The following is a 72,089-nucleotide window of genomic DNA, read 5'->3' on the forward strand; positions in this document are numbered from 1 at the left end:
GGTAATTTATATGAACTGATTTTAAATTATATTATAATTTATAAATAGCAAGTTTTTGTATTTTATAATAGGTAGCTAGATGTGATTAAGTTATTAAAAATAAAACCTTTATCTAATTACGAATAACTTGAATGTCCAGGTCAACCAAATATTCATTTTAAGTGCTGATACATATATGGTTTCTCATAAACAACAATGTATTTTGGTCTAAATAATTGAATCTTCTTACTTATTGAAAGAAAATCAAGAAAAACTAAACAAAAAATTATTTATTTATACAAGGGTGTTGCCAGAAATGTCATGGGAGACGGGCAACCAAATGTATTTTTAAATTTTCGCCCAAATTTAAAATTTTGTTAAATATTAATAATACATTTGTTAGCTATTGTCGACCATCCCCCCTTGCCACCTCTTGGTTACTCTCTTGAATTTATATATTATTACAAAATTAAATAATAATTTAGTTAAAATCACAAATTTATTAACTTACAGATTTTTTTAGACAAATCTGAATACTAAATAAGAATTGATTCAAAATATAAATTGTTTTAATTAGGTACAGTTTTTAGCCAATAATTAGTTTGTTCAAATTAAATTAAAAATGTATTTTCTATAGATACTTAATAAAAAAAATGTTGATATTTTATTTTTAACTAATTTGATAAGGGTTCTTTTGATTTAGATACTGAAATTGTAAGTAGACTAATTTTAGTAAGTCACGGCAAAATATTTATTTACATAGGTAGATTTATAATTTAATTACCAATATTTACATAGATATTTATTTGAACTAACACATTGTTATATTAACTAAAAACATCTTATTATATCTGAAAATATAATATAAAAAAAATAAAAAATAGTATATTTCAAGAAACATATTACCTATGTATTTTAAAAAAAAGTAAAATTGTAATTTGTACTATGGTGAATTTTAGCTTTTTACAGAAAATGATATTATATTTATATAATTTAAATAAAAAAAAAACATTTATTTAATTTTAATTTTACAGAGCACATGCCTTTTAAAATGACAAATCCAAACAAACATATTTGCAAATTACGTAAGTATAACTGTATAAGTATAGGAAAAAACCATGTATACTATCTTATTATAAGCCAGGTAATAAATAAGTATGTTTACATGACATTTTAGATTTTTTTTGATAAAATGTAGAATATATCGTTTTTGATAGTTGAATTTTTTTTTAAATTTTACAATGTCTGGTTCATGATATAACTATGCCCTGCTAAGCAAGAGTACCATAAAATCAATAATATAAGTTTTGAGAAAAACTCATGTTTGTATTTTCCATGTTAATTAACCTCTATAATTCGTTCTTCTATTTGACTTACGAAGAATGCAATAAAATAACAAATAACAAGTATTATTTGAGTATTAAATGAATAAAAGTTAATTATTTGTTATTACTTGACGATATAAGTTGCATATACTTCTATTTACTAAAGAAAAACACCGTAAGTACATTTTACAGCAATATTTCTTAATAATTAAAATTGCCTTTAAATTTATTTGTTAGATTAAAATGCTGTAAATATATATACACATGTAATAAAGATATGACATTAAAAATATAATAATTATAAATATAAACAACAGAATTTTGAGAACTGACATTGTTCTACACAATACTAACATTTTGAAAAATGATCATTTCAGTGATACACTGTTATATATTTCCAAAACTGTCCTATCTTGTGAAATTGCCTGTCTCAGGTTATTGAGAATATCATTATTTATTTCAACAGGAATACCATAAAGTCTTTCCAATGGTTAAGGTGCAGCCATTCCAAAACTTTTCATAACCTTTTTCTTTAAATGATCAAGCTCTTGAATTCTTTGAATGTAACGTTTACAATGTTCACTACAATCGGAAATATACTAATAAATAATTATTAAAATAAAATACAATTATTATAGTATCTTAACAATGACATAAAAAACCAGATCATAATGAAGATAACAATTCAGTACTAATTAATATGTAATGTATTTAGTTTAGAAAAAAGGTAGAAATAATGCTGCAACTTGGCTAGTACATGGAAATGTTAAGTCAAAACGCTGTAACTAATATCTATATTTACGGTTTTTATGTTTAGTAAATGTTAGATATGGTGTTCTTACTTAGTACTACTATTTTTTGTTGTTACTTATGGCATTTCCATAAAACATTAATTGTGTTTACAACATAAATTATGTAATTTGAGGGGTATTTTTTCAACAAAAAATGTGGTAAATAAGTCTAACCTATCAGTTTCCATATCTTATTTTTCTTTTTTTGAGTTACACTTTTGCTAAGCAGGGCATGTAACGTAAATAAAATTTTGCAAAGATACTGAAAATTAGTTGTCAGTTTTTTTAATTGATTTTTATTTTTCATAGTTTTTTTGTTTTAAATTAAAATTTTGAAAAATGTTCTGTAAAGACTTGTTAACGGTCTGCATTCAGAATTTTTTTCTATAACTTTTTCAATTATGAACAATAAATCAATACTGACTGATTATTAAGTGAGTTATTATCGAGATGAGTGTCCAACAACCATTTTTTTATTCTGATTGTATTCTTTAATATATTGGTTTAAATATGATTCCATAATACAATTTTTTTTTTTAATAATAGCTTTATTAACTTTTGTGTTATATAGAAGAATTTTCTGCACACAATGCAAACGTTACTTGTTTGGCTCTTGGTCAAAAGAGCGGCTTAGTATTAGCTACAGGTGGTGCAGATAATAAAGTAAACTTGTGGAAAGTCGATAGTGAAACTTGTTTTATGGTAATACTTACAATTCTATGTATTATAATTGTATAAAATGTTAGTGTATAATATTTTATTTAGTGGTATAGCCAGGATAATGAAATGAGGGGGGATCAAGTAGGGTCAAGTATAAATTAAACTAAATTTTTACAGTTTTTGTGTTTAAATAATGTATGTAATACTTTTCTTATGGGTTAAAAATGTTAATAGGGTGGGCGGGAGGTGTTAAAAACCCAACCTCTCCTCGCTATATCACTGAATATTATTGTATAAAAATTAGTTATTTAAACAATTTTTATTAATTTGTTTAGAGCTTATCTGGTCATGTAACTCCAATTGAATGTGTACAGTTTGATCCTTCTGAATATCTAGTGGGTGCTGGTAGCCAAACAGGTGGTTTAAAAGTATGGGACTTAACTAAAGGAAAAAAGGTTAAGACATTTAGTGGACATAAGTCAGCTGTTACAAAATTAGATTTTTTTCCTTTTGCTTCATCTTCATATTTTGTAACAGGTTCAAAAGATACCAATGTTAAGGTATAATTTTTATAATCATAGTATTTATATTAAATATGTAAAATAGTATTGAGTACCTATGTATAAACACATTACATTTTTTAGTTATGGGATTATCGATATTCACATTGCATAGGGATGTACAAAGGCCATGAAGTATCTATATCTAGTTTGAAGTATAGTCCAGATGGTTTATGGATCGCCTCTGGTGATGAAGATGGATGTGTTAAGGTTAGTTATTAGATATCATCAATATAATAATAGTATGGTTTATATTGCATTTCATAAAACTAAGGAAAGATTCATGTTACAAATTTTTAACTGTTAAATATATCTGCTATTAGTAAGTAAATAAATAGTAATAAATGTATTAATTATAATCAACTTGTGACACCTAACAATTATTTAATAGCTTCAATTTCAGTTTAATTAATTGTATTTATTTTATTGTCTTATGAATATTTTAGTAGTTAAATTATTATTTGTATATTAATAGTAAAATTGTTTTATTTTTGATATTTATTTTATAGATATGGGATTTGAGAGTTGGACGCATGATACATGTTTTTGATAAACTACATAATGGAACAGTAACATCAATTCAATTTCATCCATTAGTGTTTTTACTAGCTAGTAGTGGTACAGACAATAAAATTAATATATTAGATTTGGAGCGATTTAGTATTATATCTCAAATAGATACAGAAAAATCAATAATTAGGTAATAACATAATTCATACTAATTAACTTTCTGGTTAATTGCATGTTTTTTATTTTTATTTTTTATAATAATGTTTTCTTCAGATGTTTGCAATTTAATGATAAAGGAGATGTTCTATATGGAGGTGGTGATGATTACCTTGGTGTGTATGGTGTAGAACCAACCAGAGTATGTGATTCGGTGGTTGTAAAATGGGGAAATATGAACGAGTTAGTAGTAAAAGATAATCGAATTGTAAGTTATTAAATATTTTAAGTGTGATAAATTATTGAAATTATTGAAGTGGATACAGTAGAATCTAGATTGTCCGAACCGATTGAGACTGCATCTAGTTTTGAAACCTGAAAGTTTGGATGCTCGTAATTTTTTAATAATACAGGTTAGGTTAGTATATAATGTATATAACATATTATGTACATGAATATTACATGTATTACGAAAAACAAACATCATATTATTATATGTTACACCTATTGATATTTGTAAAAATATTTTAAAAAAATTGACTCTTTTTGACTTTTAAATACGTAAATTGTATTTGATATTTGTTCAGTTAATAAAAGGATCTTATAATAAAAGTTTGAATAATCTAGGTTCTACTGTACATAATTATTTGCTTAAAATTTTTGTTAGATGGTAATTTTTTTATCTTTGTATATTTTGTTCTATCAAGTTTTTGTAAAAACATGTAATATTTTTAGGTTGGTGCTTCACATTTATCAACAGACGTTTCAACATGGTTAATTAATTTACCAGAAGAATATCCTTTTAAGAATCAATTTTCACCATCTGATAATTCATCAAAGACTAATACTATGTTTACAAGAGATACTGGTGTTCGAAAAAGTTTTAATAAACAAAAATCACGAGAAATGATTAAACCCAAGTATGTATAAATAATTAATTTGTTTGTAAATTAGTTTTGTTAAGTTTTTGGAAATTTTAAATGATAATCCTATTTTAGAAATGGTATTTGGTTTTGGCATGCTTTTTGAAATCATTTTGAAGGTTCTAAATCCAACAATCAACTTGCTTATGTTTTTAAAATTTTAAACATAAATAAGGTTTTGATTTGAATTAAAATTGTGTTTTGTTGGTTAATTGTTAGGTCTTTGTTTTCATTTTAGTGTTATTAAACAAAAATAATAAAATCTTTAGAAATACTTTTAAAGATTAGTCTATTAGGCAATGCTGAAACTAATATTTGATTATGAAGTGGTGTATTTTATGCTAAAAATATTTGTTCCAAGTTGTTTATTGCTCCAATAATTTTTTAATTTTTAAATCTTGTATTTCAACACTGTGATCAGCAATTCTATTTTCCCAATCAGTACATATCTAAAGAAATATTATTCTGTCTTGCAAGCTCAACATTCATAACTGCCTAATGATTATTCTTTAAACATTTCATTAATGTATTAAAATTTAGTTATGTTACAAGTAGAATTATGCCCCACTAAAACTTAAGATTTTTGCATATTTACTATGGTTTTTAAAATATTTTATATGAAAAATATTTTAATTAGGTAATCTAGTATCCAAGCTAATAATACATTGTTTGTTGAAATCGTTTGAAAAAAGTTAAATTCAACGTTTGAACAATATGCACTTACTGTGATAGTAACATGGCATGGTAAACATTAATAAAATTACAAATTTGAACATTTCTTAAAATCTATTTTTGATATTGGCTAGTGAACCAGTGAACCATGTTAGCTTTCAGTATTTAATTTCTATAAAAGTATTTGTTGATTGGGTTGACAGTTACTTAAATTATTTTATTTATATTATTTTCAGAACTAATATGAAATTAATTGATGAAAGCGAAACTGATATTGATGACGAAAATCAAACTGTAATTAATAATGTTCATGATTATCATTCAGTGTTTAAGCCAAATAGAACTTGTAAGTATAGTTATTTTTATTTAATGGTAATTTTTGTATAAACAAAGAATTAATAATGTTGTAAATTATTATTTAGCGTTTAAACCAAGTAGAATATGTAAGTATGTCTATTTATTTTAATGTTAGTAATCATTTACAAATGTAAATGCTGACATACATTTAAGCATTTTTATGTGTTTGTGTGCATTATTTATAAAGACATTTTCCTATTATGTATTGTGTAATAACTGTATTTATGCATAACACAATAGAATTGAGATATACTATTTTATACATTCATACAATTTATCTGAATACATATTTGGAAAATACTTACAAATTGGTTTTATTAAATTTTAAATTAATAGTTGCAAATAAATATATATTCAGTATTTAGTAAAAATAAATTCCTTTTCTATTTTAGTTAATAAATGAAAATAAATGTAATGTGTATGGGGTACAATTTTTATACTTTTGATATAATTAAAATACAATTGTAGTTTAATCAATTGCGCCGATTTCAATATCATTGAATTTATATGTTCCCATGTATAATAATGGCTTATTAATTAATGTCCAGTTGAAATATAAAAACTTTACAAGTTAATATACTTAACAAACCAAAAAGATGTGAACACGTTCATAAAAAAAAAACTTCAATGAAAATCCATTTGAATTTAATAAACACAAAAATGATAAACTTCAGTTTCAAATAATTGTTTTAAATACTGAATATATTTAATCTCATATAAAAGCACTTATACTTTTAATATTCAGTTTGTAATAACATTATAACATTTTTTTTATTAAAGTTTTGTATAATTTTCAGTAAATAGGAGTCCACCTCCATTTTCACCTTTATCCGAAGATGGTAATATTTATATTTATTTTGTATTTATTAATTTTTTTAGTAATTATGTTAATATATCTTTACAGATTATCCCAATAATATATTTATTCCTGAAGGTAAGTTAATTCCATTTATAAATAAAAAACATGTGTTAATACATATTTTAATTTTTAGTAAATAGAAATCAATCTACTTCTACAAAATCAGAGGAAAAAAAACATAGTACTGGTATACTTTTCTTATATATTTTATACTGTGTCTTAAATTGTATTTTTATATTTTGTATTATATGTGCATTAACTAGACATTTCTCAAGGATTAATGCAAAGCAGTTATTCAGAAGCTGAAACTTCATCATTGGATTCTACTCCTTGTGATTCATTGCAGTTACCTCAGTTTGAGAATTCTAGTGATTACCATACTCCCGATTTACCAACTCCTTCATCAAAACCTGATAGTGTTGAGGCGTCTGAAAAAAGACACAATCCTTACATAACCTCATCAGTTTCAATGCGGAGTGTATCTTCTAATGTAATCAATGAAAGTTTATCCAAACGTCCATCTTCTTTACCAGTCTTTAGACAAAATGGTTTGAAAATAGTTATATTTTTACAAAATTATACATTTTTATTGTATACTTATATATTTTAGATCATTTTGCTTATGGAAATAAGTATACATCACCTCAATCTCAAAGAAAAATAATTCCAGATGAAATTCCATCATTAGCTCATCATAAACGACTGTTGGCTGATGATTTCTTGATTACACCAGAACATAAAAAGACTGATATCATGGCTAAGAAATTTGAGCTTCCCTTAGATGATTTTGGGGAATTAAAAAATGTTTGTACAAATGTGCGAAATTTTTTTATAATGTTGAAAAATACTAAATTATATAATTTTAATTTTAAGATCAAAATTTTCATTCAATATTACATATTTTTTAATACTTTTTGAATTGTTCAATACAGTTTTAACATCAATCAATATATTAAAAAGTGGTTCATACTTTGCTGTACATTGGATGGTGTAAAATTTGAATTCAATGATACAATATTATGCGAAAAACGATTATGAGCGGAGTAGTTCTGCCATTCAGCTTATATTATAATAACAATTTTAAATTACAGCAAAATAATTTAAATACTTAATCCCTGTTAAATATCTTATATCTTCCAAATTAATAATAGCAATAAAAAAAAACTGTGCTTTTACATTTTTGTGGAATTTTTGGCTTGAACTACTTATGAGATATTTTATTTTCAATTTTCAGTCCTTAGCTATAAAAACTGAAAATGTCATGCATTTTTAACTACAAAATTTGTTTTTGTTGTTAAATGTAGGAAAACTTATAGGGAATCTTGTATTCATTTATCTAATCTTAGATATAAATAGAAATATTTTTATGAATTTCTATCTCAATATAACTTGCACATTTTTGTAATTTTAACAATTTTTGTAAATATTTCAACTTCAAATACTCCTGAGAAATTATTGTTGGTTTACAATCAATTCATTTTTTCAATTATCTTTAATATCGACTTATAAATTAAATATTCAATTTTTTGACCTAGCGAAAAATTTTTAAAGGCAATTATTTTCAAAAAATCAAAATTGTTTATGTCTTTAAACAGCTTAATAAGAAATAAAAACTTTCAATAATTGAATGAAAAATATGTGTATGTATAGAACATTTAAGTATCTACGGTTATTAGTTATTTTGTCACATCAAAAAAATTTAATCGATTTGGTTTTGGGAAAAATTTTTTTTTTTCTGTAGCTCTGGGAAACTATTATGAAAAACCAACTATATTCACTTCCTCAACTTGAAAATTCTTAAGTTAAAGTCAAAGCATTATTTCTGCTGATATAAATTAATGTTAATGTTAACGTAATAGACAGAAAAAAAAATTTGTTTATATCAATAGAATCATCCGCTCAGAATCTAAAATATTCTATTGTATATTATTTTAACCATTAATTTGTAAATTTTAATGATATTTAATTTAATGAAAAAAATAATAATGATGAATCTGATTTATTTTTAGAGTTTAAATAATATCATTTATGATGAAGAAGACATTGTGGAAGTTCTTTATAAAAATCATAAGTCCACTATGGATGTGCTCAAAGAAAGACAACGTCATCTTAATATTATACAGACATTATGGACTAATAAAAATTTTAAGGTTAGTAATAGGAACTATATAATACAAATCATACCTATGTATAATATAATTATTTTATCGTTTTAGTGTGCTGTAAATTCTGCAGTTTCCATGAATGATGATGCTGTCATATCAGATCTCATTTCTATTATTACACAACGCCCGTAAATTATAAATTTTGCATTTTAATATTATGTTCTAACAGTGGTGTACACAGTACACATTTTTTATAATATGTGTGGTCCCGTTTAGGATTAACTATATTTATTTAAAAAATATATGTTAGTTTTATATAAAGATATGATTTTATTATCCTATAAGATAATAACTGATGAGTAGCCTGAAATAAGAGATACAATTTCTTTATTATCTTTATCATTATTATCAAATAAACAATAAAAATCTAATAATATTTGTTATTACGTATAAGATTTAACTTTTACTAAGTCAGATAAAAAAAACATTAAAACAGATTTTATTTAAAATTTAAAAGAAATTTATTAAGTTATTGGTAGCATTACAAATTAATTTTAAGAACCTAATTAAAATTACTCTACTAGGAACCTTAATATCATAGTGGTGTCTAAGAATTTGGTTTCTAGTTGTTATAGTAAATGATTATAAGATCAATTTAAATAATTAAAAAAATAAAAATTATTACGTATTTATAATAATATTTTTACTGTGCATTACTCAGCATTGAGTTCTGTGATTTTAATTCATATTTTGTTTGACGCTATCTTTGTTTACCTTTATCCACTCAAAAAATATTTGTTTATTATTTTCATTAAAATAATTAAAATAGACGTATTTGATAAATACTATAAATATAATAAATAATAGTTAAATGTATTATAATCAGATATTAACTTATCATTATTCTAAATAAACTGAACATCAAATGATAACTGTCGAAATCCAATATCTTTTTAATTATTCTATATAGTTCTATAATTGTATATTGGCAGACCAATTAACAGTTAATATTATAAGTACATTATAATTATCATTAGGACTCTTTATTTGCAATATTAAAATACCTGGCTTAAACAGAATATAATTTTAGATATCAAATTTCTGGTATAACCAGTATAATGCAAACCAACACACTGACAGTACATGCTATTGTTTAAAGACAGTGACAGTAGTGTGTATCAATACCTAGAAATTTGTTTCTTGTAATTTTTAACACAACACATATACATAGTAATTAACATCACTAAATAAAAGTATAATTTTTATCTAGATTAAAATAAATAACCATTTTGAACATTGATAATTTTCATTTGTGGTATTCAAAAAAAACTAAAAGGTTTTTCACCTATTACGGGTTCAAACACCTAACCTAACCATCTCCCATACTCTCGTGCACACCACTAAGTTTAAATATATTTTTACTTCTTTAATTTAAAAATGTACCTAATATTTGTTTCAGAAATCTTTGGTGTTTAGATGTTTGCAGCATGCTTCTTCCTTCTATATCTGATTTGATTCAAAGTGACAATGAGGTGTAAGTGCTTAACTAAATTACTAAGAAGATGAAGAATTAAAAATATGTTAACATTGTCAACCCATAATTTGTTAACTGTGTTTTTTGTTATTATTTATTTATTTTATGGACTGGGCTCATTGAAAATGTATACAATCTTTTATAAATTAATGAAGGTTCAGTATATAGAATTAAGTACTATAAGTCTACCAACATTGATGAAGATGGGATGTCTTCACAATGGCAAGAGACTGACTCTTTGTTGATTCATGTGCATAGTTAGAGGGGGTAGGAAGAAAATAGAAAGGAATTTATGATTGAGTTGCTTATTTTTCAAGAGGATAGATAAATTAAGTTTTCTTGACCAAGAATTTTTACCCAATTCAATGTCTGAGGTTAGTACGAGTTTCAACATTAAGTGAATTAGAGTTAGGACTGAAGTAATGTGGTGGATGGGGTAATTGTAAAATTAATGTGAGTTGCAGTACTAAGTTTTCAAAGATAGATCAAGTTTAAAATCCTGCTTAAGTCTTTTTATAAATTCAAGTATCTTTTAAGCTGTAAAGTAAATCATATTGATATGTAGTATAACATCTAAGGTACTATTAAATTTGAAATCTTTGTCTATTACTCATCTATCATAACATAAAATATTTGAGTTGAATAGTAATAGCACCTAGTAATGATTGAACCTTTTTTTTTAGTGAATTACAAGACATGTAACTCTACAGGATATTAGTATTAAGCTTAAAAACTGAGACCATTCAAAGAAATTGAAGACCTACCTTTCATAAAGTTTTTCATGTCATCAGTAAAACAGTAGTTCGTTGTGATTCAATAATTTACATGCACTATAGACTAATTATGAAAATAGTAGTGATAATAAGTGCCCTCCTACTTGAAACACCAGAGAAAGACAAAGAAAACATTTAGAAAATATATCAACACTTTTACTATTGAGTACCTATCACAAATATAAAAAAAAAATAAGATGAGGCTGTTGAAACCAGATTCCCTAAGTATCTGAATTACTATCTTGTGATTAGTTGAGTGAAAAGCCTTTTTAAAACTAATTGTGTATTATAGTACTTGAAAACACATTAAACAAAAATATTGTGAATATAACACATACATCTTTATACTCTCATTTTTATCTTAGTATCTTATTAAAACTAATAATAAGCTCATTTATGTCATAGTCTTAATTTTGCTAACTTTTCTTAGTTGATTGTTTTGGTTTGGAGAAAATGAGTCTCAAAATAGAGCTGTTAATGATTTAAATTTTCTTTAAGTAGGAATGGATTCCAATGAATCAGTTTTGACATGAACATTTATGACATTTAGTTTGGTTGGGGGGGCTTATCTGAAATTAGTAGGATATTATTTTTATTGCACTTTTTATCAGTTGCTATGATGACATCATTCCGATGATGAATGTATAAATTAAAATATTTTTTTAACTTTTTGTTGTTCATAAGACCAAAGATTTAATGTCTTCCCAATGAAATATAGGGGTCTGAAATATTTTTTTATAATTGTTGATGAAAAATTTAATTAAAATTAATGGTTTTTTATTGAAATGTCAAAATTGATTTTTAGAATATAAATACATCTAGCTTGAGTGTGATGCATACAACGGACTGATGGACATTCTAATGGTGTTTTTTTTAAATCTCCTAATTTTTTTATAAAATTTTGATTACAGATTTATAAATGTAAGTTTCAAAGCTATAAGAGATATACTGCAGTATTTTATGCCAGTCATTAAGAATAGTATACTAAGACCGCCTTCTGCTATAGGTGTTGATATTATGCAAGAGGAAAGGTTAGTACAATTTTTTTTTCAAAAGTAAGATAGTGTGATTTCATACTTTTCTTCAATTAATTATTTTGATCCAAAATGTGGTCCTTTTTGGGCTAATAGTTTTATACCAATTGGGTGAGCGTTTATCCCACAAAAGATACCATTTGGGTGAATAAGTATGAATAAGTTTATCATTTATGGGTTAGTTAATTTATGTATTGTAATGTTGTATAGTAATGTACATTGTAAATTGAAAGACAAAGCCACATACAAAATACATCATATATAGTTAATAATAAACTCTTAAATTTAAAAAGATATTGGTATAGTAATATTGTAAAATACAGTCAAGATTATTAAAAATGTTGCAACAAATAAAACAAAACCATATACATGTGCACATGTACATAATAGTAATAGTTGATAAATGAGCCTTATATTTATCAATGTTCTCATCAACGTCACCAGGTTTTTATCTCAAGCAGATAAAAATAATTTCACATTCCCCAACCGACAGAATTTTATTTATGTACCTACATATTTAGTATATGTTTATTATATTTAGAAACATTTATTTTTTTACACTAGTTTAAAATAATTTTTTTCTTAATCATTACTGATCACTGGATAGTAGAGAGTAGATAGTTCAAATATAAAATAAAATTGAATTAGTAAAAAACAATTGATGTGTAGGTATTTGTATTTTTGTATTTTACCGTCTGTGGAGTTCATTTTTTTCCAGGTAAAAAAAGAAGTATTGGTGAAATTTACGTGCCAACCCTAAAATTGACTGCCTATATAAATCTGTGGAATTTACATTCACTTACACTTTTACCCATCTGCTAATAAAGTACATACCAAATTCCTTCCTATTTATTAAATATTTTTTCGATTTAATAAAATGACACTAGGAGTATGATAGTGCTGATATCAATAACAGTCGTAATAAGAACAACACATAAGGCTATTGTTAGGCACACCTGTGTTACACAAATTTATAATTTTGAAAAAACTAAAACAATTTTGCTTTATTTTAAATCACTATCTACAACATCTGTCAAGCAACATACATGTTTCACGCACAACCTAATTACAAAAACTGTTCATTATTTACAGATATAACAAATGTCGCAAGTGTCAAAACATACTCATGGACATTAGGTCATTTGTGCTGAAGAGGCAAACGGCCCAGGGTAACTTGGGAAATGTGTTTAGGCAGTTACATATGCTCTTGCAAACAATAGACATCTAAATGGCAGAGTGAGGACTTTTAGGTTTCTTACTCAGCTGAAAAGACGGCCACTGACCACAATACACTAAACAAGTGGCAAATCTCGTTACTGCGCGTCAATGACACATTATTATTATTAATTTTTTATTATTTTTAAGCCTTGTCAAACTGTTGTCAATGTGTAGTTTTTTTTGTATAATTTGTTAATTTTTTTTTAACTTTAATTTTTAAACGTTTTTTATATTTCTTTTCCGATCATAATAATTTTGTAAAACTAACACCCCGCCATACTTTTAAGCTTTTTGTACCCATTCAACTTTTGTCCTTACCAGCTTTTAAAAGGAGTTCAGAACCATATACATATTATAAATTTCCAAACCAACATGATACAGCCTGTGCACATAATAATAACAATAATATGCTCTTTCTATTTTAACAGCACTGTTTCGTCACATAATAATATATCAATCCAATTCTGTGGACAACGTATGTGTGTAAAATATTCTTCTAAATTGGCTTTCTTTCTTTTTTATTTCTTACCTTTTCTGAAAAGGTCTAAACATGAATAACATTAATAAATACAGCTCTGTTTCTACAGTTATAACAGCTAAGATCACATTTATGTTACCATAAGTACCTACATTTTTTAATGTCGTACATTCATGGATCAAACAGAATAATTGTTTATAAATCATCAACATTATATTTAGAGGAAGCTAAATCGTTTTATTAATATTCTTGTATGCATTATTATCATTTATTATTTTTAAATTACTGTAAGCAATTATTATAAAACATGGCTGTGTTTTCTACTTTTAGAAATACAAAATATTCAGTGTTTTCTATTGGCTGAGTCCGTCCAATATTATAAATTATGATAATTGTATATTAACACCATACTGTTGTATTCACAATAATTATATAATATATATTTTTTTTAAATTACTAATTGAAGAAATTGCTATTCAACCAGAAAAAAAGAAAATTTTTGATGTTATTTTTTTTATCCATGCATAATGTATATTGTTTTAATATAATTTTTGATTTATTTGAGGGATCTCATTTCTGTTGTGTACTGATTGTAGTCAAAAGGTATCTTTAATAATTAGTGTGTAATGTTTTATTATTTTTTTTATTCAGCTACTTTGTAATTCCGCTTTACTATGTTTTTTTCATTATATATTTTATTAATATGTTACAAACTTCATTTTTTTTATACTGATTTTTCATATTTTTTTGAAATCTATTATAGCCTGTACTTTTATTTTGTCTTATATTGTTACATAGATAAATTAAAATGTTTATTTTAAAATACAATATACAATATGAATTAAGTTTCTGAAATTTAGTGTTAATATTTTACATTACAGTATATGTACCTTTATTAAAATAACATTGCCTATTAAAATTATGTTACTCTGTTTTGCGATTTTAAATTGAATGTGTTTAATAATAATTATACTTGGTGAAACAAACAATGTATTTAATTAATAGATAACTAACCTACATAACTTGGATATTTTCAAAACGTTCATAGGTACCATAATTTATTATATTGAAAATATATTTCTGTACAACCATATTTAATCATATTAAATTAAGTTAAAAAATTTGTTTTTTTTTTTTAGTTGCTAATTCAAAATTGTGAAAATAACTTTGTACAAAAAATGACGAGCTTATATTTAACTTTTGGTTTTTGTGCTATAATTACTTAATGATACAGTAAACCATTTGTATTTGTAAGCAATACACTAACCAAATTTTTATGTTGTTTAATTGACTTCAAATGTTTAGTTTAGATTGTCAAGAAGACAATGAACCCTATTTTTTTTTATCCTAATTTGTATAAATATTGAAATCATTCATCAAGATAATACACTGTTAATGGTTTCTATACGGTTTCTCAGTGAAGTGTTACCACAGCTGTTGAAATTATCCTGTTGTCGGTCAAAATACATACAATACATCATTTTGAATTTAAAACATCCACACTACCCTAAACTAACTGCTGAGACTGTCATAAACTGCAGCATATATGTTGCGGTGGACCTGGACGGTTTATTACCTCTGTAGCTGTAACCAAACAGTTTGTTCACTCACTTAAATATTAAATGTAGAACGTTTATTTATACTGAGAAATTCTATGTTGAGAATTTGTTTCATAGTGTAAGACTGCATAAATAATGTTTTGTTCCATAATTTGAAAATCACTCTAAATTAGTGGTATGAAACCGAATACACAGAAACCTCTTTAACAGATTTACATAAGGTGAGTAAACAAGTATTTAATATGAAAGAGATTGAATGTTATACAATCATTACTCTACAATTCTGGGCATTGGTTAGGTATCGAGGAAAAAATAATTTTGAAGTTCGAAGATTTCACAATCTTTAGGCCGTTCTGTAATATTTCCTTTGTGTTCACACACGACCTCAATTCTACAAGATTGATTAAAAAAATTCTTTATTTTTTGTATCACATATTTTAACAAGAAACAAATCAAATATGCCGAAGTAAATTATAATTTTAATAATATTTAAAATTTGGACTAGCAGAGGACTATAATAGGATCACAACTTTTGAGGTTTGCACTTGTCTTTTTTTAATCCTCTCTACTAACCTTAAAATATTAGAATAATTTATTATATGTTTGATACTTACCAATACACCAATTGTTTGTTGAAAAGTAAATTGCTTCTATTTATAAACTTAAAGAAATAAGTTAATTTTAGCTGCATAATATAATTATAATCGATATTGTGCAAATAAGTTTTTATGCGCCGGGCTTCGAGTACTGCAATGCGACAACCAGAATGTTATTATTAAATATCAAACGCCATCTGTGGTCTTTTTGCTAAGCCCTTGAGTGATCGCCTTCTTCGCGGGGCCTCGTGACTTGGTTATTTATTTTTTATTTTTAGTACCTACGTAGGAAAATATTAAAAAAATCAATTTATGGCAATTACTAACAATGATTAGCGAATAAAAGTTTAAACGTTTTTAGCTGTGACAAGAATAAAATAGAAGTAAAACGCATGTAAAGTCTCTTGAAATAAGTTGAAATTAATATTTTTTTTATACATATTCCTTTTTACCAAATAATTCCATGCTACTAAATTCGGACTCATCGAAGTTGGTAAAAACCGCTTACCTATATACGATTTATTTATTTATTCGTATGGCTTAACAAATCATCATTTACAGCAAGATTAAACAATAACATAAAATATAAACATAAACATAAAAACATAATTCAATTCAATTTAGATTGAAGGATTAAGGTTTTATAAATATATAATGTAATATAACGATGCGTAACAGTTTACAGGTGTACATCCAGTTCCCTTATCTACTTTACTGCTTCCGGTGTTATCACGTGGATTCCTTCGAATCCCTGGTTGAATTTCCTTAATTGACATTCCTTTATAATGTGGTTTATGGTTTGTCTGTCGTTGCCGCAATCGCATGCTGGGCTGCCTCGGAGTCGCCATTTAAACATCATATCAGCGCAACGTCCATGGCCTGTTCGAAGACGATTTAGTACAGACCACTCATGTCTAGGCAGTTCCATACCTATAACTCCTTGATTGGGGTCCAGCAACAGGTTTTTGTTTTTGATTGGTATTGTAGAGTTAGTCCATTCCTCGCACCAGCACTTTTTAGTTTCAAATCCTGATCTTATTAGGTCTTTAGCTGTCTTCCAAGGCGGTTTTCTTGATTTTAGTCTGAGACCCACATACGATACTCGTCATCTTTTAAAATGGTATAAATACAACTTGGTAAATTATTGATCGTTTCACACATAATATACTTATTATTGAAATATTATAACATTTTTATTGAATGGAAACTCAGACACTCAATGACAGTTGTGTAGTATTTCTTTTAAACAGAAGAAATTGTGCTACGAAATATGGTAATAATGCATTTACCTTTATTAGTAATCACGTCATTAAAACTCGAAGTGCTTAAATCAGATGCACATTTATGGTTTTCATAAAGAACCGGAGTCGTTTAAAGTTATTTTTTTAATGATATTTCCTTATTTTGGATATAGGTACTTCAATTGCAATACTGCATTTTGTATAATGGGCGGAAAATTTCTAATAGGGAGTTTCTGGGAGTTTGAAAGTTTAAAGAAAGCATGATAAATTATTTTTCGTTTTAATAACATTTTTAAGATTCCAAAAATATAAAACCTGGTATTTAAGATAAGGAGAACGATTTTTCTTAGTAATATATAAATTAATATCAAAGAGTAATTAAAAATACAATTTATCTATTGAAATATTAATGTCAGAATTTAGCTTAAAATAATCAGACCAACTGAAACGAGAGATATAATAAACTAGTAATCGCCATTTTTCCAGTCCCATATATGTTCTAAAAGGAATAGGAGGATTCTACTGAATTGAAGAAAAGTGCCATAGATAAAGAAGGATGGTATTTATCAACTGGGACAATAGAATCACTTGTTAAGTAGTTTTCACTGAAAAAGTAATAGATAGTACAATGTTTAGAGTATTATTGCTATAATTAAGAATAAAGTTTATCTGGAATAAAATTATACAAAAATACATTTTCAAGATTCATGATTTATTTAGGGAAAACCTTTAAATTGTTAAATAAGTTGTTTAAATTAAAATAAGCAAGGAGCAAAAGTTCTTTTTTTGGATTAATAAAATAACATTTTCAATAACATCAGTTTTTAAATGACTGAGGTTGGTATCGATGGAAGTCATTACACACTCCTTCCTACAGTATGGCTTACAAGACACTAGATTACAATTAATATATGACTATACATACAATTCTTGACCAGTTGAACCACATTGCCCATAGTCTAATACTACTCCTTATTCCTCTCAAATAGCTGCTCAGCTCGTTCTACCCTTTACTTTTTCCCCCATTACCAGTCTCAGAAATGCCACAGGACTCTGTCTTTTGCCATCTTCATCACCAGGTTTGATGATTTAACTAGGCTGATTACTCTTTCCAGCTTTTGCTGCTGCTACCTCATCGCAAAGTACACCAATAGGTAGCACGTATGCAGTACTAAACAGGAAATAGATAAGTTGCCTCCTGAATGCTGTCATCTGTTTCTTATTGATATGGTGGACGTTATCTCCAAAACTTACATGGCCAAACAAGATTTGTGTTAATCGAAAGTCTATTCCTTCGTGGTTTTTTCCAACCCATTGTCTCATACCTCTGATAACCTCCCAATATACTCATTGGTTTTCTGGACTATTCTCTCTATGGCTATATTGATTTTCCTTCTGGGGGAATGATCGACCTCGATGTATTAGTAGATCAGGAGAGTAGATTTAGAAAACAGTCAGTAGACTCAAGGCTAGTATCGTTGGTGGGGGCTGAACCATTCCATAATATTACTATCAGCACAACAGAAGAGATAAAAGCTACTTCTCCTGGGTGATTTTATTTTCAATAAGAGGCATTGGACTGTAATCAAGTGAACAGTTTAAGTTCATCATCAAACGGTCGAAAAATTCAAAGTAAAAAGTACCCTGCCAGGCTCCTCACCCGAGAAATATTTACTAGAGCTGAAACAGACATGTCAAAAGGCAGGCACTATCTTAGGACTTGCGGACACTCAAAAAAAATTCCGATGACCAACAAACACTAGGCGTTAACTCAAGTCCTTACAAAACGTAATGGGCAGTATATCTGCTGAGAGGATGGACAGTATAGGAACACATCAGGTGTAAAATATTTTCTCATCGAATCGCTAGTTAATAGAAACACAAGAAAAATGGATGCTCAGAAGACGCCGACAGGAAGCTATAAGAATTCTCCCAGACATGAGCCAGAAGAACGGTGGATGGATGTTTTTAGGAGACTGAAAAAAAAGGAAAAAACTGATGAGTGAACGAAACCAGACGCGTTCATCGTAAAAGCTGATGGCCGGATTTAGTTAGATAAAATGAGGAATATTAAAGTGGAAAAAGAAGTGCAGGAAGTGGGAAACGGGATAAGTATGGTTAGTAAGTCTAAGGATGGAAATCTACAAGTAGTCCTTAATAGAAGAACCTTAAAGACGGGATGCCATTTTAAAGATGAGGGAAATAACACCACTTATAAAAGATTTTTTAAACGAAAATTGAAATTATAGTTATAATAGTTGTCAATGATTAAAAAATGAAGAAATATTCAAATCTATGACAATGGCTCTGAGCTCTTTATTTATAAATTAACGCCATTGGAATTTTAAAAAAATGTCAAAAGACAGCAATAGATAAGTGTAACATAAAACTTAAAAAATATTTACAAGAAAGAAAAATTTGGTATGAAAGATCATTGATTGGTATTAGTCTGGGACCTTATTTTTGTAATGGGGGGATTTTTACTAAATTGGGTCGACTTGTTGGTAAGTGAAAGGATTCTTGAATCATGGTGTTGCCTGGGACACGAAATTAAATTCACTCTATCAAACGTGGTGCATTCACTTCACCGTCAATTAACCTTTGAGTGAAATTTTAAAAAAACCTGATGCTACAATCTGAAAACGGTTCGAAACCAAGTAACTTGTTGTAACAGGTGTGTAATCATGCCGCTAATGAGTAATATACTAGTAACCAGAAATGCTAGGAAAGAAGTATTAGACTTTATCACTAGTCGCTATTGGTATAAGGGGACTTCTCTATAGAACCACAATCCAATAATAACCCAACCAATGCGTTATACAACGAAGAAAGGCATTTTGAGAGTTGAGATTCGAGGAATGTCACCTTATAAATTCAATAACATGCTGTGCTTTGCATAAAATATAATATATATGAAGTCTTAAATTAAGTGGAGATATATAGAGAAACACTTGATGAACCATGAACACATACATTTAGAATGTCTGTTTAGTAAATAATCTTATCTTAACACTTCACTGGTACCATAAAAGTACCTTGTATATCCTAGTACTAAGTGATAGTCCAACAGCATCGCACAAATTGAAAAATTATTTAAGACTCCCCAGAGTGTTAAATAATCCATTTGTGACGATATTGTATGGAAAATCTTCGCATCATTAGCGAATATTTTCGCTATTTTTCTATACTCGATATAGATTAATTATAGGGAACATTGTATTATTAATAAAGATATTGAATAAAAGTGGACCTAGGTAACTACCCTGTAAAACATCAGATAATATACTTTCCTGAATAGATTTTATACCAAACAAATGTCGTTAACCTACACAACTATATCAGGATGTAAGTTAAAGGGCCGTGATCAATTGAATCAAATGCTCTAAAGAGGTTAAGGAAAACCTCTTCAACCTAGTACTTTGAATCAAAAGACTCACACACATATGAAATAAAATCAATAGCTCTAGTAGCAGTCGAACGCCTTGGAAAAATCCATGCTGGTGGACTGAAATAGTCAATAGTTTAGTTTTCTGGATGCGCTGTAGACTGATAGACTTGAATTCTTACCTAGAAATGGTAAACATGAAAAAACACAAGACAGACAAACAATATTTATATCAATTCCTACCACAAGAACAACAGTGGCACCACATCAACATTTCAATTATTCCGGCCATACATAAACCACACAGCGGCTAGCAGTTAAGTCAAACTTAACTACCAGTAGCCAGACGGATTGCCTAGAAATCTTCTAATACTACATACTGAGACATTAGTAGAATGCGCTTCTGATTTTTCTGTCAAATCCGAGGAGAGTTGTGGGTTTGATCTGGCCCACTAAGCTAGTAAGAGAAAGTCAGTTTACTGGTGGTCCCTGACCTAAGTGCTCTCCGAGGCTACTCGTATTTCAACCACCATAGAATATTTCAAAGAAAACTAAGCAGAGACAGCCTGGATAGCTTTGAGACAAAACGAGAAGAGTTCAAGTGAGCGAAACTAAAGATGTTCAGGGCGTGAAAAAGAACCAACGTGGAAAGACTTATATGACACACTAGGCAAACCTTTCCAAATCGCCATGGTAAAACGTAAGAAAAGCCTAAAAGTTCCTGGATTAAAAAAAACTGATTGAGTACATTCCACAGTCAGAAACTTGTTTCCTGTGCATCCTCAGAGCCAGAATTATTATTGGCCTCTTATCATAATAAATAACCATTAATCTGGAAGAATTGAAATAAGCAGCAAAATAAGTGAAACCTAACATTTCACCAGGATCAGATGAAGTCACAAATGAAGCCCCGAGGATGATGGATATAATTTAAACACAGTTCATGTACAAATGTACATTAAATGAAAAGAGGAAATCCTGCTGTCCACAGATGTAGATGATGTCGAGACTGGTCTTACTTAGGAAAGAGGTAAAACTATTGAATAACCCTGCATCCTACAGGCCCTTGTATCTTTTCGACTTTTTAGGGAAACTGATTGAAAAGATTTGAGATAGCCTGACATAGATCGATCCTCAAATATGACCATGTCAATGGTTTATCACATACTAAATTTTGGATACATCAATATCGATCTACAACGGATACCATTAACCAGATTTGTGTAGAAGAAAATACGAATAAGAGGAGATATGGACTCTTCATGTTGGACATCTAAAATGCAATTAACTTGCAAAATTATTTTTTTACCCAAGGGCCTAGACTAATGTCATGAAAACATAAACATTTTATTCAAGTAATTTTATTGATTGAAAGTTCAAAATCAGACAGGACTCAACAATACCTGGACAATGATGGGTCATTCATAATATGACACTGTACAGTCAAGAGTTCTTCTCTTCTAGCCCTGACGGACTTCACTGATCTTACCCAGACTGGTGCTCCTCACAAAAGCACTGAGAGGGCAACGCTCAGAAGTAGACTCATTTTATGTTAAGATACCATTTCCCGAAGGCTTTTCTCCTTGGTGCCATGTGCTTGACGCCTCCCCATGCTAAATTCCCCAGAAGAAGAAAAAAGTCTCCTTGTCCTGATGATCACTGAGTGTTTTGGTAAACTAGAAAAGTAACATGGTGTTAATCTGTTGAATTTCAAGCGGTACTTTGAGCTTCTACAATAGACGCTTATAAGAGTTATCTCACACACCTTTGTTTACAGTACTTAAAAACTACTTCACCCACATACCTTGCCCTTGATATGGCTATTTTTATAGCTTGTCTAGCCAACCTGAGTTCGTCTATCAAGTTGTTTAGAACCTGGACTCGGTCGCCGTTCCCATTCAGTGTCGATTCCAATGCCAATACTGCATTAAACGACCTCTTAGCTGCTGTGCACGTGGACCAAAGTTGGGCTGTTTCAGGGTTCATCTAGTGCATTGGATGATTATACTGTAGCTGTGTCTTTCCAATCTCTTCTGGAAGGCAAAATCATGGAATTTGTTCATTTATGCCTCAAATATTTTAATTATCTTATCTACGTCTTCCGCCTTAGTAGTGAGAAGATCTAGTCAGCTAGCATGAGGCCTGATTTGATTTTCTCCATGTTGACTAATTCTGGAGAGTCACTTTCCTGCTGCTGCTGTCACAATAACGTAAGGTCGAGCTATGGGTATCACGATTCATAAAATATACGGTGATCCTAGTCGTTCTCCTCACTCAGTATACCTTACCCTCTTATAAGGCATGCAAGAGTTTCGGACAGTCCAAGTAAAGTAAACGATAAAACCGACTCCTCTGCAAAAACAAAACTTCTGCTCCATGTTCATTACCACCTAACTTAGTCTTTTCGCCAGTAATAAAATATCTTCATCCCCTCTGTTATTTTGCCAATCATCCTAAACAGCAGCATAGGTATTGAAGTCAACAGCAATAATTGTCCTCAAATCTTTCTCCACCCAATATAGCCTGGACTTATGGACGCCTGGAATTCTTCCTAGTAGGAATTGGCAGATTCATAGTGTTATACACTTATATTCTATTTACTTATGCGAACATGAGTTCAACGTCGGTAGTGATTCTGGCAATTGTGATTTCTTTGCCGAGTATTAAAATTGCCACCCTATTGGTACTTCCAGTAGTATACCATATTCTCTACCGTCAACAATTACGTGTGATTTTTTTTCAGCCACTGTCTGTTTTAGGGGATCCTAAACTGATTCTTCCTAATCCCAACAATAGTAGTTGAGATTTATTTCCAGGAAACTAGCAGCCATTTACTGCGGATGTTGTTTGACCCACGCTCTTTTGCGTCTGGTATATAGTTTCTCTCTTGTATTCAGAAGGCGTTTAAGTGTCTCTGACTAGATTCTCAGAGGAATGGCAACGAAAGTATGTTGACCATTCAATGCAAATTAACCTTGTTGAGTCCGGTTACTTGGCATGCCCTATTTGAAACAAGTTCCACATGCCAAATAAATTCAGTTTACTGCACACTGTTTTTGATGGAATGTCCGTATCTTTTACATGTTTCGTTATATATTGTTAAAAGTTCTTCTTCTTTTGAGTACCAGTGCCCGCGTTTATTGGATTTATTTCGACTGTTGATTTCCTTCAATGGAATACTTACTGGTTCTGTGTAATGAAGTTTCTAGAGTCAAGTTTTGGGCTCTCCTACAGTTATTTATGTTTATATGCAGGTTTCTTAAAATGGTTGTGCAATTTTAACAGCTGAAAAGTTGGATTTATCCTGGTTTGGTACACAGTCACTAAATACTTGTGAGTTTTTTTAGCAAGGTCCCACTAGTTCTATGATATTTTGACCACGTGTTGGATCAAATTGAATTCCATATAAATGTCGTGCTTGTGTGTGATTCAACTCGTTCATATCTCGGCATTCGCCCCACTTCTTATGTTAAAAATGATACTGATTAATTAAAAAATTAAAAAGATTAACCAGTATTGAACAAAACTGTTGTTAGAACTCTATATAATTAATTAATTAATTAAGATATCCACACAACTTGTATCCATGTCAGTCGGACGTGACTATGCATCTATTGGATGCTGTATCAGTTTGTACTTAGTAGGCATATATTTATTTATGAGTTATGACTTATGACCATGACGAATGTCGAGTAGGCACTCACTGTTGTCATAATTATCGTTTCTTCTATATAATAATAATTATAATAAAAATAGTAATAACGAAAAAAAAAAATTTTATCAATGACACGTCTTGACTATTTCAGATTATTTAAATGTATTATACCATGATTTATACAAATTTCAAAACATTATTTACCTGTACTAGTTACTTCAAATATAGGTACTACTTACCTATAAATTATTATTGTGACCAATAACCATATAGTTTTGTATTATGAAATAACATATTTTATTTAACTATTATAAATTATTTACTTTAAAGTATAAATGTTGATTTGATTTATGAAATAAAATATAGATACACTTTATAGGCAAATTATTATGCCAGCAAGAATTTTATAATTTTTACAAATACATTTACAATCATAGGCTTTTAAGATAGGTGGGTAAAGACCGAATGGTTTATTTAAAATAAATGTTCACTACTTTCTTATGGACAAAACATTGTATGGATAATGAATATGTATTATTATAAACATGTAGTGATTAAAAATGTAACTTATTAGTTATTATTATTAAATTGGAAGTGGATGTTATTACGCATTACCTACTGATTATTGGATAGGTTAGATTAGGTTATGTGTTTTTGAATGTATAAAGTACTTATTTAAATAAAAATAATTTTAAAAAGGGGAAAAAAACATACCCAATGAAATGTTGTTACTCGTCATTGTTAATTTTTAACATATTTTTTTACCAAAATTGTTGTTCCGTGGTGGACAATAATACTCGGGTATAGCTATTGTATAGTTGTATTGTGTATTTAATTTTAAAATGTTTTCAAAGCATCTTGTACATACAGGTATTTTTTTTTTTGTAACAAGTTATTTTTATTCTATTTAAAAATATAACTAAAAACATAAAAATATACCTACATATTATGTAACTTTAATAAGCGTAAAATTTTAATACATAACACTAATTTCGAATATCTATCAAAGATAGACACCAAAATATATATTTTTGCTTCAAAATACCCCCAAAACAACACTAATCTTAAAGCTGAAAATGTATATGTTCACGTTCGAGAGAAAAGTCTTATACTCTATAGTCACAACTCACAGCCCGCTGGTATATAAATTATAGACGCTCATGATTATAATGTACAGTGTACTCTTGATTATCCGCGCAATAGATCGACAGAACATCCACAGATAAACAAATTCCGCGGATAATCCGCAAAATTTAAAAAAATTGGAGATTGAAATTTTTTTTACTGCCGAACATAACAATAATTAATATGTACATACATATGTTTTAATATTGAACAAGCGTATTGTATTTTACGTCCTTATCGAGTAATAGGCTATCACAAATTATCACCCAATTATACCGATAATGATTTATGATGTAAATATATATGTATGTATATATTTTTTTTGTATAATATATGTAGGTATGTAGATGATTCCGCAAAAGACGGCGGATAATCGAGAGTACACTGTATAAAGTTGCACTTACCAACTTAGCACAATTTTTCTCTCAGTTTAAATCTAAAATGCAGTTACCTATGATAAATAGGCATAGGTATTATACATTTTCCACGGAGTTGCGATTGCCGGGCACATAATGTACAATAATATATTGTTAGGTATTATTATTACTATTGCAGAATATATATACACCAATATTATGTCTTGGGTAGTGAATATTGATGGAGTAATTCATTGTTTATTATTGTTTATATATATATGTATTTCAATAACATGAACAGTTAACACTGCCGGTTCATAAAATACCGTTTTAATTATTCACGTCGTGTACAATATTGCATTGATGTATATAGTAATAATATTATTATGAATGTAAGACGTTGAGCTGTCACCGGCTCAGCGAAGGGTGAAAATCCATGAACTCTCTCTCTCTCTCTCTCTCTCTCTCACTCTCTCCCTCTCTCTCTATCTATCTCTCACACTGGCTTTCTCTCGTCTCTTCCGCCACCACCGCTAACAATGGGCGGAGACTGGACCGCTCGTGAAATTTTCCTATTGGTCCGTTCGGTCGGGACGGACGCGCGCGCCCCTCAGAAACTCGTTGCTGCTGCCGTCACCTCGTCCGCGCGCGTTTAAACGGTCCCGCGTCGTCGTGCCGTCCGCTTCTGCGAGCGCACGCTTAATTTTTTTCATTAGTAATTTATTATTTTCACGCGCACGCCTCGGTACACAATCATTGCACGTACACTATTTTGGTACCCCCCCGAGACGATACTGTTGCCGGTGTGCGTTGTTCTTTTTGACGCTATATTGACCACCGCCACAGCCGTTCGCACGATATATAAGTACCAGTAATTCCACCTGTATAGGCGATAGGCGTAAATAATTAAAAACCGAAAAGTCAATCGATATACGACGAAATCATGTTGATGATGAACGATCTGGGGTCTATGGCCGCCGGTATGATGCCGTTTGACCCGATGTGCGGTGGCCTCTACGAGCAGCAGCCGCCCAAGCCTCGGTTCATATTCAAAATGCCAAGGGTCGTGCCCGATCAGAAGAACAAATTCGAAACCGACGAACTCTTCAGGCGCTTGAGTCGAGAGAGTGACGTGAGTAACTTATTTTGTCTCAACTTATACAATAGGTAGGTAACTACCTAACTTAACATCGATTCACATAGGTCATAGACTAATTCTTTATTAATAAATAACCGTCAGTGGATAATTATATTTATATACACGAGTTCCATAGTTCAAAATTTATACCTACCCTACAGCTTATGTTTCTGCACCTATATCATATTATATATATATAGTACCCATTACCTTCAGTGGCTATAGTGGTGGATTTTCCACATTTTTCTGGATAGGTCCTGAAAAATAAATAATAATGTGTACTTCAAAGATATTATTTTTATTTTCATTAAAAACTTGTATTGAATATAATATTTTTAAAAATATAAATAAATCAGTTTGGGGGGGGGGGGGTTGGGTCCTGTAAATCCTACAATAGTAGTATCAATAAGCTAAAACTGCTCTACCGGAATCCTTTGCATTTTTTTTAACGTAGATACTAGGTATGTATATATAAGTATTAAGTATGCTGAAAACGATGGTGAAGTCAGAATTTGACTGTCAAGGACTTAGTATGAAGTTTTAATGAATTGAAATTAATTGTATTTTCATATACACCCAACGTAGTCACCCGCTCGCTACCTCTAAGGGTGGGTCTTGGACTTCAAATAGCTATAACTTCAAAACTAAGTCTGACAACCAAATTCTGACTTCACCAACATTTTCATCATGCAAAGAAAAGGTGTCTCCTACCTATAATATACTATAAACAGTTTCATATGTATATAGGGTACCTTTGTCGTGGTGTTTTTTCGTATTGTAATGTTTAACTTAAAAGTTTAATTTAAGATGCAGTGAAATCCTGAAATTGTTTTACTGTTGAGGCATGCCTATTAACATACCTAATATGTCAGATATTTGGATATATATATATATATTATATATTAGTATTTACCTTGTACCTATGATTTTAATATTTAGTAGGTACAATTTATATATTTACCACTTCATGTGCCTTATTGTTATATTCAGATGCATAGCACTGAAACAGCTTACGTATTGTTAACTCTTAAATAAGTTTTATTAGTACCTACTATTAGTTATATTTATAATAATATGTATATTACAAATTATACAAAAAACTATGAGATTTATATAATTTTTTTTTTACTTGCATTTTTATGTTTTTTTTTTAATCTTATTTTAAACATTTATTGTTAACCACTTTTATTTATTAATTTTTATTTGGTATAGTTAATTAAAACGTTTTTAAATTTATTTACCGATAAATGCTAATATTTCAAGATCTACATAGGTACTAATATACTATACATAACACCTACTCACTTACTTAGTACTTACAAATTACATTAATATTAGGTTTCATTAAGTGTTAACCTGAAGGCTACACCACCTACACATATATGTATTTTTAGTTCCCTTTAAATAATCTTTCTACCTACATATTATGATAAATTTACAGTAAGTTTTAAATATAAGCTACTAAAATAAATGTTATCGATTTCAGGATTTGAAATTCGTGCTATAGATTGCTATTTTATTAACTGCAAATAACACAATTTAATGACTGCATTGCTCGATACATATAAAATCTTACAGTGGTATTAACGAAATACCACATCTTTATGATGAACGATTTATTAATACTTTCAATTTGTATTAACTAGTTATATAAAAATGATCACATGCAATACACAATGTAATGAATAATAAATAATAATATTATATATATAAAATTATAGTATATTGTGTAAACATTTAATTTAATTAAAAGTAAAGGTATAAGTAGGTAGATTACAAGTGGCCTAGGTATAATATTACTTTACTCGCATTTATAGAAAATATACATTGTATTTAGATTGAGTGTTGTTTGCGTATTTTTATTTTTATTTATATAGGTTAGTGTTTTTGTAGATGGCTACACAAGAAAGAAGTTTCTATAGCATTAAAATAAATAAAAGATTATTGCAGATAAATATTCATTTCTTTTAATTATTTCTTATTAGTTGGTTATTACTTATAAGTTATAAGTGTATTTATATTAATACTTATTTAAAAACAATTTAACACCTATATTATTCTTATATTATTTTATAAAATATACCAACTTTCTATTTTTTTTTTGTTTTTAATATAGCAATATTTACAATCTTTAGTCATATTTGTTTATACAATAAGTTAAACAATAACATAAATTCTACGACGAGGAGAGGCAACTAGTGTGGTAACCCTCTGCAGGGCTCAGTCTTTAATCTTTATATTCTTTAATATCCCGTTTAACGAATTGTAAAGAAGAACCCAGTATACTCTATGATTTTTAATATTAGACATTTAATCAAATTTAAAGGTAAGGATATTATCTATTGCCCGATGTAACTATATTATTTTGGACGCGTCGTAAAAAAATAAAGCGTAATATTATTATTCTAATTCATATATAGGTATTAGTAAACAATGAACATTGTTGCAAAAATAATATTTTTTTTATAATTCTTACACCTACAATAGGATAGTTAAACTGTGAAATTTGGTTCTATTATTAGTTAAATGTGTAATATACATAGTTTAGTGCAACTGGTAGGTATATGTGTTTAAAACGATTTTCGAGTACATCGAACAGCCCCCCGCTGATTCAGATTGGTGGGTGTAGAGACTGTTATTTATCACGTCATGGTATTTGAATAGCATTTTGAGTATTGGATTTTCAAATGAGAAAAAATCGTCCGGCATATAAATGACCAAGTTGTCGGGTATTGTGTCACTGGAATTCGGTGACACAGTATTTTTTTTATTATTATAACTTAGGGTTATATTACGATTATTATTATTACAGCAGGGTTGTCATAAATACACTCAACTTAACATTGTCATAGTATGGTATGGACCAAAGATATTATATGGCTATACTATATGAACAAAACTGCATATTCATCTAACGTCTTGAAAATAAGATTATAGGTTTATATATTTATTGTTTATTAACAATATATTAAGTATAATTTAACCGTATATCATTAATGAGATAGTCAATTTTTGTTAAGCCTAATTTTTTTGACATACTTCATAATTCTTCAAGAATATTGACATACTTAATTATCATTCATCAGTTTATCACCAATGAAGATTGACTTCGTTTTTCCTCCAATAAACTTTTCAACGACATTCACTTTATATTTTATAATTTATAAGGACTATATTTTAAATATGTAAAAATAGGATTTATTAATTTATATTATTCTTGTTACTTAATTTTAGTTGACGGATTTTATCGTTATTATATGATAAAATAACTATTAACAAATGTTAATGTTTATATCTTTATTAAATTATTTACACTGTACTCTCTGCGTGTATATCTGTTTACAGAGATTTTTGCATGTAACATATGGCTGTTGTATATAAGTTTGTTTATTATTTTTGTATCCCTCTGTTTTATAAATACTATGAAAACCAATAAATAAATAGTTCAAATAAGATAGATGCTAGACAGTAATAAGTAATGAAATATAAAAAATGTTTTAGACAAAACATCCGAAGGGGATTGAAAATTACAAGATACTTGCATTTATTATGTGTTGCATATTGAATACGATAATGAGTAATTCGGTTTACCTAATATCCTAATCCATTTGTGTATTTTAATAATATTATTCCTAAAAGAGCTAAAAAGGTGAAAGATTGTAGAACAGAAAATTAATGTCGTGAATCATGAAATTTTCCCGACCTTACTTAATGACTAGGTTTTACAAAAGTGACTATATTAATCATATGTATTTACACTTACGTATAAAACAAGTTTCATATTTCTCTCGGCTAATTACAATATACACTTTTGCGAGTATAACGAGAGGTAACGTGGTAAATATTTAATCAAAAAATACTATAACATATTTTTTTTATTTAAAAAATAGCTAAATTGACTTATTCCTTTTTTCCTAGCTGCGCAGTCCGAACCGTCCAATTATACAACGCAATCCTACGAACTATATAAATAAAACTAAGTATGGCGGTTATACCTTACGACTTAACTCATAGAGTGTTCCTTAAACTTGATAGTCTATATGAATAGATAGTAAACAATAAAAACAATAATATAAATAATATATATCATATGCAAGATAACATAGGTATTAGGTATACATACAAAACTTCTGAACTTACAAACCTATAGGTCACAGCGTTTTTATTTTTGAATAGCAGTAATGCAGACGAGATATAATATTAAGATAATTAGATAGATTTATAATTCTCATATTATATTGTGATGTGTATGACCGTGAATTTAATGCAATAGAAACCATAAATATGTGAAATTACGCAAAGTAAACGAATGAAACTAACTAATTAAAATAAAAAAATAAATTCACAATTATTTGTATGCTGTACAAAAAGTGTTGCACTAACAAATAATAAGTCTACGAAGTAAGAACCTTACTTGATAAACAATTCCATAGAAGAGACCGAGGTTAGTTGGCTCACTTTTTACACTAATTATATTTTGAATTCATTAAATTTCGTGACTTAAAAGTTCAAAGCTCTAACTACACCGAACAACTCACTAACATGTAAGCTACGTTTTAAGTTTAAACTATATTAATTATCATCGTTAGTATAAATATATATCATTTGTCCAACAAACAAAACTAAAAAACTAATAATCGAATTGACTTATTCCGCGGATGGAGCAATAGAACATAATATAATTGTTAAAATTAAAAAATATATATGTAGGCATAGTAGCCTATAGGAACCTGCTTTCATATTGAGCGTTTTATTATAATCAATAATAGTTGGCTCTGTAAAAATGTATTCCGTTTTTAATTTTGTTACAAAAATGTTTTAAAAAACTGTTAAAACCTCATAAATACAATTTACTGCTATACCCATATTATACTATACAAGTACAGAGTGTAACATATGCTTAGCTGACAAGCGACATTGACTTGAGATGCATTAATTTGTGTTCTTATCAAAATTTTATATTTTTTGAAATTATATAATTAACAATATTTATTGTATATTATCTAATTTAGAAAAAAAATGTATAAGAATGAAAGTTATTCCATACTGTTTAAGATACATATTTTTAGTCAGTTACTCAGTACTCTTTCGTTACACCCTGTTTAGTACATTATTTTAGTATTTATAGTGTTTTTTATTACCAACTTAGAAGGTTGAAGTTTTTATAATATTCGCTAGTACCTAATACCTATATAGTATGATGCAATTTTGAAATGTGATATTCAACATAATATATACATACCCCGAGTTCTTACATTTTGTCAAATATGACATTGTGTATTGAAAATCAGAGTCTAACTTATTTTATCTAATGATTTTAGGTTCGATACACTGGTTACAGAGACAGGCCGCACGAAGAACGCCAAAGTCGATTTCAAATCGGATGCCGTGAAGGTCATGTAGACATTGTAAGTTCTTTTTAATTCTAACATATTAATGACTCGAAATATAAACTCGCATTTATACATTTTTTTTTGATTGCACACAATAACTGTATTACCGAATATAGGCAAAAAAAACCAAAGCTCAATTTCTGTATGAAATAACAAGTATAATATTTTATTTATTCCTCTATGTTATAGGCATTCACCGCGACTGGAACCAATTTGCAATTAATGTTTACTCCGAACATGCCAATTCCTTCATACCATCAATCTGCCAATGGTACTTGTAATTTCGAAAAAGAACGAGGAATGGTGAGTAAAATGCACACAAAATCCTTTAGGATTACCATAGTTTGAATCTAATAAAACTTACTAAATATGTTCTCTTTGTTTTTCTATACATTTAATTATTTTTTTACATTATTTTATGCGGTGTTTTGGTTTTAAAAGAACATATTACAATGAATAGTACGATAAATAGTCGCTGAGAACTCAATATAATATTATTTTGCGGTCAAAACTATTACTACTACTAAACTAGTACTTTAAGCCATTGATTACGGTTTTATCTAAGTTGATTCAACATGTTAACTATTGCGGAAAAAATATGATAGATATGAGTAATTTATACTCCCACGTTACATAATTTAACGTGAGAATTATGTATACATAATATGGAATTTTGTTTGATTATGTTATCATGACAAAAGCGCATCAATGAAAAAATATATATTTTTTATTAAGTCATAATTTACACGATCGTATATAATTAATTAATTATTTTATTTATAACCGTGTTTTGCAAAAAAAATTATTGTTCCTGTATTAAGGAAAATTAACTTTTTAATTTAGTATTTATGCATTAGGAAATTCAAAAATTAATTAGTGTAAGTAGATACTTTATTTAAACATTGTCGCATTGAACTGGCAACGAAAATATTCCGTTTATTTAGTTAAATGGATAGACAAAATCACTCCAATCCCAAAACACGTAATGCAAAAGAATGAATCCACGGTAAACTTATTCTTCTTGTATATATCTTTCCAGTATTGACAAGAATATTTGTCTTCATTGCGTGGTTGTTTTATTTTTTTCCCTTGACAGGTCATTGTTGAAATTCTTATTTTATTTCAAGTACAAACAAACGATAGTTATTTTATTTTAACAATTGAGACAAATAATAGAATTATGGATGGTAGGCTGCATTATATTTATTTATAATAATACTATTCTACCAACATAAAATCTGTTTAATGTTACTAGCCAGCTATGGTAATAATTAAAAATATTACAATAAATATTGATATGAGTGTACAATGTACATTATAAAATATTTGATTTTCTTTATGCTATCTCATTATTCAGTATGTTTTATTTGAATCTATTCTGCACTTTGAAAGTTTCTAGGTTGGTATTTAGATCTGGATTTTGGGTCTTGTGTATTTTTAGGTATTTTATGTCATCTTTAAAGACTTGTCTCATGCAACTATCAATTATTTGTATGTGTATACCTAGCTACTAATGGAACATTATGGGTCGTTTTAATACCCTAAGGCCTTAGATGTAGTACGAAATATTTCCTACTGACTAATGCATTCAAGACGAACACACAATAGAGTATCTACCTACATTTATGTTACATATACATTATACTTATAGTTTATACTAATTAAATAAATTTAGTACTTACATTCTAAACGAGCGATCGGATGGACCAACTATATATGAAACATTGAAACGTATAGGTATACTCAATGCGCTTTATCATATTACCTACGTGTATAGGAAATCACAAATACCGAATAAAATAATTATAAGTACCTAGTCTTAAATACATTTAATTAAGTTCAGCCAGTAATCAGTATAGACTATAGAGTCCGTTCAAGTTATAATTACCTAAGCATATTAATCAATATTTTTACACTCATACAGTTATTCGTATAAAATATATTGTGCAGACCGTAGTTTGTGTGAATACCTACTTAAATCGCTTTTAATAACCATATTTCAAGTTTCAACCGATCAACCAGTTTTAAAAACTACTATATCATGTACTATAATAATATACGTGCGGGTAGGTGATGACGGCTGTAGCGCACGTTTCTTTTCACATATTTCACGTCGATTAATCAGTGCTCCACTCGTATAGTCCGTAGTTTTAAGTTGTCAAAACGTTCTGTCGGGAGACATACAACATGGCAATTTTACTTGTTTATATCACACGCACGCGCTCACGCACACACATACATGCACACAATATATGCTTATATATGTATACGCAGTGTTATCAATGTAATATATATTATTATTATTACATTTCATCAACAACTGCAGAATAGTATAACAATAACAATATGGACGCGTTGACAATCAATGGGGGGCAGTGTTTACGCGACGAAAATGCAGCAGGAAGAGGAGTGTCTGTATGGATTTTCGCGTAGATTACGATTATTTTTTACAATACACACGCGCACTTATATTGTAGGTTAGGTATATTATATTCAGAAAAGGGCAAGTAGGGGAGACAAAAAAGAAATCCTTTTAAAATAATAATATAATACTCGTAATATTCTGCAACTATATATATATATGTATGTACCTATAATGTACGGGAGGGACGCGTACTCCCTTTTTTCCTCTGGGATTTATATTATTATTGTCACACGCACACACAGACACAGGGCACATGTAACATCTCACTCGGCCGAATAGCTCGTATACGCACGCATATAATATGTACATGTATCATGTACATATAAAATATATATGTAGAGTCGTCGGCGACAAATACTTGTATATGGTATATAAGGGGAAACGGAAATCAATAGTGAAAGAGAAAAAAGGGCGCAAAGGGTGCCGCGTCGCCGCCATTTTGTTCCGGGCGCACACCAGATGCGACGGCCATTGTAACCGACTTGCAGCCAGTTTAAGTTTAAAAAATGTAGGAAGTCTTGTATATATTATATATCATGGGATATCATCCGAGTGTATGTGTCGACGAAAAAAAAAGACCGACAAAGACGTTACATTATATACTTTCTTTATCCTGCAGCCGAACAAAACGTTTAATCGGATGTTTTACTTTATTTTTTTCTTTTACGACTTTTTTCTTTTCGAACCCAATCGTATAGCTGTTAAAAGAAAAAAAACGAGAAAAAAGATATGCACACATTTTATCATACACGCATACTTCACACGGCGTTAAATAGCCGAAAATAATATGTAAACATACATTATACTATTGTTGTTTGGAAGTGCGTATTAGACTCACCGCGCAGCTGACATCAACATAAATCATAACAAGCAAAATATATGATGGGATAATATATTAGATATTTTATAAGTTTTACTATGCACTATGTGGTTATGAGATACATAAAACCATATATGACTGCGACATTATTGCAGATCATGAACAATATTTAAGCGTGATTATTTGACTACTATAGATTTCCGGGTATATGTTATGCTTATTAGTATCTAATATGATCGTATTAAATTGTAGAAATGGAAAATAACTTAATATATTTTTATGTAAAAAATATTATTAATCAAAAACTGCATAATATGAACTATGGTTAATATTGTGTTAATGAGGTACCTACTCAAATTTACACGTAAGATTTAATGACTGAAGGAAAGTATTTAGGTTTTTGTTTTAATATAGGTAAAACATTAGATTACTCATTCGATACATTTAGATATTCCTAAAGTGTCTAAAATGCCTTCCATATTATTTTAACATTCTTTGGTATCAACTATAAACAACATCAACTATTGTTGATTTCATACGAGTTTTATTTTTAAAGACTATTTTAGATGAATGTTTATTCATGTAATATGGGCACTGACCAGTGAGGGGCCTACGGGTTTTGAACGTAGCAATTTTTTCTAAAACGACTTTTTTTTGGTTGTTTGAGATCGAACACAATTTATTGATTTAACCCCTAAACTACCATCAAAAAAAAAAAAATTAGGTGCCATGTTACCACTCTGTTCAACAATAGGAAATGTTATGTTATAAACGTATTGCCGTCGCTTGAATTTGTATCAAACAATTTAACTTCAGTCGTATAAAAAGTGAATAAATACAATAATGTTTATTGAAGTTCCATTATAATTTTGTGTTTGAATTATTTGATTAAAATATCCTAACTGTATCTTAAAAATCCAGAATATTAAAATTATATTGATTAATAGATTATATTTATATACTTATATACGTAGAAGAAATTCTAGAAAAATTATTCATCTAGAATGATTCAAAATAATTCATTCGATTTCAGATGCTCGTATAGTTGTATTTTTTAGGTCTAGAACAATATGGTATACACTAGATAAAATAAAAATATGTCAAGTTCAATTAACTGTACCTATCAATGTTCTATGTGAACTCCTTTGGTTAGGTTAGGTTAGGTTAGGTTGACACTAGGTCGGCCTGTGCTTTTTCCTTTGCACAAACACAATGTTTCTTCAAACTGCTTGTAGTACTATCGACGTGTACTCCGAGTAGTTTGTGCATCGATCCCGTAATGACGGCGAAAATCGCGTTTCACATTGTTATTGTCGATTCACGCTTCGAAAAACGCTACACACAAAATGCTTTGTGGTGTCAGGTCAACAAATTTGGGGAAACTATAACGTATCACCGTAAGCGATTATTTTAAAATAATGAATTAATGACATTTTAAAACTTGAGAATATCCTCTATTAATTGGTATATAATTTGATAAGATAAAGTCTATTAGTAACCATTATATTATAGCCATTTTAAATGGGATGTATCATTTTGAATAACCTTGTATATTAATATATATTATATATAGGTAGAAGTCAATTTATTATTTCCGTGATATCTGGTATAATTGGTACATGATTTGGTTAGGCGTATTTATTATATGGCATGGCTCATTATTACATCGTTTAACCCACCTACACAATAAATATTAAAAAAAAAAAATAAAGCAATCTACGAGGGTGGTGTCAAAACGGTTAGTATTATTATACATAAATACAACGCGTACCCGTCACTACGTTAGCTGTCTGTCAAATCACCACGGGTGACTGGAACTGTTAGTTTTCACGCCGATCCGCCACCCTGAGAGCCTATTATATCATTAACAATAATCCATTGTTTAATATTCAGAATATTTTTTTATTCTCTTGTATGACTTTTGTCGGGGAAACAAAAAAAATAGTAGTTTCTTTTTTCTTTTTTCTGTTTGTTTCCTGAACAAATCCCGACATGCTGCGAACACACGCACGCTGGGTAAAAAATATAAAAAAATTACCCTGGTGCATTTACAATAGTTTAATTTGCAATAAAAGCTTTAAGCATATATATTTGCTAAAATTATACACCCTCAAGTCATATATGATTGTGTTCGAATCGTACGCATAATATAATAAAGACCATACTACATAATATATCGTCGTCATACGGGGTGGTCTTGGAAACTTGAACTGCATTTAAATGACTGTATAAAAGTCAATTTCATTAATATCGCTATAATAAACTATAAAGTTTCGCTTCAAATCCATTACACTTCGACTTTTCCTTAATCATAGAAACCAGTTTTATTCGTTTAATAGGTACCTAATATATACCAAAAGAGTGCCTGCGAGATTCGCATAATAATATTCCCGAGTGTCTACATCGAATCGGCTCGGGCACGATATCATTTAATATGAGTAACGACGAGTTTTTATGTCAGCGTATGAACTGCTGCTGCAGCAGTTTGTATGACTACCGTGCAGAATCGTCGACGGCATGATAATAATATCTTCATGTCGATCGGTTACGTTGTACGTCAAATTCGAAATTGGTCGCGAACAAAAAAATAATAAAAGGGCATGTGGACGTGTTTCTTTGATAGCGTACATGCGTTCTAGACAGGCTTGACAAATTTCTGAAGGGCCGGTAACGTTTTACTGCGGGGTCTCAATTTCAGATGTTTGTATTAAAAAAAAAAAAAAAAAAAATAATGCATATCCTCGTTCACGACCCTATAACTTAAGTGTATAAATAGGTATAGGATGCTCTTTTATCGCGAACCGGTAGCGCGACAAAGCCGTTTATAAACGTACCTATATATGTACGTATTATGATACAGGTACTGAATACTCACAAAACGCGCTGTACATAGGTACATAATATTTTGTAGGGATGAAATAATAATTCAAATGTAATTTTTTAGTTCAAAAAGTAGGGAGTTACGAGTAATGTTACTTAAAAAAAATAATTAATCACAAAATCGGTCCATAACGATATTAATAAGCTGTGCAATGTTATACGTTACAGTGTTACATTATATTTTACAAGCTGTATAGCAGTACAACAGGTTCAACAGGTAGATACTCGTGAATTGTTAGTGCTTAAATGGTATACATGAACGATGAACAAAATGTATAAGTGTTAATTCCTGGGATCTTTAATAACATTGTTGATAATTATCTAAATGTCTTAAACTTTCCAAGCCGTAAATAAATTGAATTGATTTTTAATTTTTCTCAAATATCCTAGCCTCTAGGTCTTTTAATATATTATTATCTACCCTCGTAACTTCTTTAAACAACGTGCAACGTGGAAAATATGTTACTACGTGGAAATTACTTTTAAAAAGTAATTTCATTACAATATTGCTTTGATTTATATAAAATGTAATACAATTACTTTTGAAAATAATTTCTAGTTAGTTACTGTAAATGTAATTTCGTTACTGTAATTTTGAATTTGCGTTAAGTTACTATCCAATACCCAACACTGTAATATTCTTAACGGCGATTTATAGTTGAGTACAATTGCTGGTTGTAGGTGGGGGGACCTACCTACATAGCGCTATTAAGAAATGAATGAAAGTACCGTTATACCAAAAACGAATATAATGTATTATTTTTTAAGCTACTTGGTGGTGGTATTACTCCATACACATTACACATATATAAAACGACTTATAATAATAAAAGAGAAAACAGATTAAGGTCATTTAGCCAAAAAAAAATTTAAAAATACAATACATACAGGTATCTAAATCTCTTTGGTCCGGTCCACGTGTAGGTTTTTTAAGGTCTCAAAAAAGACCCCAGTACATCTTTATTGTAGTACATACTGTGCTATGCGGTTCAAGAATCATATTATAGACAGGAAAAGGGATCTTTTGGGTATTCCTCTGCATATTTGGTGTACATATGTTAGATGCGATATCATGCTGTAGAACCGGATTATGTGAAATTGGGTGAATGCATTTCCGTACAGATGATAGTACTTATTATGAAGATTTTTTTTTTTTTAAGAAGAATTATTCAAACTGGCCAAAACGAAACGCGTTACAAATTTGCCTACACAATGGCGGTACCTCGGGCAGTCGACTATATTATAATATGTCTGTATGTTGATGTGTAGATGTTCGCTTTAAAAAAACTGAACACAGTAATCGGCATGGCACAGGTGATATTTATCATGTGATTTCAAACGCGGCGTGGATACTAAAATTAAATGCGGCAGTCATTTGGTACAGTTTGACGTTTAGCAAACAATATCATCAGGACATCAGCAATACCTAGTTTAAGTCTAAATAAATTAGAAGATGAAAAACTCGGAATTTACATATTATTATTATCATGTTAAGGTACCTACTTAAAATATATAATAATATATATACTTATTGTTTTTCACATTCATATAGGTACTCATATCTCATAAGTCATAACGCGTATAATAAGTATTAATGTATTATACTTGCATATTATACAGTATTTGCATATAGGTATCTGTAATTGAGTATTGTACATTTTTTCCATTTATTTCAGTAATGATTTGTTATAGGGTTTTTTACTTTTTTGAAAAGCTTTGTTGGATTTTAATATTATTGTGGTTTATCATTGACTGAGTACATTTTAATCGTTTTTCTGAAAAATATTAACACGTTTGCATATTATTTTAACATTATTAACTTTTCGAAACTGCAATTTCTAGTGACTATAATTATAATTGTGTAGGATATAATAATAATAATAAAAATAATAAACGATACGTTGTTAAACGGTGAACAGGTGTGACAGTTAGTGGGTTTAGATATTATATATATAATACTATATGTATTCGCAGTGTTGGCGTTCAAAGTGCATAATTGCATAATATGCTAACTGTAGCAAATAGTACATTCCGTACGTACGTCCTATAATATATTATATACTTTACGCACACGCCTACACGATTTCGGTTTATATTATTATGGCTGAATAGTTGAACCTGCACTCTGTGGAGTATATTGTGTCGCATCGTTAGATCTGAATCGTGTGTTATAAATAAGTATACATGTATATATATATGTGCAATTTATGTATTTACATAATAATATTATATTATTTGTGTACACTGCAGTCTGGTATACCTATGCTTATTCGGTCCCTGCCGTTGTTGAATGACAATAATAATAATAATAATAATAATACTGTAATGACTTGGCGAAAATCTACGCGTACGGAGGGTGTCGTCGAGTCGTCGAGCGGTGCAGTGTTATATATATATATAATATGAATTGCTTGCTGCTCCAGCAGATGACCTCGTCCCGAAACGTTTTATTCTGCTAGAAGTTATTTTCCAAGAATAATAGCCCCCCTGCTCCCTATTATAATAAATAATGGAACGTCGCGCGCGCCCCTTTTAAACCCTCTAAACGACTTCACATTTGTCAAAGCCCAAGGGTAACTATCGTTTATCCGATAGTCCTCCAGCATTATAATGCATGTAAAATAATCATAACACGTTAAAACAATAAGAAGAGCATTTTAACATCTATTAACGTGTCGTAGATACCCCTACCTACATTTAACCTCCGCATAGTCGTTATATACCTGCATCTATATAAGCGGCCAAACCACTGTTTAAGGGATCTGTAATAAGTTTTTTTTTTTGTCATTATTATTTTGTTTTTTTATATGACTGTTCTATAATAATTTCTTTATAAAACGTTATTTGTTTTGTCCCGAGTGACACGAAAATTAATTGCATGTCGTTTGTAACGACTGCGTGCGTTACCGGCCTGCCAAAGCGGATTGGTGTTAAAACGAAGCGTGATATAACAAAAAATAATAATATTAATGTAGGTACAAATTATCATATTATGTGGTGCATTGTTCGGAATAAACAAAACTGGCTACGTGGGAATGTACGAGTTTACAAGGTGTGCTTAAAATAATAAGTCGAGCGATTTTCCGCCCGCGGACATCGTTCATAGGAATCTATTTAAAATAATAAAAAATGACAGTGAGCACATACAAGTAATATGTCAAAACATTAAATGAAAGTTGTGTTTTTTTTAACCTAACCTATCTATATTCCGGTTGACATACGTTCACACTATCTCAAATGTCGATTTAACGCATATTATTGTACAATAAGAATAGAGAAATAATCTTTATTAAGGTGTGTTGTGTATTGTATCTATATTATATACTGGGCCTTTGAGTTTTCGTATAAATATCAATAATTTTGGGGTCCGGCCTGGCTCAGTGGTTTGCCTCAGACCCTCAGTCATTCTGAGGTCAAGCATCGCCGGCGTCGCTAGTTCCCGTATGGGTGACCACCTGAGTTTTTAGTGACGATATTTTTAGTGAAAATGTATTGCATAAATTAAATACCAAAAGATTTTTTCACAATTTACACCTTTTTTTGTTCTAAGAAAAAAGTGCAACACGAGCTTAGTTTTTAAATCCAAGATAAACATATCTCTAATTCACTGGTTATTGAAAAAAAATCAAATATGGCTGGTATCTATTACAATTTATAATTTTAACATGGAAAATAAAATATGTCAATTTGAGTATTCTTAGTCCTGTTTATTTTTAATTTGCGTCTACATTAGAACACAATTTACGTAGAAAAAATAGGCGTAAATATTTACGACGACCTTCGAGCAAAAAAAAAGTTTGTTCGTTATTTCCGCAAAGATTTGCGGCGTGCAAAACCGTTTTAATCGATTTCCACTCGAACGCGCGTATGAGATATTATAGAAATGAAATAGTTGTACCTGAGCTTAGTACATAGTGCTGCAGTTGTACCTACATCATGTTATATTATTGTACATAATAATAATTGTGTTGCCTACCTACAGCGGCCAATCGATTGAAAACGCGCGTCGATTCGGAAGAATTCCTCAGCTGGAAACAACACATCACACACGTCGTCGATATTATTTGATTATTTTTACCCTTTTTTATTGTTATTATTATTATTATTATTATTATTATTACGATTTACCCCCGTGTCGTAATGACTTGTACCTTATTCCAATAACGCTGTGCACCCTCTCGTACAACTGCCAGCGTGAACGTTTTGTCGTCACATTAGGGCCTCTTTGACTCTCCCAGCGTGATCCGAAAACATCGCGTATAATATGTATGTAGGCACATCGCTACGTTGTCCTCGCAGCATAAGTCCGTCGGCGAGATTCGCGAACGTATTGTAATTAATAATCATATAAATATGTGCTATTTCGGACGCCCATTAACACACGCGATAATTATTCTCGCGCACTTGTACGCGAAAACATAAAAAGAACTCACCCGGCTGACGCATGACAATAAATAATTGTGTCCGTCATCAGCATATTAAATTTAAGTCTACTTGCGACGTGTGTGTGTGTGTGTTTGTTTATCGCGGACAGACATCTGTCAACAGTCACTGTGCCGCCGAGTCCGTTTACGCAACCCTTTTGTCCGTCCCCATCATCATACATAATATAATATTATATAATATGTACACATTTGCAACTATATATATATATATGTCGTAAATATTATAATATTATGCCGCCGCGGGTCCTCTCCGTCACCCCCTTAGCTATATACGATCGTTCTACATAAATGACGACGACCGTGAAAACGGCCCGCCAACCCGATCGGTTGCTATGAACACAATAATACACTACATATTACTATCCACCTATATTATCGTTATTATTACAATGCGTATAAATGTTCGATTTTTATGCATTTATCGCCCGCGACTGATTTTTAATTTGCATTTACCGATGTCCATAAATTACGATTCATCGACGCGAACCACCGTGCAGGCCAACCGTTTAAACAAATATAATAATTATACGCCAGACGCCCTATAAAATATATGCGTATCGATGTGTTTAGTATTATATAAACTAGAGGTAGGTACATAGATGACTATGGATCGGGATTTCTGTTTTTTTGGGAATCGTTCTTTTTTATTCCGTTTTTGTCACAAACCTAAATCCGTGTATTATAGTTGCATCACATAACATTATAAATATTGTTATTATTGTGATTAGTGTAGACATCAAAACGAGTCACCACGACGTGAGGCAGTCTTGACTTTCTCGTTGACCTCTTTCGCAGTTGAGCTGTTTACGCAGTTAGTGTGTATTCCCCATGAGTAAAACTATCTATATTCTATATTATATAGCGTACAGTACATTTATTAGATTAACGTGTGATTTTTAAATTACGCAACTCGTGAGTCATATTATGAATAAAACAAATAGCCGGAAATCACCTCTGACGAACGTATATTATATTAATTATTTCGCAAATCGATTATTTTACCTATCACATGCACAGAAACAGAGTCACAGATCTGTGTCGTAGAACACTCATTATTTTTTAACACCTAACCCGGACTAGACTTTAGAGCAGCTGCAGTTCGGTCTTAGGAATGATAAATTCGTGACGAATAGTGGCAATGTAAAAATGTTGGAAATTATTTCTTGCGGTCTGTGAAATGTTTCAACAGCCCGTCACTTTTTGCGATTATAGCGGCATTGCGATGTCGTGCAAATTGTGAAATTGGTCATGCAAATCCATGCTAATTGCGTGCTAATTATTAATTTAAAAAAAAAATCAATACTTCTGAATGGGTGCGTGACGGGAACACCGTCCTCGGCCGCTGTATAACCATTGTTTCCCGGCAATCTCTCGACTGCAACATCGATTACTATATAATATTTACCAATCGTACAACGAGATGAGGTGTCGACCATAATAATAATAATAATAATAATAATAATATGATACCTACGTGAGGGTATTATATTATATTTTGCAGTCGTTCGACCGTGTAATAATATTTTGACTGGATACAATAATAATATAATGCCCGACACATCGACATATCGTGTGGTTTTTTTTTTTTGTCTTTCCTTTGGTCATTACTTTCCTATAGGATTGTTTTGATTATACGGGGAAAAAAATAAAGCACAGCGCAGGACACACGATACGTGCGCACAACGGCCGAAACCGCCGACTCGCACAGACCGCAAAATATGATTATTATTACACACACGTACGACCGCAGTGGTTTTTGAAGATCAAATTTACATATCCGATTTCTCCCAAACCGACCTTCGCCCGCGTACAATATCATAACCGCGGTCTGAGAGTACACACGCACACTCGTGTATACCTCCGGTCCGACAGTGATCCTTCGTGGGCTACCGATCCCTGAATACAGTAAAGATACCTATAATTTGTAACTATGTATAATGTTAAACTGGTTTTTTCAAATTTTTTACCGCTTCTAACAATATGTTCATCTACAGAGTGATTCGCCGAGCATGAGCACCCATTTTTTCAATCATTAATGGATTTATTCGTATTCTGGTTTTTGGAATGTTCATATAAATTGGTGCTTAAATAGACCATAAGATGAAAAAGACCACGATTCTTAAGAATTGTCTTACTACTTAAGGAGTGTCCTGTTTTCACTGTAAATTATTTAGTGAATAATTTTTTTTGAAAACCTTTACCTAATTTAAAATTCTAACAACTATAACGAGGATAGTTACGAGTTTTTTTGGATATTAAAATGTTTATACTAAGCAGAACAGTACTGTTTAAAAACGATTTGAAAAAATAAAAATTAATAGATTGGATATGGTATTTTTACAAATTATAAATATTGGTACATTATAATATTAATTAGGTATTAAAAACGTTTCAATCACTGTAGTCCCCGATTATCTTCCAAACCCATTAAAATGGTGTATACACTATACTGGCTATTATTATCCTTATATAATATAAATGTGTAAATAACTAAAAACTACTCGTTCAAATAATCGGTATATAGGTACGTACGAATGTCTGAAAAAAATGATTAGCTTATATTGTTATATAACGGGAGAAAAGCGTGGTTCTGGTCGAAAAAACAGAAGTCTCCACTAGACTCTCCCCAATAGTAGTACAACGATCTTCGAAACGTGAATACGCGACGCGTTTTAAGTACCTGCATGTTTAAAAACTCCAATAATCAGATTTTGAATAACTGCATTATTGGCGAAAAAAGGAGGTGAACACACGGTTGACGAATCACCCTGTACAACATAATATAAGCTCGCGTATGCCGGGCATACCATTACTATAGTAATATATTACAACAATACTACGTCCTCTTCGCGCATATATGGGTATACATATAATAATAATAATAATAATAATAATAATAATAATAATAATAATAATAATATTAATAATAATATATTATATTGTGCGTGTGTGCGCGCGCGTGGAGAAGACGGGGAAAAATATAAAACCACCGTCGCCGCGAGTAACATCATCATCGTAATGCATCGCATAATATAATATAACATAATATGATGATAATATGGGATGCACCCGACCGCCACAGTCGCCATTGCCTGGGTGGCCCTGTCCGCGGACGTTACTTCCGAATCGGCAAACTCGGTGTGCGCATGTATCGAATGTTGCACTCCGTGTATAATAATTATATACATACATCGTGTGTGTGTGTGTGTGTGTGTGTGTGTGTGTGTGTGTGTGTGTGTGTGTGTGTAATGACGGCGTAACACATACCTCCACGCCGGCCCGTCGTTACCTCACACGCCGCGGCCCGTGCCCACACGGGTCCGGTATGACGATTGATATTATAATATATTGATCGTATTGCGACTCGTGTGCGACGTGTAATATAAGGCCGGAGAGACGAAATCGGCATCGGTTCCCGCGGGTGCTCCTAGTGATGTGTGATTGTATTGTGTCACGGGCGATGACATTACGTCAACGTTGTGCTCGTCTCTTTGGCCGCCAAAATACTATAGCGATATATTTAGGACTTGTTTGCTCGAACTTTGACGGGTTTGCGATTGTGTTGGTTTTTTTTTTTTTTAGTCTTCAAAGGTTCTAATGGCCAACAACGCAATAGCACTTTCAGTGTCTTCGAACGAGTGAAATAACAAAAGTTTGAACTTTTAAGTGCACATTTTTTCCTGTTCGGAGATTGATAAAATTGTAAACAAAATAAGAGCATATCTCCCGATTTCGCGGGTTTTTCACAATGCATAATATTACATAATCTGATGATTTTACACACGTTTGACGATCAATAAAATATTAAAATGTATAGTGTGTGCTAAGAACTTTATCGAGTCTTCATTAATCGATTAATCAATCAGTCAAAACCATTCACACAGCCCTCATATTCATATAGAGCCTTCATACACTAATCCACCGACGTGCTTCTATCTTAGATTTTTAGCGATGATGAGCTCGAGCACATTATCAACTGACAATCGTCGGAAAATCTTTGCAATAGCATGCTCCAGATTTAGAAAAATTCGTTACCCCTCGAGAGGTTTGTCCAAAACAACTATTATCGTTTTTTCGGGAGACCAAAGTACGTTAAAACATGTTCCGTTGTATAATTTATATCGTGAGACTTTCTTCCAGTTATTTCCATCATATTTCGAGATTTTTGTAGGTATATACTCGTGTACATCAATAAGTGTCGGCTGTAATTATAATATTATTAACGATACATACGGGTAAATTTAAATAGGAACCTTGTAATACTCGAGGTATTTAAAATTTCGCGTGGAACGTACCGCCCTAAAAATATGAGTTTATGTGTAATTTTATTTTATCGGTCGCGAGCTACGATCACCGCGTAAAATATCATAGTATATAAATTATATTATTTACCGACGCGTGATTCAGTAGCTGCTCTTTTTGTAATGCATACGCCGCCGCCGTCGGTTTCATTTTATAGATTGAGAGATACCGTTTCGTCCGTTTCACGGATTAGTCCACGGACAGAATGTGATACAATATAATAATATTATACTATAGAAACGACCGTGCGATTGCGTGTTCAACACGGATTTATGACTCGGACGCGTTCACGTGATGATAAAAACTCGTGACAAATCTAATTACGGCAGTTCGCAGCGAAAGGGTTTTATTTTTTTTGTTATTATTTAAACGGGTGTGTAGTACCGAAGCGGCGTGTACATTGAGCGAGAGAGACAGTACAATGTCCAAACCCTTTTTTATATTATTTTTTTATCGCTCTTCGTCGCCGTGCTCGTCGTTCATAATGCGCGTACACATATTACTACATGACGGGCCGCGTATCGTCGTTATCCACCGATTATCCGCGCGTCGGACACTTAACAAAAGAGAGTACAGAGAAATAATGTTTTATCATTATTATTATTATTATTATTATTAATAGCGACGCGTTGCCTGCAGTCGTCTGGTAATTGAGACGAACCCGCGTCACAGCGGGAACGTTGAATTTTGTTTTCAATTTCTTCCCCGTCCGGATCGCAACTACAATAAACAATGCGCACGAGTGTATATTATTATACATAATAATAATAATAACAATATAATATAATTACGATGTCAAACCGTCAGCACTCTGAACCGATCAATTCAATCCCGTCGTCAGTATATAATATAACAATATTATAATATATAAGCATACACGCATAATATAATATATGCAATATGTGTAATATGTAAGTACGAGTTGTTGTCAAAATAACAATAATAATATAATATAATATGTCAGCTAGCTGAAGTGTTGCAATTCGATTTTTTTCAGTCTGCCCCTGGCAAAATATTTTAGCAGGAGATGATCCTATAGGCTACGATCGACGATGACAATCGATTGTTGTTTCTTCGTCATCCACAGAGTGTGCGACATCAGCTATTGCTATATACATGTATATATAATATGTATTATTATATAATTCTAAGTTACGAGTACCAATACTTTTATAGTTATAGAGTTTCCGCCAAATGTTCGACCAATGTAAAAATTATATATTATTATGTATAATATTATTCAACATATTAAGACTTGTCCGCAGTTTTATCGACGAGGTACGGAGACTTGAGTTTAATTAAAACTATTCTACTGTCCAAAGGCGTCATTTCAGAATTGTGCAAATACAATATAATTTACTGAAATAGCAAACTGTAAAAAGAACCACTTGCAAAATATCATTCTCTCTCTCAGCTTAAAAATTATTATTAAACATTGCGAAATTGTAATTATTAATATTTTCTGTAATAAATGAAATTAAATCGAATTACGAAACAAAACGTTACTTAAGTATAGACTTAGCTCATATGCATTTTATGAAAAATGATTAGGTAAAAGGAAATGCGAAGTATTATTCAAGATAATGGGTCAGGAAAGACTGGACTCTTAATCACGTTAGACAATATGTATATCTATACCAACTTATGAAATATGAAGAATTACGAAGTGTTAAAATGATGATATATTTTTGTGATGATTTATGAGTTCATGATGTGTACAAATTGAAACTTGTGGTTATTATTTTAAAAGGTCACGTCGCAGCTGTCTTTCTGAGGTAATTTAATATTTCAACTTCCTATGAATAATGGTTTTGAAAGATTTTATATGTAGTATATCTGCACGTCATAATACCATTTAGATTAATTATATTGAATACAATATTATATTTATTATTATTGGGCTAATTTTGTATTAATGATGTATTTGTATTTTGAGTATTTTACGTACGGTTTATAATATATAGAGCATGAATTAGAGTTTTGAGGATTTCGAGTATTTGTTTCCCCCCCCCCCCCAAGACCCTTTCAATTTTCTGCCTTATATATATATATATATATCACTGTGCCTCCCCTGCCACGATGGCGGCCATATAATATGATGCGCTAATGCACCTATATTATATTCAAGGTATAATATTATATTATTATATTAACGATTTCGTGTACCTGCAGCATACGTCTTAAATAATAATATAATTATTGTCCGTTGCTCTTTGGAATAATAATAATATGTACAAGTGCCTGCGTTTACAATAATATCACACTCTTAAACACATATCGTTACACTGTTCAATAGTATACGACATGCTGCGGAGATTGGATTTTTAAAAACGCTGTTAAATTTTTTTTTCCTCCGCGATAAATCGACCTATAGAATTGTAAAGAAATTCCATATCCAATATAATAATATGTTCCGTATATATATAATACGCGCAGTAAATTTAAAACGCGGCAGCTGAGAGTTGATTAAGAATGCGACGGGCTGCATGCAGAGGGGGCCTCAATCGCGGTATACGACTCGTACAATAATAAGTGTACCTATATATTATATTATACATATAATATTATATAAATCCCTGCGAAATTATATTTTCAAAGTGTATGTATGGTATGATACAAATAGGACAGAAATGTGGCGTGTTCATTGTTCGCGCGTATTTGACGTTGATCCGGTTTCTCGTGACTTTATATTATTATCGTTATTGAAACTTGTGTGCGGATCAAAAAAGAAAAAAAAAAGGGTTGTTGTGTCCGCGACGTGTTTATACTCCGTCTACAAGGGATCGATTTCTTCGCATTCACGCCGCTGTTGTGATGGCGTGTGTTTACTCGGATCCGTTTCATCGCCTCTGAAAAAAAAAAAAAAAATAAGAAAGAAGGAATTAACGAGAAAAATAAATATAATAGTAAACAAGTATGAAGCATTATACATGCCTATGTATAGGTGTGTTTGTATGTGAGATAAAGACGCCTGCTTTCAGGTGTAGGTATATCACGATCTACCACCCAGAAATAATGGTTTTTTGTTACGAAAATATCGTAAGTATACGAGTAGTGTGAGGGTTGCAAGAATACTATGTGTACAGACGCATGACGGGGTGGGCCCCATTATACAATTTATATATTTTAGGAAGGTATTCCGTGATGGATAAATGTGCGTAATAATCGAATCATCTTAAAACGTATTAGTTTAATAGATTGAGAATCTCAATAATAAGGTAGGTACAATGAAAATACTAATAATATTTCGCATATAATTTTAAAATCAATCTGCAGCCAATTGTCTTAGCTCACATTTTTTATTAACAAGCACTAATGTTTACACAATTTTAACTTTTAAGCGTCGGATGATGTGAGCTAATAATTATATAGTTCAATCGTTGTTAATTCGAAATTGGGCTTGCCGAGACTTTGAAATTAGAAACTTACAAAATAAACAAAAAACGAAAAATGATGTAGGTGCCTTCTCATTTTATGGCATTATATTTAAACTCGGATCACAATAATACGTTCGCGGGATGCATGCGCAATAATATTGTTGTTCGCTAACGAGCTCTCTGGTATAACATCCGCGAGCGGACAAAGGACGCAATGCGAGTGGCGCAGTGTTCTTATTATAATATTATATAAATTTTTTTCATTAAATCCTACCTATATCCTATATTATTATACGCGTGTGCATGTGATATTGTGATCTGAGCCTGACGAAATAATAATATTATGAGTAGTCAATGTCCCCGCGTGTGTATATTATGTAAAGGTGAATAATACACTACTGCTATGACGTCGGCAAGAACGTTTCGCGATTATTATTATTCTAATATTATTGTCAATGCGTCGTGCGCGCGTTTGTTTTGTTTTGTTTGATTTGGTCGTGCGACGCTAATGAGAAGCACACGTCTTGAGGAGAGCACGTGGCGCGCGAGGTTTCCACAATAGGTCCGAGTAAAAACAATGCGTTTCTGCGCCGCGCGATTGTACTCGGTTTTCACGTCTAATTGGATGTCGGTATAAACAAAAGGACTCGCTCCTGATCCCTTTTTTTTTGTAGCGACTGTATACGTATAACATAATATGTCACCTCGAGGGGCGAAGGCCAAGGAGGGGTGGCACTTGATGTCCTCCTAGTGTGTACCTAGACTTATGTATATATATATATATATATATACAAACAAGTTCAAACAAATATATTATATATATATACACTGTAAAGTGTTATTGTAGCCTGTAGGTACCTATCCGTCGTTTCTGTTGGTTACATCGACAGTCACCGTGCTGTACATCATGACTACACTGCGCTAAAAATGTTCGCCAATGTTAGGTACCATTATAATACCGATTACATGGCATATAAAGCATATTTCTGTAATAGTACACACTTATTTGGCAATATTTTGCTCAGAATCGAAGAATTCCAATATTTATATAAACAGGTATTTCCGTTCAGTGGTGAAACGAACCTAAAATAACACGTAAGCAACCTAAAATTGATCCACCGGCCACCCACCCTCCTACCAACAATTTATAATAAACACGAGTACGTTTAGCATTACTATTTACTATTTGCCTACTATAATTTTTATTCATAAATCGTCTTTCATTTTCATACTGAGCGCCCACCCACCCACCCGTCCCTCAAATATTTAAAAACATGCTTCTCAAAGACCACGTTCGTGATCGTCTCACCACTGGGTGCGTTATATCAGTGGCACAAGTGCACAACTAATGCACAGGGGTGTGGGATGGATTTCGATACTCCAGACGAGGATAGTAATTACACCTACTTTGTTAATAAAATATATCTAAACTAAACGTTTTACCATTATTGTTATGGTAGGTAATAAATATTAATGAATATGTATATTGTACAATACGTATATACCTACTACCTATTATCATAATCTTTTATTTTAATAGCGAATACACACGTTAAGGAATTTTTGATACACGATGTAGGTGCCTACGATGTAATTAATGCTTATAAACGTAAATGTCTCTATAACTAACGATACATACTTAAATAATTTAATTTAGGCACAACTAAAATCTGAAGCTATAGGTATACTTAGTAGATTTTTAACTCAAATCGGCTGCGATACATACACCATCTGCAAAAATCGCTGTAAATAATATTAAATATGTACTTAAAAAATCGTCAAGGGATAGACACTATATACATATTATACGCTGTACATACTTTGTTTTTTTCTCGATTACGATTAATCGTATACAAACTCAACGCTGTGGGTCGGCGTGAATGTCGTAAAAATAGGTCGTAGATTTTTACGGTCCTCCGAGCAGTGGTCCAGGTATTATAAGATGATTACTTTCCAGACGAACGTTTATATACTGTAATCGTGACGTATTATTATTATTATTGATATTATGTTCATCGTTTAACGAAGCAGCGGCGTCGCGCACATGCGTTTGAAAACAACCCGCGACGAGACGTGAGTACCTCTATAGATACACCTACTTCGGGGTTTGTTGCGTTCTTCTCTCGTAAGTTATTGTACTAATCACGACACCGGAGAGATGATAATGTGACGGTATCGGGGGAGAGTGAATAAAAAAAAAAAATAATAATAATAATAACAAAAAAAAAACCATTTTGTTTCGGCTGCAATATGGTGCCGAGCAATACAATCGCGCGGGCTAGGTATGTACAATATAATATAATATAAGCCGAGGCAGTTTGTGTCTTCGAAGGATGAAATTTATCGACGATTTCAGTACTGGTTTCCAGCGGCAACGTATCCGTCCGTCCGTCCGTCCGTCTCTACTCCTCCCCCTGTACATAGGTATATAATAGTAGTATACATTATTTTAATGTTGGGTGGGTGGGTGGTTGAGGGGGTCACATAAATCGACGTTTACGGTCTTGTCGGCGGCCGTGTTTGAGTACGCGAGTGTAATATCGTCGTCTCTTCTAATATACTTTGTTTTTTTTTCTTAATTTGCCAAGACCCCATACTAATTTTTTTTTATCGTGTTTTCTGCCTTTCGGGTTTGACCGACAAGCCGCCGATTTCGTCTCCTCGTCCCTGCCCCCATGTCACTCTGACTCAGTCTGTTTCTCTCTCACTCGTGCACACACACTCTCTTTGAACACATACGGCCCGACCGAATTTATAATGACTAAACCGATACATGTGATACACACGTGATATCCCTTACCCTCGATTATAGAAATTATAATTCAAATACGACTTATAAACGGTTATATTTACGGCCATATTGTGTTATACTCGGAGACATGATATTTTATTGTTGAGTTTTATTGGTGTATATGTACGAGGAACTTTTAGTGTACGATATTATAATAGATTTGTATTATTTAAGCGTAGACGATTTGACAGTAAATAATACACACTTGTTGAATTTACTCTTACAACCTATAAATAATTGTGTAATATTTATTACGTATACATAATATATACGAGCGACACTGTGGGTTTGATTTTTTTCAGGCTAGAGAAAAGTGAAAACTATATATTATGCCCAAGTATATTCGATGGTTTTATTATAAATTAATCAGATGCAACTGTCTTGTTTACCTTATATATATAATATATTGTAGTCAACTTGAATGTTACTCATTATTTAAACACGACAGTAAATATGATATTGTGTTATTAATTTTATTATAAATTTGAATATATAAATTGCATGTCAGTATGCCTTGACGTGTCTGTCCCCGTCTACTTCTTTTCTCCTAAGTACATTTTTTTAAATATTAATAGGGTCGCAGTTCATTGATTTAAAGTATTTTTTAATTCACATATAAATATAATAAATAATAATACGAGGTTATCTGTAGTACAAAAAACATAATAATACATTTATTCTAGGCATATAGCTACTATATTCCTCGTACGCTCAGCTTGCACGAGGAGAACAATTTAAAATTAATAAATGAAAACCTTAATAATATAATTACAATTTGCAGTGCTCCAATTTATAGAGCTAAATTTTCGTGAACGAAAATTTTGATTTCGAAATCTGTACTATAATACTGAAGTAATTTTCATTTCGTTCTCGAATAATAGTTATGCATACTCATTGCTCAAACATCGTGGCGGACAATTTTGCAGCTGATGTATAAGTAAACGCAAACCAATCTGAATGAACGATTTTCAATTTTTTTTACCACAAAAAAAAAATATTACACATACCTAATTTATATGTCTAACCTTGCCGAATTATGACTAGAGCGTATTGTTTCTCAAAGAAAAACTGTTTTTACGTCATCGTAGGGAGTCGAATAAATCGAATAATATACTGTAATGTATGGATTAGGCACCTGTATAATATTATAATTGTTTCCCTCTTTGTTGTTTGTTTCTGATTACTAACACACTGCAGCACTATGTATGTACTTGTGACTAATTTCCGTCGATTTATCTTTGCCCACACAGGTTCACATACTGTCGCATTTCATAATGAATGGAGTGTGCGTCCGGTGGAAAGGGCGTATCGACTTGGACAAATTGGACGGCATCGGTTGTCTGGAGTTCGACGAGGAACGGGCAATGGTGAGTGCATTTATTATTATTGCTGCTATATGCCAAGAATATCATCTTGCCCCCAGGAAACAATATAAATACGACGAGTGTTCAATTTTCCATTATACAAGCGTTCTGAGTTTGACGTTTTAAAACAATATTTAAATTCAAAGACTTATAGTTTTGATGTATCTATATAATAAGCATCACATTTTTCCTCGTCTATAATCGCGTTCACGAGCTTTCGTGTGCTTATACCTTATAACATTATGTAATAATATGAGGTACCTAAAACTCGAACCGGCGGTGGTCTGACCCACTGCTCAGTCAGTCGTCTAAATTCGGTCACATTTTTTAAAGTGATTTCTCAAATCTCAAGTTAATTTTTTTTTTTATTTATTTAATTATATATATAAGATGTTCCTAGCCATGGCAATCTACATCTAATGATATTATAATGGTACATTTTTAACAATATGAATATGATAATTTAAGTAATAATACTATAAGAATAGTGTAATAATACAATAACAATAATAATAAATATCACAATAACAATATTGAAATAAAATTACAATAGATAGTATAGCAGATATAATAATGACAAATTGTATAGCTTGATTGCCACTAAAAGTAGGGCAGCTACTGTATAAGTGGAACTGTTACACTAGAAGGTCGTGTGGACGTCCAAGTTTTAATCTACGTTGAGGCGGATGTACGTGGAGTTGATAGTGAAGTAAGCAAGAGGAGTTGAGCAGTGAGGTATGGAAGTTTTTTGAAGAGGTTTTAATATGGTCTGTGATTTCCTGGATTTGAAGGTCTTTGTGTAGGTTTACGTTCCTTATAAACCAGGGTGCGTTGGCAATAATACGTAGCACTTTATTTTGAAAAATTTGAATTTTATTGATGTGAGTGGACGCGCATTTCCCCCAGACCGGACACGCATAAGTGAGTAGTGGACGTAGAATTTGTTTAAGAATTAGAAGAGAGCAGTTTTTCTGTATTGGAGATTTTTTATTGAGGATAGGGTATAACAAAGAGAGGCGCTGATAAGCCCGTTGAAGTTTGGATGAGATATGGGGCTGCCATGTTAACCGTTTATCCAATGTCAAGCCGAGGTATTTTACTGACGAGCTCCAAGGTATATTTACAATGTTAAATGTTAGTTGTGCAGGGGAGTGGTAAGGACGAAGACTGAAGATAACTCCTGTGATTTTTGACGCATTTGTGGTTACTGCTTCAATATTACGTGATTCTGTGAATATTGTAGTATCGTCTGCGAAAAGGGCAATGTTCGTAGGAGGTGACTGAAGAATATCATAAACATAGATGTCGAATAGTATGGGACCAAGCTTAGAGCCCTGAGGGCTGAGGTACACCAGCGAAAGTTAATTAATAAAGTTGTCAAAATGTCTATTACCTAACCGGTATAAATTATAGTTTACAATATAAGTATATATATAGATACATATTATGCAATGGTTTCCCAAAAATCGTTTGTTGGGAAAATATTTTATCTCAACGGTTTTTTGTTTTGTTTGTTTTCGTTACGATAGATCGAGAACAGGATGCTGCAGGAGCAAATCGAGAGATACAACGACCGCATCAGAGAATATCAGGACAAACCTCGCGCCTACAGAAACCAAGAGCGTGGTGTTACCGATTCGGATTTAGACGTGAAAAGAAGATTGAACTATTAGATCATTACATATATGTATTGATGCATACAGATATGACCCGTTTGTACACAATATATAACTATATTACCTATAGGCAATAATATTGTAGCGTGTTTGTGTTATTTATGCGTGTGTAAAGTACTCATATGTTTTTATTATTATTATTTTTTAATTCGTTTTTATTTTTGTTACTTCTTTATAGAATTATTATTATTATTATTATTATTATTATCATCATTTTTTTTTTAATATATACTGACTCGCGTATAATGCATTTAACTATATATTATTATGAATTGCGTTTGCACGTCAAACAATCAATAGTTTAAAATACCTTCATACCATTATATTATATATTTTATAATACCAATATTTGAATAAGTTTTTCGAGGAACGTTCTGAAATCGATATTTTAATTTCTTGAACAAAAATTGTCAAACTGTATTTGACTGTAAAACTATTCATCCACTTTTGGATAGTGTCTGTATAATATAATATTAATAATATAATATAAACTGTATAATATAATATTTAATGAATCAACAATGAGCTAATGATCCCTTAAACATGATTTGGTGACCGAAGATCAATTCACTTAATTTTAGTGAACCATTAAGTTAATCAATTTGTTATGTAATTCAGCATAATAGTATATTATATACTTTTGATTAATATAAAGTAATTGTGCTTTTTTTTTTAATATAGAACATCCAGTGGCGTATTTTCAGTGATTTTGTAACGAACATTTTAAAAAGAAACTGTTCTTTGCTCTCTGATTTAAAGTTTATTAAAATAGTATACTAGTAGCAATATTATATTTACCTATAGTTGAAATATCCATTATAATAACTTAGCTTTTTCCAGTTGAACTGAAAAAAAAGGTTAAATTAGATCGTGATTATATACATAATATTATACATATTATTATTATTCTATATTCTATAACTGTCAAGTTAGAACTCGGGAGTTGATTATTTATAATTTTTTCACTTAATTCCGCTTGGATACCTAAAAATTGTATACAGTGGTTTTAAATACAAATAAATAGTTAAATAGGTAATTCCTTAATTTAATTATTTTGATGACACAATAATGTTATCATTGACGAAATCACTACAAATAATTTGAAATAAGAAGAAACATCTTACGGTGAATTTTTAAGATACTGTTCAGTTATTATGTAAAAAAAAAAATATGAAAGTAATCACAATATCATCTCTATACTACGTATATCTATAAGTGACTCAGGTTGGAAGGTAGTAATTAAATAAAGAAACTCCCATCATTGTAAAATCCATACATTCATCGCTCCGCTCAGACTGTAAAAATGAATTACTTCCTTTTACTGAATTGAGTTCATATTTTTCTCCATATTAACTTTAAACCTATAAATTTCAATGTATTCTTTGTCAGTTATTAACTTATAAACCTTGTTAACATGACTAACTCAGGTTTTTTTTTTGTGACTTTCTAATCTTTGAAAAAAAAATATTCAATTGCTTCTATAAGGGAAAAATCTACCATTAATACGCCACTGGATTATAGTCTAAACTGTAATGTCTGTTCAACATAATTAATTCTATGATATATTTATATTATATTATATATAATATGTACAATTATAAAAATGACTATCGATATACAAATTTAAATGTTATAAATTGTATTCAGATTATAGTATTATACGTACTCATACAGCTTATGTATAATAATTATATTGTTTTGTTCCTTTTGCGTTTTTCGTCGCATAGCGGTTGATCCTTTTTCCCGACAGTCATCTATTTTATAGCCGTTTCGTCCCGGTTTTTCCTCTTAACCGCATCAGAAAGAAATAACTGTCGTCATATGATGACTGAATTTTAATAATTATGCGTCTATAATACACAATAACACCGTAGACCTTAAACAACTTAGTAGAAGCCGTAAGGTCTATGGGTAATACGTATAATCGTGAATTTTGGGTAACGTGCTTCCAAACGTTCACCACGACCAGCGTCAGTTTGCCGAGACTCTTGTGTTGGGTTCCTACAAGATGATACCTATATGCATTACACTTGGGGTGCAAAAACGAATATAATATTTTGTGTCGTTAAAATATTATATCAAACGCGAACCTAATTCGTACGTACCAATAGTACCGACCAACAGGTATGGCCACTGAAAAGCGACCGTTTTTTTTTTTGTTTTGTCCGTCATTCAAGTGCCCCTCTATTCGTGTGTACGAGTCTCTCTCTGAATAATATAATATAGGTGTACCTACACAGTTTTCACGGTCGATTTCCCCCGACCGACGGACCGAGCGACGCCGCCGCCGCCGCCGACAGATCGACAGCTCAGCGGCGCAGCCCGGACACCTTTTGGCGGTGAAAAAAAAAACAAAACAACAACGACAACAATGTGATAAGACGAAAAAAAGCGGTCGGCGCGAGGACACATTATGACGGAAAATAAAAATATACAAAAATGCAACAAAAAAAAAAAAAAAAACCTCCTGACTGTGCGCAGACAATGAGACACGCGTCGCCAATTCGTCACTTTTTGACACGCACACTTCCACGTCCGTCCATTTCGCGTGTATTGTGCGTGAATTATAATAATAAAAACAGTCGAGCATACCCTCACTGTGCGAGTTGGCTACTTACATTCAGTCGTCATAACGGGGATACGGCGATGGGTTTATTGCGTGACAGACGGGTCAATCATCGCGAAACGTCATCGATCTGTTACCTTATAATATAATATTATAATGGTGTGAGATGTATTGGCGCGCGAAAAAATAACAATTTGACGAGCGTAATAAAAGTCTCGGTGGGCACGAGTGGTGTGTGTGTATGTGTGTGTGTGCTCGATCTCCCCGTGCGTCCTATATATTATATCGATTCTCCGTTGCACGAAGTACGGTACCTATTTTGTAGACGGTTTGGCTTCGATTTGATGGATGATTGATCGGAATTATATTATTACGATATTGCGTAACGTTATTTTTGGTTTCCGCGTTCACGCGGTGCATATATAATGATATTGTGTTTCATAATTTTTTTTAAATTCCGAGTGCACAGAACGATGAAATTCCACACGTCCATTCAATAGAATATCTACGCGACATAGGTAATCGCCAACGATTTAAAAATACATATCATTTGCAATCACGGTAAGCTCCTATATACAATTTTACCTGATATGACAAATATGACAAATATGACATAAGAACATTCGTAAAAATTGCAGTTTTGTAAAATTAATTTTCAATACGGTAAACATTACGTGACGGGGATGCTTACTAGGTATGCATAAGTTTATAGACACTAATTATAGGTATTAAGTACCTACTGAGCACCTGGTACTTACAATATAATGGCTATAACCATTTATAAGTTTATAACACTAAAACTTTGACGTTCTACCGAAATAAATTTGTCGATTGGAATTTATACTTGTGGTGATTTTGAACGGTAAGTAGCTTAAAATATGTAATATTATTTGGAATAAAGCTCACAGGTATCTGAGATTTTTGCACTTTGTACGATACGATTTATTTTTTCTGATAAATCTGATTAGAATCTAAAAGTAAATATTCCTTGTTATTGAGAGTCAAAGAGTTCAAAAAGGTTAAGAAAAGTTAAAAATCTTACAAAAGTTTCACTATCGTGAAAAATATAATCTTCTTCCCTTATTTGTCGAGTTTCAGATACACAACGAAAATTAGTTTAGAAGATTTGTTTAAAAAAATTGTACTTTTAAGTGTTTTCTTAAATAAAATTACATTTTCCATTTAGTCTGTAGGCACATAATATGAAAAACTGAGACTCAAAAGTCAAAACTCACTATTACAGCTTACATCCATTAAATTGATGATAGCGTATTAGAGACAAAAAGCTCACATTTTTTTAGGAATCATTGTTGATGCAGAGCTCACTCATACTATTTAATGATAATAATAATAATAGTGTGCTAAAGAAAATACCTTAAAATATTATATGAAAGAAACGTGTTGGTAAATAGTTTATCATTTATCTGCGAAAAGATGAAATGTAATTTTTACCTTGTATGAGTATACAAAAATGAAAAATGCAATAAAATCCGTTCTGCAATAATATCTGAGGATATGCATCATATATTCATAATAATATGTTCGCGAGTTGGTATATATATTCTATCACATGTCCCAGTGGGGCGGTATATGACGGCGAGTGATAAAATATTTAATAATGTCCGCCCCGGTGTAATATATTATATAATATTTATATATAATGGTCGTGTTCGAGTGTACCCCTTAGGAATTCAAAAGTGTCTCGTTGCAGTCAAAAAGAGCGAAAACGAAAAATCGTATTTTTCATCGGACTTGTACAAAAGAGCCGCGCGTGGTGTATACAGCATACGACATAATATTATATACCTGTAATACCATTTCAACGACGTCGAATGTTTTATTCCGTGTAATGTCATTTTCCTTTTATTTTCATTTTTTGCACTCAGAGAAGATACACATTACAATAATAATAATAATAATAATAATAATAATAATAATAATAACAATAATGAAACCGTAGGGGAATATCATAAATCATCAATGTTTCGGCGTCGAGTGAAGCGTTTTTACTTTCGACGGCCTGTGCAAATGATTTACGATTTCTTTTGAAGTCTACCCCATTGTGTGTAAACATTTCTTTATTTTTACCAAACAAAGTTTTGAAAAAATTTATTCTGACCATACGCCTGTGTATAAGACGTCTACAGATACCTACTGCAGTCCATATACATATATACATATTATTTATTTATAGTCATTTACTCGGTGTCTTGTAAACAGTGCTTATATTTTATTTTGCCGTGTCAGATATTATTATCCTCGGAGAAACACTTTTCGGGTGAAAGAGCTCCGCCAATTTCGATTTATACACACATCAATATAAAAACGAACAACAAACGCCCACTATAACGACTAACGGGGACATATTTTCGCCTGCACAAGGATAAATATTTATTTGTTGAATTAAAATCACAATGCCTATATTATATTATAATAAATGTATACACTATACTTTTTAATAGCGATCCGGCATTCTGACTGAATATACTTATAATTTTTACTGGCCGTATAGTAGATGTAAATGCACATCTAAATGAATAAATACCTGCCATATTAAAAATCAAACAAAAATTATAACATATTCAGAGTATAACACTTTCATCCCGAAAATCCTTGAAACAATCACAATAAGGAATGATTGTACTGACAAATATATCCAAAAGGATAAAAAGGAACAAAATCTATAATCCAAGAAAAATCTGAATTTAAAACAGTCTAAAAGAAGACAATTTCTATGATATACTTATGCTTTACACACTCTCACTGGTGCCCCTGAGCAGCTAGGTTAGTTAAATAAAGGTTGTCGCTTGTTAGACTCACTTAGGGACCAAATTATTTGAGTCCATTAGTGGAATGAATCAATAAGGTGAAATGCCGCCAAAAAATTAAAAATGTATACGAATTATTTACTTGAAAAATATTTATATAGATTTTAGTTCAGATGTAATTATGTAAATGTAGAGTATAGTAAAAATAATGTAGTAAAATATTGTAATAAGCTAGGTAGGTACCTAATTAATTTTTGATAAGAATCCATTCTGAGTTCATTGAATTTTCCCTTCTCCTGTTCAAGATGACCCCAATAACTGGCGTGTGAGTTCAATAGACGATTTTGTTGCTGTGTGTTAGTAAACGACGTATAAGTGCAAATCGGGACCGGCCTTTTTCAGTCTAATAGGCAAATAAGTTAATTAACCGTGACTTGTGAGTCTAACCACTAAACAACTAATTGCATAAATGTTCACAATTTTCAGGTACGCAAGTTGAGTAATAAAAAAAAGGCACTCAACTCGTTATTTTTTCTCTACAAGGAAAATCTATGAATCATAAATATTATGTTTTTGTAATAAGTAACCATTGCAACGAAAACCTTACGGAAAATCTGTCAGAAACAAAACAGGATGTATTCGGCGCAAATACATATTTGTGGTAAAAAATTCAAATGATATTTTTTTAATATTTCAATATTAGACGGTATGTATATGTACATATATGTGAGTATATATATACTGAATTTAATTAAGCATATATAAACTGAACTTAAGTAAGTATATTTTAGACATTACTTTTTTCTCTCTTATATCATGTGTTTTTTTTTAAGACATTTGCGGTTTGTACGAACGACGTTGACTGGTCATTATTGATTTATAATTTACGATAAATCATTCATTGGTCTTTACGATCATGTCTTGCGACAATACACGGCTCATTTTCCCTTAGTGGAACTCGTGTATTAAACGCACCCGCTGCATTTCCAACTAGAATGTGCAAATGAAAACCACTAAGTTTTTTTTTTCAAAACCACGTCGAGATTAGTGTACCTATATAACACAATATAATATACATAATATACGAGATACTATATTAATATTATATTAGTATTTTGTACTGCAATAGTAATATATCATTCATCAATCATCGGTCACACTGGCTCTGCAGCTCATTTACCACTATATAATATTAGAGAGGTGTATGTTTTTATCGTAGACAATTTCGTTGTTCAAATAGGTAATAAAGGCACGTGTTCATGAATGCCAGAACTCGGGGAGTTGATGAATGTCGACATGTTGGTTAAAATCGCCAAATGAATGTCGACAGCATTTACATAGTGGTAGGTCTTGCCGAATTTCGGTATTTATAAGTAGTGTTGAATGTTGATTTGTTTCTTCTTCAAGCGTCGTCTAGGATTACGAGATAGTGTCATATAGTGACAATAATAATACCCATTATATTATTTGGGAACTATAATAATAATATTATGAAATATTAGCTAATCGTACTAGTTAAAAATATTGATACATTTTATAACCTTAGCCAGCAACAAAAATTATAATATTATTTGATAAAGGCCAAGTCTACTATTTATAGTAAGCATAATATGTTATTGACTATTGTTAATGTTCACGGGTAATAGTTATACGATTGATTTGCACAATAAGTGAAGTTGTGTTTTATTATTTTTATACTAACCATATAAAATATTCGTTAAGTGTTTTATGATATATTTAACAATGTAGTATCCAATAAAAGAAATGATATTTCTTTCTCTTTAACGACTTAAAAATATAGTACTTTATGCTCGTAAAAAAAATGTAATAAACAACGAAATTACTATCGACGAATTATGATGTTTTGTATAATGTTATGAGGAATAGTAACACGAAACTGATAATATTCCTTTAAAACCAGGAGAAACAAAATTTTAACATATATTATAGTTCCTCATGTAACGCATCACACATGATTATATGAACACATATTATAAAAATCAAGCACTCAATTAATCAACGAATTAAAATGTAGGTATAAACAAATTACTTACAAATTGTTATATTGTATTTTAATTTTTTTAAATATGCATTCAATACAAACAACACAAAAGGCATCATTGAAGCATATATAAGTGTCAAATAAATCTTATTGATATGCAAACTACACGTTAAGACAGAAAATTCAAATCTATTTTAAACTATTCACTATTTATGGGATCGTGTTTTATAAAAAAAGCTGTTGCTATTTCTTTTATTCATTTTAATTTTTTAATTTTACAGTTCTTCAAAAGTTAAATAAATTATTCGTATAATATAATCATCTTGCGATAAGAAAGCTAGTAAGTAGGTACAGTGAATCTCACATTTTTTTCTTAAAGCAGCGCTTCATGCGAGCAAAATAGTGTCGTTACCTTAGCGACTGTAAATAGATTCATACAGATGACCGTCGGATAAATCATTTTACCGAAGTCAATGGGCAACCATACTATCTTTGATAGTATAGAGGGTATAAAGATATAAAGATCCCCCCGCCCTGATCTTTTTTCAATATTCTAGAGCTGACAACCATAAATTATATTTTAAATAATCAAACAGTGCATATTAAAAAATCAGCCTTATAATCCCCCCCCCTTCCCCCGTCCCTACAAAATCATTTGACCTCCACTGATGAACAGTTCGCGGTTTTGTATTTTTCAGACATCCTGTCACCCTCCTCCTCCCTTCAAACTAAACTTACCGTGTTTACTCCTGCGAGTTATTATTATAGTATACATAAACTCTCACGTTGTGTGCGGAGATTTAAGAGATCACAGTCGGGCGGCAACAGGTGCAGCGGGGCCTACCGGAGCGGCGAGCAATCGCGACATAAGATCATCGAGCGGCGTGTGATGCAATATATATATATATATATTTATACTCGTATAATATAATATGGGTACACACTACGTGTATAAAAGGGGACGCGAAATTGAAACGTATTAGCCAAACTCATTGTTATAATATCTACGTGTGTATGCTGAATATAGAGAGATTGCGTTGACGTGGAAATTGTATTATACAATATGTATAAATTATAATATTATATACGTCATATACGTACATACATATAATGGCATATTCGGCGATATTCTTTCGCCGTATCGCAACGCAACGGCACACACTGCCACCCCCCCCCCCCAAATCCTACTATAATACTCACACATACGCAGTGGACAACAGTATACCGTATAATAGTTGTATAATAGTATTATACCAATTATACACGTCCAGTATAAATCGGAAGCATATCACACGTGTTTCGATGGACAGTCGCGAGTCGACGAAAAACAATAACAATTGAAAATCATAATATCTTAGTGGAAGACGTTCGAAAATAGCATACGACATATTATACGCTGTCGTCCTCGACGATTCGACGTTGCAGTGTCTCAAATCACAGTTCCTATACCTAAATATACATCCGTCTGCCTGCGTCTGCCCTGTATCGTCTATCGTCCGTCTGCAGTTGCAGTATAATATGACTATGTCCGTCTTCAGGTACGTACGGCCATGATATGGGTAGGCATGTGCACGCCAGGACGAACGCAGTTTAATATAATATTGTACACAGCGATATGTATCGTCATATATCATACTAATGGAAGGCTATTAGTACCTGTGCGGAAGATAAGAGATCGGCGGCCGATTACCCACTGTGTCTGCGGTGGCGGTCCGGGTGGGAGGGGCGAGAAAGGACCCAAAAATATAGGCGCACCACTCCACGCAGATCATAAAATGACCCTCGAAATCTGTGTGCGTTGTTTTTGGATTTTATCGGCGAACCCGTATACGCAGGATCACTGGGTAAACGAGCAGCGATAATCTCGAGGTCTCGATAATCGTGCCCCTTTACTCACTCTAAGTCACAGTATAATGTCCCAATGCATCGGTATAGTAGGTATAATATTATAAATATATGTGGCCATGTGGGGTCGGAATCGATTAATATCCGTCTGCTGTACCGCCATGTAATATTATATTATGAATAGTGGAGATTTTCGATGGTAATATTTCAACGTTTTTCTTTAAATGCACGTATAGGTACATTGATTGAGTAATAAATTTGTTTTCTTTTAAGATTCGTGTACATTACAGTAATATAATATATACACGCGATGTAGATGATATATCTATAATATGTATCTCCAGACATTATATTTTATTATTATATTGTATGGAGACCACGTCAGGGCGTGGGCATTGTGTGCCTTAATAATATTCGACGATCTTCTTGCACCCCGTCTCGTATACTGCGCCTTCATCCCCTAAAGCGTGAACATCAATCGGGCAGACACATACATATATACATATTATAATATAATTTATATTTTACAATAATATGCATTATATACCAATACCTATATATATATATATTATGTATAAAGCAGACTGCAGACCGTTCGGACTGCAGACTGGGGAAGCTGTATAGGTAAAATATATATTATGCAGCAGTACAATATTTTGGAGATTTCGAGGAACCGGCACAATGCGCGCCAAAGATCTATACGCACGATCCAAAGAAATGAGTACCTATATATTACGTCTTCTTAAGGTCAACGGACACAATTTTTTTCTCTCTTTTTTTTATTCCGTTTATTTTTCCCACGAACTGTCATCGACCATTTCCATATTGCGTACAAACACGAGTAGGTACAATAAATAATAACAATATAAAATATCGTTATTCTCGGTGCACAGGTCATGGTATGTAGTGTTTTTCACGAGGTAACAAACACATATTATTTTGTCTAGTTCTCGAAATAACAGACGACGGTATGAATGTCATAGTATTCCGCAACAATCGTTTTTGCTTGTGAAATTTCACCGTCATTTTCAGAAATCGAGACAATAATCAATATCTACGTACAAATGGTATACACTGGTAATTGTTATTTTAAGGTACACAGTGAACACTTATTTTCTTCAAGGTATTTTCGTTCAATGTGTGAACAACTAAGTGATAACCGAGTTTAGTAAGTGACCTACCAAGACAAAACATGTCCACGTACTACGTACAGTGGCGATAGTTATGTAATAGCTATGTGTGCTGTGCTAACTTATTTTCATAATTTATCGTACTAAATGATTACCTATTTACTTCAAAATATTTTCATAATGCATAGAACATGATAAATAAACATTTGTCGAAAATTTCAAGTATGCACCTAGTTAGGGTCAATGGTTTTTGAATTACAACAAAATAAGAAAATCGTTCTAAGTAAAATTTGTTAATTTACGAGTGAGTATCCAATGTCTAACTAGAGTTACACCAAAAAACAAAATCGAATTTTTCTAACCGATTTAGTATAACAATTTCAATTATTTCTTAACTTTTTGGTTGTTTTTCTTGACGTTTTTGAAAAAAAAAATGGGAATTTTTTTGATTCCTCAAAGTACTAGCTAGATTAAATTTTCTTCTAGAAAAGATGCTGAAGTAGATAATCGAAACACTTTTGCTGCCCCAAATCGTGATGAAAGAGACAAATTTAAAAATTTAAAAAACATATCATTGTCAAATCAAGAATATTTATCGTTTTGCTCAGAATCTAAAAGTGTATTTTCATAAAGTCTGTGATAATAATAATATTATTATGCTCATTATTGAAAATTATTAGTAGCTACTTATAACATTGGTTTATCGTGTGTGCAACAAAATAAATACATTTTATTATTTCAATTAAATTTTTATGGAATTTCTCAATCTGAAAAATCAGTTTTTATAATTTTTACAACCTAACCTTTAGTAATAAAATAATGAAACTAATTCATGTCATAAATGTCCCAATGATACAAACTACAAAGATTGAAAGATGTACTTAATAAAAAAAACCGATTGGCCACGAGTAAAAACTTCTTGGTTGGTGCATAGTAGGTTACCATTTCAAATAGAAGTATGAACATATAGTTGGTTTCATGACTTCGTCCGACCCATTATAAAAAATGCACCAATATTTTGGAGGACCATCTTCAAACTTTATAAAAAAATTAATTCCCTAAAACTTTTAAGTATACTATATCTCCAATATTTTGGAGGACCATCTTCAAACTTTATAAAAAAATTAATTCCCTAAAACTTTTAAGTATACTATTCAAAATTATAAATGTTTTATAGTGTTTACTGTTGAATGAATGTGGACTTTTGACCAACCAACGTCAATAAAAGTAAATGCATGCATGTCGTTGTAAATCATAAATTATGAATTATTAATAATTATCAATTAGTATGATTAATAATAATAAAGTAAGATTTTTATCTATTTATTTTATCGTTTTGAGTAATTGTAATATGTTTTAAACATTCTAATAACATTGCGCAAGAGCTGTACTGTTAATAATTTATACAAATTATCTTTCAAATATTTTCTGAAGAAAATGTAATGAAATATGTATTAAAATAATTGCTCATTCATTTGAATATGATTTTTTAAATGGCTATTAAGCGATTAACGATAAAATCTCTAAATTATAGCTTTATCGTAAACTTTTATTTTTTCCGTAAACGCAAAATATTATTATTACTCTTCGGCGTTCTACGCAGTTAATTTTATTATTTGAAATATAAATATAAATAGGTATACGTAATTACTATAAGACATCGTTAAATAAAAAATTATATTAAAATCAAGGACTGTACCTACAATTATAGTGACGATGGCGATGACGGTGATGATTTACGGAAAAAAAATTATTCCATAGTTATATAATATTCATGAATCAATAACGGTAGTATAATTATAGATTAAGTATATGGATATGATAAATTTAGGTTATATGAATAATTTATTTTATTGTATATTGTGTAATGTATTGTATGGTAGTGTCTGTTATTTTAAAAAATTGAAATTTTGGAGTGAGTTGGCCAAAAATGTATTTCAATATATTTGAAAATCTATTCAGTGTTCGGAAGAAACGCATTATTTTAGGAACTAGAAACGGGAAAGAATTAATATTTATAAAAAACTAAAACTCAAATTTTGGTTTATCACATTATTAAAAATATAAATGAAACGTGTGTTATTTTTAATAATTATATTTTAATATTTTATAGAATATATTTAGTGTTGGTCATTTAATATCACTTCGTAAATTACTGATAAATTTCCATAATATATTGCAATAAATAATGCTATTCCAACTTTTCCATTTTTATCACTAACAACCTACAATCTACATACCTAACTCTTATGCCATACTGCATAAAAAATTGATTAAATTTAATGATTTACTAAAAATGTAATGGACCAATTATTATGGGCCACTAAATCTTGTTCAAGGGACTATAAGCTCACTATTGATTCATTAAATGTTTAGTGCAACCCGTCATTAGCTTACAACATACAAGGCACTTAATATAATAACATAAATCATATTGTATATAGTTGTGATATAAACGATATTACTGCGATAATGGTTTAAAATGATAACAAACAATATTGAATTATTTATTGAGTTATAGCAAATAAACTTAAAACAGTTTTGTTGAAAACCGAGGCTGCTTAAATTCCTTTTTTTCATCCAATATTTGTTAGTTTTTCCTTACTAATTTATTGATTATTGTAAATAATCAATAATATATACAAATTAGCCGATTATTTATGGTTTAAAAGTTGTCCCCAAAAAAACATCATTGACAATCCCTCAGATCGTAAAAAAATTTTAGAGGATCGAGAACGTTTTCCTTTTAGCAACAGGAATGAATAACAGGAACGAAATCCTCCTTAAAATTAACTTTCCCAACACTGAATCTAGTCAATACGATTTGAGCTTAATTTTACATGATTAACAGTGCGCACTTTAAGCTCAACATTTTATAAAAAAATCAAACATTTGTTTCAATGCCGTATACCAGCTGAAGTTAAAAATTAAATACAATGTATAGAAACGTTTTTGTATTAATACATATTAATTTTAAAAGTCACTGAAATGGAAGTGTTAAATTTCATTATATCATGCCACAACTTTGAACTTAAAGTGTCTCTGTTAATTATTTCTAATCAAGTTCAAATTGTACTGATTAGTTTTTACATCCTATATTGGAATACATTTCTAGACAGTACTCCTCAACATTTTACTCTAAGTTTACTTTACTTCGAAATTATTAATACAGGTTTGTATACACCGGATACTGTATTTTAAATGTTAGGACCTATTTTGCCCTACCTAAATATTGTACTAGTCCATTTGTGTTAAAGTTTGATGTTCTAAACATAAGTAACAAATAAAATGTTTAAGTATGATGTTTCAATAACACTGACAAGTATATATGAATATGACAGTGTAGTATTGCTTTTATCATAGGCCGTACCTATTATATGTTTGTGATTACAAGACTTTTCAAATTCAGCTTATAATATGCATATATATTTTACGAAATCCTGTAGCACAAGTTTTCACAAGTCTAAACAATTTTCATTAAAAAATAATCCACAAAAACCTCGTTACTGTCATTACCGTTTACATTCAGCTAAATAATTATGTTAATATTAACATATACAATATGTACTTGCAATTATATTCATAAATTAATTAATAATAAATGTCTACGCTGACGAATGAGTACTATCAATATTGATCGCTTAGATGATTGTATTAAAATACTGCTCAGTTCGCATAAGTGCATTTTCACTATATTATAATAATATAAACTCTTATTTATTAGTTTTTTTTTTCGTTGTACTTACATCGTGCGAGTAGGAAGTTTATATACGCATGTATGCGCGTAATATGCCGATGATGTTATTGAAATTCCAATCGATGGAGCCTATTATTGTGCGTAATATTTTGATCGTATATTAATAAACCACTGCAGCCGGGCGCGGACGGCCGGAAAGTAGGAAACGCATTGTTGAAAAATAGGGGCCGGGGTCAGCCGGATCGGCCCGTTTCTAAAATACGAACAATTCACAAATCTTGCTCGAGTCGTGTATTATTATTATTTTAATACATACGATCCGTGAGCCGTATGTGTGCCTGTGTGCAGCATATAGAAGTCGGCAACTCGCCCGACGCAAAAATTCAAATTACGCGTACGCAATCGCGAGACATACGTTGCGCGCAAAGGGTTATTGTCACGACCCCTTTCAATAAAACGCTCTCAGTCGTGTTGTTATTAGATTTTTTTATTTTTTTTTTATAAAATCATATTTCGTCCGATGAAATATCGACGATCGTTTAGTGCACCTGCAGCAGCACTGCGCACTGTTATCGCGCGCGACATGTGTAATATCGTAATTAACAAACAATTTGTCAAAACGAAAACAATATATTAATGAATTAATAAAAAAAGCTTAAAGGGTTGTTTTTACGACTGCGACAATTATAAAAAAAAACACACGGGTGGAGAAAGTGGGGGACGTCGACTCGGGGTTTTTTTCACGCGTATAATATGCGATCCACGACGATATTCAAATCGTTTCCTGTCCACCCTCGTCGTTCAGCGACGTGTCTATAAGCTCGATAAACGACCCCGCATTTGCATGGCGGATTTAGATAATCGTAAATTATGACCAACGTGTTAATTTAATGAAATGTAACATCGGCATTGTGTCATATATACATATACGTATTGTCGTATTGCATGTGTACGAGGAGGAGGGCAGCATTAACAGAGTCGCATTAGAGCGATTATAATATTTATAAGTATAACGAAAATCCTTTTTCTGTATAGGCCGCAGCAGAGTCAAATTTGGGATATCGACCGGATGTAATCGCAGTCGGCGATGATGCAGAGGTCACAACGAAGAAAATTGAATTAAACACACGTCGCAGCGGACGATTTAAGGGGACAAGGGGCCTGTGCTCCCTATGGCCCATTAGCCGTGCCATATAATACCTATATGCTAATTATAGTTGTGCTTGTGACATAAAACTCATAAGTAAGTATTAAAATATACCATGACTTTGAAGCTTGTATACCTATAAGTACGTAAATGATACACTAACTAAATACATTATAACTAATAATATACCTTAAATAAATAGCAATATTGTATACAATACATAAACATTAAACTGTGTATATTATACACCCTATAATATTCATTTATATGTACTAAGAACAAATTAAACTAATCAGGGTATTTTTTATTTTTATAAATATTTTGGTATTTCATATTGATGTTAAGAAAATTCCAAAAAATTCCAAAATCCTAGACTAGAATAATTTTAAATTATTAAAACATATATACATAATAATACATAATAATTGATTATAATTTACCACCTTGATAAGATAAACATTTCACATTATTA

General features: G+C 30.9%; 2 protein-coding genes across 4 annotated transcripts in view; both read left to right on the forward strand.

Moving 5' to 3' along the window:
* The window catches only part of LOC111034952 (katanin p80 WD40 repeat-containing subunit B1), a 17,424-nt gene extending 3,423 nt beyond the window's left edge, over positions 1-14,001 (forward strand). Inside the window, exons 2-20 of one of the 3 annotated variants that reach the window (XM_022316403.1) lie at positions 1,014-1,064; positions 2,667-2,797; positions 3,091-3,315; positions 3,400-3,525; positions 3,825-4,015; positions 4,099-4,249; positions 4,717-4,901; positions 5,813-5,922; positions 5,999-6,019; positions 6,731-6,772; positions 6,838-6,867; positions 6,926-6,979; positions 7,056-7,340; positions 7,403-7,596; positions 8,802-8,942; positions 9,009-9,085; positions 10,357-10,431; positions 12,116-12,235; positions 13,331-14,001. In XM_022316403.1, the coding sequence (XP_022172095.1) occupies positions 1,019-1,064; positions 2,667-2,797; positions 3,091-3,315; positions 3,400-3,525; positions 3,825-4,015; positions 4,099-4,249; positions 4,717-4,901; positions 5,813-5,922; positions 5,999-6,019; positions 6,731-6,772; positions 6,838-6,867; positions 6,926-6,979; positions 7,056-7,340; positions 7,403-7,596; positions 8,802-8,942; positions 9,009-9,085; positions 10,357-10,431; positions 12,116-12,235; positions 13,331-13,466 (2,340 nt within the window). In that variant the 5' untranslated portion in view covers positions 1,014-1,018 and the 3' untranslated portion in view covers positions 13,467-14,001. Of the gene's footprint in view, positions 1-1,013; positions 1,065-2,666; positions 2,798-3,090; positions 3,316-3,399; positions 3,526-3,824; positions 4,016-4,098; positions 4,250-4,716; positions 4,902-5,812; positions 5,923-5,998; positions 6,020-6,730; positions 6,773-6,837; positions 6,868-6,925; positions 6,980-7,055; positions 7,341-7,402; positions 7,609-8,801; positions 8,943-9,008; positions 9,086-10,356; positions 10,432-12,115; positions 12,236-13,330 lie in introns of all 3 variants that reach the window. The other 2 variants (XM_022316402.1, XM_022316404.1) reach the window with 2 other exon arrangements.
* Positions 14,002-26,794: 12,793 nt separating this feature from the next.
* LOC111034955 (protein big brother-like) lies at positions 26,795-57,965 on the forward strand. Its single transcript, XM_022316410.1, has 5 exons — positions 26,795-26,983; positions 32,311-32,397; positions 32,572-32,685; positions 54,673-54,789; positions 56,316-57,965. Exons 1-5 carry the CDS (start codon positions 26,795-26,797, stop codon positions 56,457-56,459), a joined length of 651 nt encoding a protein of 216 aa, XP_022172102.1. The 3' UTR covers positions 56,460-57,965.
* Positions 57,966-72,089: the final 14,124 nt, after the last annotated feature.

The sequence above is a fragment of the Myzus persicae genome, unplaced genomic scaffold (assembly GCF_001856785.1).
Source record: "Myzus persicae strain clone G006 unplaced genomic scaffold, MPER_G0061.0, whole genome shotgun sequence".
Taxonomy (NCBI): domain Eukaryota; kingdom Metazoa; phylum Arthropoda; class Insecta; order Hemiptera; family Aphididae; genus Myzus; species Myzus persicae.

Coding starts and splice junctions, on each gene's coding strand:
- LOC111034955 (XM_022316410.1), top strand. CDS start 26,795: ATGTTGATGATGAACGATCTGGGGTCTATGGCCGCCGGTATGATGCCG. Junction 26,984..32,310: donor GCTTGAGTCGAGAGAGTGAC/GTGAGTAACTTA, acceptor TAATGATTTTAG/GTTCGATACACTGGTTACAG. Junction 54,790..56,315: donor TCGACGAGGAACGGGCAATG/GTGAGTGCATTT, acceptor TCGTTACGATAG/ATCGAGAACAGGATGCTGCA.